Source organism: Petromyzon marinus, unplaced genomic scaffold (assembly GCF_048934315.1).
Source record: "Petromyzon marinus isolate PM22_M1 ecotype Great Lakes invasive population unplaced genomic scaffold, UKy_Petmar_22M1.pri1.0 PM_G_Scaffold_35, whole genome shotgun sequence".
NCBI classification, from domain to species: Eukaryota; Metazoa; Chordata; class Hyperoartia; order Petromyzontiformes; family Petromyzontidae; genus Petromyzon; species Petromyzon marinus.
This window is the reverse complement of record NW_027422928.1, coordinates 526860-598948: the sequence shown is the minus strand read 5'-3', so window position 1 is coordinate 598948 and position 72089 is coordinate 526860. Positions and strand designations below refer to the sequence as shown.

Genomic DNA, 72089 nt, shown 5'->3' with positions numbered 1-72089 from the left:
TACACCCACCACCGGAGTGGAAGAATGGCAGGCGCATCTTACAGATGACTAGTCGATGGTCAGAGGGCAGATCAGCTCCACGGTAGGTCCTGGTGTCAAGGACATGGGCTCGCATTCGCTGGTCCGTCACTATGTAGTCCAGCAGATGTTCTTGCTTGGACCCGGCATGCATCCATGATGTTGTGTGGATGCGCCGATGCCGGAACAGCGTGTTGGTAATTACAAGCCCATGGGCGGCACAAAAATCTAGCAGCCTCCTACCGTTGTTATTGAGCTGATCTGGCCCATGCCCTCCAATCACTCTAGACCAGGTGCCAGTATCATGACCAACTCGGGCATTGAAGTCACCCAACATGATGACTCTATCCCGAGGGGCCACTTTAGCCAGCACCTGTGACAGGAGGTCATAGAAGGCATCTGACTCATCGGCTTTGCCTGCATCCCTCCACGGATGTTCGTCTTCGGTGGGGGCATAAGTAACCACGACCACCATTCCTCGCCTCCGGTTGATGGGAAGGCGAGCCCAAAGTAGCCTGGGGCTTACAGCTTCCCACACCTCACCGCCACGCTCCCACGCCCCCTTCATTCTTTTGTTCAAAAGAGCCACACCCTGTTGTTTGGCAGTCTGCTGCCCCGAGTAGAGGACTGTCCACCCCTCATGGTGGCAGGAGCCAGAGCCGGTCCACCGGACCTCCTGAATGCCGCATAGATCCAGGCGGTACCGGTCCAGCTCCCGACAGAGGAGTGGCAGCCTCTCCTCTGCAGTGAGCGTTCGAACATTCCACGTGGCCACCCGTATTAGCTTTTCGTTGTTTCTGGAGTAGCCCCGAGGGTAGGTATTCAATCTCCTGGCTCCGCCAATTGGGGTTTGGCCAGGAGACGTCATAGACGCCTGGCCCCCCGGGGCCTCCGGCACAAGCTTAGTTGTTACATATTTCAGTTTAATTCGTGGTTTCGTGGTAATTAATTGAAGGTGGAGGGGTTACCAGCCCCTCGCACCCGTCCAGAGCCCCCGTTTAGCCCCTGTGGTGGACACATATGCCATGAGGGGAGGAGCCAATCAAAATTGGATCTCCCCCCACAGCGCTGTCCACGACAGAGTTGCCCGTTCGGCACCGCGAGGAGGTAGGGGGTTGTTTTGCCGGACACTGACAACCTCACACTCACACACACACACTGACAACCTCACACTCACACACACTGACAACCTCACACTCACACACACTGACAACCTCACACTCACACACTGACAACCTCACACACACACTGACAACCTCACACACACACACACTGACAACCTCACACTCACACACACTGACAACCTCACACACACACACTGACAACCTCACACTCACACACACACACTGACAACCTCACACACACACACACACTGACAACCTCACACTCACACACTGACAACCTCACACACACTGACAACCTCACACTCACACACACTGACAACCTCACACACACTGTGACAACCTCACACACACACACTGACAACCTCACACACACACACACTGACAATCTCACACTCACACACACTGACAACCTCACACTCACACAGGCTGACAATCTCACACTCACACAGACTGACAATCTCACACTCACACAGGCTGACAATCTCACACTCACACAGGCTGACAATCTTACACACACACACTGACAATCTCACACTCACACAGGCTGACAATCTCACACACACACACTGACAATCTCACACTCACACAGGCTGACAATCTCACACACACACACTGACAATCTCACACACACAGGCTGACAATCTCACACTCACACAGGCTGACAATCTCACACTCACACAGGCTGACAATCTCACACTCACACACACAGGCTGACAACCTCACACTCACACACACACACTGAAAATCTCTCACACACACACACTGACAATCTCACACTCACACAGACTGACAATCTCACACACACACAGGCTGACAACCTCACACACACACTGACAACCTCACACTCACACACACTGACAACCTCACACTCACACACTGACAACCTCACACTCACACACTGACAACCTCACACTCACACACTGACAACCTCACACTCACACACACTGACAACCTCACACTCACACACACTGACAACCTCACACTCACACACACTGTGACAACCTCACACACACACACTGACAACCTCACACACACACACACACTGACAATCTCACACTCACACACACTGACAACCTCACACTCACACAGGCTGACAATCTCACACTCACACACACAGGCTGACAACCTCACACTCACACACACTGAAAATCTCTCACACACACACTGACAATCTCACACTCACACAGACTGACAATCTCACACTCACACAGGCTGACAATCTCACACTCACACAGGCTGACAATCTTACACACACACACTGACAATCTCACACTCACACAGGCTGACAATCTCACACACACACACTGACAATCTCACACTCACACAGGCTGACAATCTCACACACACACACTGACAATCTCACACACACAGGCTGACAATCTCACACTCACACAGACTGACAATTTCACACTCACACAGGCTGACAATCTCACACTCACACACACAGGCTGACAACCTCACACTCACACACACACACTGAAAATCTCTCACACACTGACAATCTCACACTCACACAGACTGACAATCTCACACACACACAGGCTGACAACCTCACACACACACTGACAATCTCACACTCACACACACTGACATCTCTCAGGGACATGATCTAACCCACGCCCTCCTGTAGACCAGGCGAGGTAGTTAACATCTCTCAGGGACATGATCTAACCCACGACCTCCTGTATACCAGGCGAGGTAGTCGACATCTCTCAGGGACATGATCTAACCCACGACCTCCTGTAGACCAGGCGAGGTAGTCGACATCTCTCAGGGACATGATCTAACCCACGACCTCCTGTAGACCAGGTGAGGTAGTTAACATCTCTCAGGGACATGATCTAACCCACGACCCCCTGTAGACCACGCGAGGTAGTTAACATCTCTCAGGGACATGATCTAACCCACGACTTCCTGTAGACCAGGCGAGGTAGTTAACATCTCTCAGGGACATGATCTAACCCACGACCTCCTGTACACCAGGCGAGGTAGTTAACATCTCTCAGGGACATGATCTAACCCACGACCTCCTGTACACCAGGCGAGGTAGTTAACATCTCTCAGGGACATGATCTAACCCATGGCCTCCTGTAGACCAGGCGAGGTAGTTAACATCTCTCAGGGACATGATCTAACCCATGACCTCCTGTAGACCAGGCGAGGTAGTTAACATCTCTCAGGGACATGATCTAACCCACGACCTCCTGTACACCAGGCGAGGTAGTTAACATCTCTCAGGGACATGATCTAACCCACGACCTCTTGTATACCAGGTGAGGTAGTTAACATCTCTCAGGGACATGATCTAACCCACGACCTCCTGTACACCAGGCGAAGTAGTTAACATCTCTCAGGGACATGATCTAACCCACGACCTCCTGTAGACCAGGCGAGGTAGTTAACATCTCTCAGGGACATGATCTAACCCACGACCTCCTGTACACCAGGCGAGGTAGTTAACATCTCTCAGGGACATGATCTAACCCACGACCTCCTGAAGGCCACCGCGAGGTTGTTTTGTTAACAAAGTAAAACATTTCCTCATCGTGTAAATGTACACACGCGCGTGTGTGTAGAGAGTGAGTCACGAGTGATAGATAATTAATAATTAAGCTGAAGTTAGTCGTCCAAGTGGGAACGTGAAGAGTTTGCGGTGTTGGTTTTGGTGACGGTTTGTTTTTGGCGGGAAAAGTGGAAACGGCTGCGCTGAGGGCTCGCGTGAGGTAAACTTTTAATTAAACACAACTCTTAAATTACTCGCCTAATGTTTATTTTATCATCGTAATATACACGGCCTTTAATGTTTGCGCAGGTTGAGCACGTTTAGGGCGACGGGGGGAGCGGTGGCACAATGGTTAGCACGCATTGACCAGCGTGGTGAAGTATGGTCAGGTCACATTGACCAGGGTGGTGAAGTATGGTCAGGTCACATTGACCAGGGTGGTGAAGTATGGTCAGTACACATTGACCAGGGTGGTGAAGTATGGTCAGGTCACATTGACCAGGGTGATGAAGTATGGTCAGGTCACATTGACCAGAGTGGTGAAGTATGGTCAGGTCACATTGACCAGAGTGGTGCAGTATGGTCAGTCCACATTGACCAGCGTGGTGAAGTATGGTCAGTACACATTGACCAGGGTGGTGAAGTATGGTCAGGTCACATTGACCAGAGTGGTGAAGTATGGTCAGGTCACATTGACCAGAGTGGTGCAGTATGGTCAGTCCACATTGACCAGCGTGGTGAAGTATGGTCAGTACACATTGACCAGGGTGGTGAAGTATGGTCAGGTCACATTGACCAGCGTGGTGAAGTATGGTCAGTACACATTGACCAGGGTGGTGAAGTATGGTCAGGTCACATTGACCAGCGTGGTGAAGTATGGTCAGTACACATTGACCAGGGTGGTGAAGTATGGTCAGTACACATTGATCAGGGTGGTGAAGTATGGTCAGGTCACATTGACCAGCATGGTGAAGTATGGTCAGTCCACATTGACCAGAGTGGTGAAGTATGGTCAGTACACATTGACCAGGGTGGTGAAGTATGGTCAGGTCACATTGACCAGCGTGGTGAAGTATGGTCACTACACATTGACCAGCGTGGTGAAGTATGGTCAGTACACATTGACCAGGGTGGTGAAGTATGGTCAGGTCACATTGACCAGCGTGGTGAAGTATGGTCAGTACACATTGACCAGGGTGGTGAAGTATGGTCAGGTCACATTGACCAGCGTGGTGAAGTATGGTCAGTACACATTGACCAGGGTGGTGAAGTATGGTCAGTACACATTGACCAGGGTGGTGAAGTATGGTCAGGTCACATTGACCAGCGTGGTGAAGTATGGTCAGTACACATTGACCAGGGTGGTGAAGTATGGTCAGTACACATTGACCAGCGTGGTGAAGTATGGTCAGTACACATTGACCAGGGTGGTGAAGTATGGTCAGTACACATTGACCAGCGTGGTGAAGTATGGTCAGTACACATTGACCAGGGTGGTGAAGTATGGTCAGGTCACATTGACCAGCGTGGTGAAGTATGGTCAGTACACATTGACCAGGGTGGTGAAGTATGGTCAGTACACATTGACCAGAGTGGTGAAGTATGGTCAGTCCACATTGACCAGGGTGGTGAAGTATGGTCAGTACACATTGACCAGCGTGGTGAAGTATGGTCAGGTCACATTGACCAGGGTGGTGAAGTATGGTCAGTACACATTGACCAGCGTGGTGAAGTATGGTAAGGTCACATTGACCAGCGTGGTGAAGTATGGTCAGTACACATTGACCAGCGTGGTGAAGTATGGTCAGTCCACATTGACCAGCGTGGTGAAGTATGGTCAGTACACATTGACCAGGGTGGTGAAGTATGGTCAGTACACATTGACCAGCGTGGTGAAGTATGGTCAGTACACATTGACCAGCGTGGTGAAGTATGGTCAGTACACATTGACCAGCGTGGTGAAGTATGGTCAGTACACATTGACCAGCGTGGTGAAGTATGGTCAGTACACATTGACCAGGGTGGTGAAGTATGGTCAGGTCACATTGACCAGGGTGGTGAAGTATGGTCAGGTCACATTGACCAGCGTTGTGAAGTATGGTCAGTACACATTGACCAGCGTGGTGAAGTATGGTCAGTACACATTGACCAGGGTGGTGAAGTATGGTCAGGTCACATTGACCAGGGTGGTGAAGTATGGTCAGGTCACATTGACCAGAGTGGTGAAGTATGGTCAGTCCACATTGACCAGCGTGGTGAAGTATGGTCAGTACACATTGACCAGCGTGGTGAAGTATGGTCAGTACACATTGACCAGCGTGGTGAAGTATGGTCAGTACACATTGACCAGCGTGGTGAAGTATGGTCAGTACACATTGACCAGAGTGGTGAAGTATGGTCAGTACACATTGACCAGCGTGGTGAAGTATGGTCAGTTCACATTGACCAGTGTGGTGAAGTATGGTGAGTACACATTGACCAGGGTGGTGAAGTATGGTCAGGTCACATTGACCAGGGTGGTGAAGTATGGTCAGTACACATTGACCAGGGTGGTGAAGTATGGTCAGTACACATTGACCAGAGTGGTGAAGTATGGTCAGTACACATTGACCAGCGTGGTGAAGTATGGTCAGTCCACATTGACCAGCGTGGTGAAGTATGGTCAGTACACATTGACCAGGGTGGTGAAGTATGGTCAGTACACATTGACCAGCGTGGTGAAGTATGGTCAGTACACATTGACCAGCGTGGTGAAGTATGGTCAGTACACATTGACCAGCGTGGTGAAGTATGGTCAGTACACATTGACCAGCGTGGTGAAGTATGGTCAGTACACATTGACCAGGGTGGTGAAGTATGGTCAGGTCACATTGACCAGGGTGGTGAAGTATGGTCAGGTCACATTGACCAGCGTTGTGAAGTATGGTCAGTACACATTGACCAGCGTGGTGAAGTATGGTCAGTACACATTGACCAGGGTGGTGAAGTATGGTCAGGTCACATTGACCAGGGTGGTGAAGTATGGTCAGGTCACATTGACCAGAGTGGTGAAGTATGGTCAGTCCACATTGACCAGCGTGGTGAAGTATGGTCAGTACACATTGACCAGCGTGGTGAAGTATGGTCAGTACACATTGACCAGCGTGGTGAAGTATGGTCAGTACACATTGACCAGCGTGGTGAAGTATGGTCAGTACACATTGACCAGAGTGGTGAAGTATGGTCAGTACACATTGACCAGCGTGGTGAAGTATGGTCAGTTCACATTGACCAGTGTGGTGAAGTATGGTGAGTACACATTGACCAGGGTGGTGAAGTATGGTCAGGTCACATTGACCAGGGTGGTGAAGTATGGTCAGTACACATTGACCAGGGTGGTGAAGTATGGTCAGTACACATTGACCAGAGTGGTGAAGTATGGTCAGTACACATTGACCAGCGTGGTGAAGTATGGTCAGTCCACATTGACCAGCGTGGTGAAGTATGGTCAGTACACATTGACCAGGGTGGTGAAGTATGGTCAGTACACATTGACCAGCGTGGTGAAGTATGGTCAGTACACATTGACCAGCGTGGTGAAGTATGGTCAGTACACATTGACCAGCGTGGTGAAGTATGGTCAGTACACATTGACCAGCGTGGTGAAGTATGGTCAGTACACATTGACCAGGGTGGTGAAGTATGGTCAGGTCACATTGACCAGGGTGGTGAAGTATGGTCAGGTCACATTGACCAGCGTTGTGAAGTATGGTCAGTACACATTGACCAGCGTGGTGAAGTATGGTCAGTACACATTGACCAGGGTGGTGAAGTATGGTCAGGTCACATTGACCAGGGTGGTGAAGTATGGTCAGGTCACATTGACCAGAGTGGTGAAGTATGGTCAGTCCACATTGACCAGCGTGGTGAAGTATGGTCAGTACACATTGACCAGCGTGGTGAAGTATGGTCAGTACACATTGACCAGCGTGGTGAAGTATGGTCAGTACACATTGACCAGCGTGGTGAAGTATGGTCAGTACACATTGACCAGAGTGGTGAAGTATGGTCAGTACACATTGACCAGCGTGGTGAAGTATGGTCAGTTCACATTGACCAGTGTGGTGAAGTATGGTGAGTACACATTGACCAGGGTGGTGAAGTATGGTCAGGTCACATTGACCAGGGTGGTGAAGTATGGTCAGTACACATTGACCAGGGTGGTGAAGTATGGTCAGTACACATTGACCAGAGTGGTGAAGTATGGTCAGTACACATTGACCAGCGTGGTGAAGTATGGTCAGTACACATTGACCAGCGTGGTGAAGTATGGTCAGTACACATTGACCAGCGTGGTGAAGTATGGTCAGTACACATTGACCAGAGTGGTGAAGTATGGTCAGTACACATTGACCAGAGTGGTGAAGTATGGTCAGTACACATTGACCAGAGTGGTGAAGTATGGTCAAGCAAATCGCTCCTCAACCTCTCACCGGGAGACTAGCATGATGTTTTGTGTTTCTCACTCGTGATGGGACTTTGTAGTATCAACGCTGAGATGTATAAGGGGCACCGAGGGGTGATCAATAAGTTCTGAATTACTCATTGGTTTTGTCGGTAAAGTCACGTATGTAGAAATATAAAATTATATTAAAACAAAAAAACACAATCACGACGTTTCGATCACAACGCAAGCGATCTTCATCAGGTGTCAAGAACAAATCGCGGAGGTAAATACAGCAAAAAGATGAGAGACGAGAATTCAACAAACCTGAAAAACCATTATGTGAAGCACATCGAGTCAGGCCAACGACACAGTTAGACACTTCCTGGCGGACCACGAATTTCAGAAGAGTGTTACATTTCGTGTTCAACCTTTGGATTGCACATACCACCTGATGAAGATCGCTTGCGTTGTGATCGAAACGTCGTGATTGTTTTAATATATTTTTATTGTATTTCTACATACGTGACTTTACCGAAGAAACCAATGAGTAATTTCATGCAGTCACGAAAGCTTTAATACTTTATTAAGTTCTGAATTGGCCCGTAGTAAGGTAGGGGCAACTGATGAGCGGTTGACAGCTGCGCCATCGAGAGGGAATCTTGATGGTGACGGTGTTTGTCTTTGTGGGTGAAGGACGCCAGTGGGAGAGCCTCGCCATGGACACGTCAGGTGGCGAACTTGGCCGTGGTGGCAGCAGCAGCAGCAAGGCCGCTTCTGACAGCCGGTGATGGCTCTGTGGTGATCGTGATGGGGTTGGTGGTGGTGATTGTGAGGGTGGTAGTGATGGGTGGTGATCGTAATGATTGTGGTAATGGTGGTGATCGTGAGGGTGGTTATCGTGATGGGGTTGGTGGTGATCATGATGATGGTAGTGATGGTTGGGGATCGTTATGGTGAATGTGAGGATGGTAGTAATGTTCATAATAAAGGTTTTTGGGTTAGATCGCGTTTATTTATGAATGTGTCGTAACCCTCCACCACCCGACATGGCCAATCAGCAAAAAAAAAGTGTGACGTTGACAAAAGACAAATAGTTCACTACTTTAGCCCACCGGTGTGTTGAAGAGTGAATCCACATTTACAGTTTGAGTACGACGTTTCGCTGGTAAATACATCCAGCATCATCAGGCAATTCGCCAGAATGGTAAAGCCCTCGCTTGCTCACGGTTTTATATAGAGCAGCAGGGTGACGTCATCACTTAACTCATATCAGGTGCAGTGATTAGAGGCGGGGGGGGGGGTATTGTAATTATATAATCGATTAGTAATCAGTCATTGGTTATGATTAGTAATGAGTTGTAGATTAGTAATTCTTTAAATCAAAATGTAATGTGTATTATTTAATAATACGCTTCCAGGCCGCACTAAGCCGGTAGCTGTCAGAGCGATTAAAGTTATTCTTGTTCCTCTCAATTTCAATGGATTCTCTAATTAGTCTTTGCCAGTAATAATTAGTTTTACACACCACTGCAACATTGTCAAAATCAATTGAGTGTCCTTGTTGACAAGCATGTTCTGCCACTGCCGACAGTTGTGTTTGAGATAATTTAATATTTCTCTGATGTTCTTTTAGTCTTACGCTATGTTACGTCCCGTCTGCCCAATGTAGCAGCTGCCACATGAACAATTAATCCGATATACACCTTCTGTTGATAGTTTAGGTAATGCGTCTTTAGTGCAAGATACTAGTTTTTGAATTTTGTGTACTGTACCAAATCTTACTGTAATGTTTTGCTTTTGCAAAACACGGGCTAATTTGTCAGTTACTCCTGAGATGTATGGAATTTTTATTGTTTTAACAATCAGGTCGCTTTCAGCAGTATTGCTTTGCGATCGTGATTTGGCATTCAGTGCTCTGTTAATTTGAGCATTATTGTAGCCATTCTGTCGTAGTGCGTCTTTAACGTGTTTAATCTCTCTCACTAGACTCTCACCATCTGACACTGTTTTAGCCCGATGTCAGATGGTGAGAGTCTAGTGAGAGAGATTAAACACGTTAAAGACGCACTACGACAGAATGGCTACAATAATGCTCAAATTAACAGAGCACTGAATGCCAAATCACGATCGCAAAGCAATACTGCTGAAAGCGACCAGATTGTTAAAACAATAAAAATTCCATACATCTCAGGAGTAACTGACAAATTAGCCCGTGTTTTGCAAAAGCAAAACATTACAGTAAGATTTGGTACAGTACACAAAATTCAAAAAACTAGTATCTTGCACTAAAGACGCATTACCTAAACTATCAACAGAAGGTGTATATCGGATTAATTGTTCATGTGGCAGCTGCTACATTGGGCAGACGGGACGTAACATCAGCGTAAGACTAAAAGAACATCAGAGAAATATTAAATTATCTCAAACACAACTGTCGGCAGTGGCAGAACATGCTTGTCAACAAGGACACTCAATTGATTTTGACAATGTTGCAGTGGTGTGTAAAACTAATTATTACTGGCAAAGACTAATTAGAGAATCCATTGAAATTGAGAGGAACAAGAATAACTTTAATCGCTCTGACAGCTACCGGCTTAGTGCGGCCTGGAAGCGTATTATTAAATAATACACATTACATTTTGATTTAAAGAATTACTAATCTACAACTCATTACTAATCATAACCAATGACTGATTACTAATCGATTATATAATTACAATACCCCCCCCCCCCCGCCTCTAATCACTGCACCTGATATGAGTTAAGTGATGACGTCACCCTGCTGCTATATATAAAACCGTGAGCAAGCGAGGGCTTTACCATTCTGGCGAATTGCCCGATGATGCTGGATGTATTTACCAGCGAAACGTCGTACTCAAACTGTAAATGTGGATTCACTCTTCAACACACCGGTGGGCTAAAGTAGTGAATTATTTGTCTTTTATATTCTTAGTTTTTTCGGTAAAGTCACGTTGAAGAGAAACAAAAAATATATATAAAACAATAAAAAATTCTCACGACGTTTCGACCATAACTCAAACGGTCGTCTTCAGGTGTGTTGGTTCGCATAAATTTATTTTTAAACGGCGCATTTATTTATTTATAAAAAAACGTTAGCGCCACACGCAACGATTTGGCAGTTTACCCAGGACTAGTCCATCTATATTCTGAAAAGAGGAGGGGGGAGACGAAAATTTTTATAATGTATGCTGTCTGAAAGCCACTGTAAGCATGAACAATCAATTATAAATAAATAAATGCGCCGTTTAAAAATACATTTATGCGAACCAACACACCTGAAGACGACCGTTTGAGTTATGGTCGAAACGTCGTGAGAATTTTTTATTGTTTTATATATATATTTTTTGTTTCTCTTCAACGTGACTTTACCGAAAAAACTAAGAATATGAATTACTGCAGTCACGAAAGCTTTAAATCAAAATTTATTTGTCTTTTGTCAACGTGACACTTTTTTTTTGCTGATTGGCCATGTCGGGTGGTGGAGGGTTACGACACATTTATAAATAAACGCGATCTAACCCAAAAACCTTTATTATGAATAATATTGGTCGCGAAAGCCTACGTGTTAAACTGATGGTAGTAATGGTGGTGATCGTGAGGGTGGTTATTGTGAGGGTGGTTATCGTGATGGGGTTGGTGGTGATCATGATGATGGTAGTGATGGTTGGAGGTCTTTATGGTGATTGTGAGGGTGGTAGTGATGGTGGTGATCGTGAGGGTGGTTATTCTGAGGGTGGTTATTGTGAGGGTGGTTATCGTGATGGGGTTGGTGGTGATCATGATGATGGTAGTGATGGTTGGAGATCTTTATGGTGATTGTGAGGGTGGTAGTGATGGTGGTGATCGTGAGGGTCGTGGTGATGGTGGTGATTGTGAGGGTGATGGTGGTGATCGTGATGATGGTGGTGATCGTGATGGCGATGATGTTCATGACGATGGTGCACGTGATGGGGATGGTTATGATCCCGATCGTGGTCATCAGGGCCATAGAAAGTCATAGACGACAGTTAGGCAATACAAAAAAAGATGTATTCCTGACCAGGGAGTATACATTTTGTGAAGTATAATTACCTTCTCAGGGAGTATAATTTCCAACAGTTTTGCACTATTGGACATTGTGCTCCCTAGTTGGATCGTATTCTCCCCGTACAGAAATTCACGATCACATTGTGTCTCGTACATTTTCTCTCCCACCTGTCACAATCCCAACACCAGGTACGATTCCAACACCAACTATGACCCTTCCACCCAATTATCTTCAGCCGCCGAGGAAGCCTCGACCCTGCTCTCAACCCCCTTGGGCAGGCCCACCTCTGACGATCTGACAAACGAGCTGGAAGCACTGGTGCAGGAGATTAACGATAAACGCGCCAGGGACTTGGAGATGTTGAACGAGTTCCAGAATTCACTATTATTCGAGGTGAGAGGATGTTACTACGACCCAGGGTCGCCTTAATCTGGCTCTCTTGAGCCTCTGGGGCTTAACACCTGGGTCCTTAGGCGCCCTCATTCTGGCTTTGAAACTGTGCGAAGGATTTATGAAACAAGCCTCAGAGTTGTAACACTGAACCTGACGGGGAGCCTTCAGACCAAATTGAACGAGGGCCATTTTCAGGAAACGGTTGGCAAAAATCATCAATGATGATTGCATGTGAAAGAAATGCTGTATCTTTTAAAAAAACGGACTCAAATCTGATGACTTGATCTCCCTTTTGTACATTTGGGTAAGCAACTTCCGTTGAGATCTTAGAAGTCACCGTTCTTGAGGTGCGCTCTTCAGATACCCAGTGGTCGCTCATGGAACCCAAGTAGCAACAAACTCGGTTTTTTTTACCAGCTAGACCAGGGGTGGGCAAATTTGTTGACTCGCGGGCCACAGTGGGTTCTAAAATTTGACAGAGAGGCCGGGCCAGGAACAGATGGAGTGTTTGTGTGAACTAAATATAAATGACGTTAAAAATCATTACGTGAAAGGATTTGGCCTTTAACAGGTAGCAAAGCATTCGTTTGCAAGGCAATTTAACAAGTTGCACGAATATAAACAATACAAAAACATAAATTTTGATTTAAAGCTTTCGTGACTGCAGTAATTCATATTCTTAGCTCTTTCGGTAAAGTCACGTTGAAGGGAAACAATAAAATAATAAAATATATATAAAACAATAAAAATTCTCACGACGTTTCGACCATAACACAAACGGTCGTCATCAGGTGTGTCGGTTTGCAGTAATTTACTTATTTTGAAATATATTTCATTATTTTATTGTTTCCCTTCAACGTGACTTTACCGAAAGAGCTAAGATTATGAAATACAAAAACGTGTCGTAACTCGCGGTCAAAGTGCGCCATCTAGTGGGAAAATGGGGGCATTACAGGAGAAGGAAAATTTAATATAATAATATTTGGACAAGTTCGGCGGGCCGGATTAAAACGCCTGTTGGGCTGTACACGGCCCACGTCTGAGCTAGACACAACTCTTTCACCATACGGCAGGATTCCTCACGTTGGCTATTAGGCCACGTGACATCACGCACGTTATCTCTGTCTTGGGGGAGCTTGGCTGCAATCTCGCTTTATCTCTTATCTCCAGCTATTTAACAACAACAAAAACACTCAGTGGGACACTCCAAGAGCATTTGACTTACAGCCCACCGGTTGCGCATTTACTTACCGTAACAATGTGTGTTTCCCTCAAGTTTAGTTCAAATAAATGTTTAACGAGGTGAGAACTCAAGGGACCAGGATAGTCTCATTATTCAAAATCGATCCCCCGAGTCCAAGGTTGACAAAAGAGTAAGCAACAAAGAAAGTACAGAAATTATCAAATAAAAAATCGGAAGAAAAAATACAACAGCCGCCATTCACCGCTCCGCCACTAACTGGTGGTAATGTCACCAAATAGCTTGCGCCTTTGAATCCATGGTGCCCGTTTCGAAGGCAAGAGGTCATTGGACAGGCCCAGATCATTGTGGGTTAACTGACAGAGGTAAATGGCAGATGCACGGCCTGTGAGCCCCACTGTGCCAACTTGTGTGTTTTAGCCACCCACTGCTCCACTCTTGAGCGTCGCTCCTCCACCCTATGTTGATGCTTGCAGAGCGACTGCCTCCAACTGCCCAGTAGCATCCTTCATGAGCCTCCTCCACAGAGGCCGATCTTGACAACGCTGGTACCAATCCTTGGCAAGTCCAATCAGCTTTATATTCTCCTGTACCACAGCAGCCCCTGTGTTCTGTAGCTTGTACCATGACCATTCAGTCCCTTCTATCTGGCTAGACAGAAACTGATTGGGCATGCGGTGGCTGGGCATGTGGGCTATGTGACCCAGCTAACACACAGTCTAGCCTCATTGAGGAAGTCACTGGTGTGACTTTGTCCAGATCTTTCAAGAACATGTGAGTTCCTCACAACACAGCAGGGTGGATTGGAGGCAGGCCAGCCTGAATGTTTCAAACCGATGCAAAATGTTCCTTTAAATGTGTTCAGTTCCACGAAAACAAAACACGATCATATGAGGAATTGAAAACATTTCCCTCCATTATTGCTTGTAAAATTGCCCTTTCGCCCCCCCCTCCCCCCACTGTAGGTGTCTCAGGTGTGCGATGCTATCCGCTCCTCCATCATGTCACGTCACGAAGGCTACAATATCCGCTTGACCATGCAGTTTGGGGAAATGGTGACGGTGCTGCAACAAGCTCGACAACAAGAGGTAGCCCTCGCCACCTCGTGGCAAGCCCTGGACTCAATCATGCAGTTACAACAGAGGCCCTAGAGGGCATCAGTAATGGTCGTGTCAGACATGAGCCCTGGGGTGTTTATTTACAGAGAGAAAAAGCAACGTTGGAAGTTCACAACGCCCATGGCGGATTAACAACGGATTTGTTGGTTAAGTCACGTAAAATAGAAATAATAATAAAAGGAAATGAATAAAAATAAAACCTACGACGTTTCAATCGTAGCACAAGCGGCGATCGTCATCAGGGTTCATATTGGCCATGCCATGTTCTGACTGAGTTCGTACCAGATTGAGGCTTCACTTGAGCCTAATGAGGTGCAGAGTAATGGGAGAAAACTGGCAGAGGAAAAAAACCCTATAGAGGAATCGAGCCGGAGGACTCCACCATTTGTGGAGGTGCAGATGTGCGTGTTTGGCAGGGGGATTACACGAGGCCAGTACTTAAAAACATTCATATGCCAGGTTCCAAAACTTAAATACAAATTGTTGGCTAATCCTTCACGCACAACGCTCCTCCACACATGGAATTATATCACATTTGTATAACATCTAAACATGATCCTGGCCCACTTATTTTTTTAAATTATCAAGTCAAAGTTGATTTCCTGCTCAAATGTGCAATGGTGTTGTGTTTACAGCCCTTAGCCAGTGTTAGAAATGTCACATTTCAATGATGGGTGTGAGTCGACCCATAGGACAACCACTGTTTACTTCCGTACTTAGTGGTACTAATTGTATTGGCCCTTGAGGGCTCATAGGCTGAGTCAACCCCCAACCTTAGGATTTTATTGGTTTTTAATAAGCTATTAATTCCATAATTGGATGTTATAAATTTGAGCGCTTTTCAGATTTGTTGCATAGATAGTATGAGTTTTCAGATTTTAGTTAGACCTTTTCGGCAATGTTAATTGTAAAATGTTGTGAAATGTATTCTAATATATTCTTAGCTGTTACTGCAACCGCTTTTAAAATTGCTTTGTACTTGCTGTGCTTTCGTGATGTTTCATGAGTGTTGACCCAGGGCTCACTGAAATAAAATACATCGAGACTCTGGGCTTACACTTGGTTATAAAGTTAATACTGGTAGGAACCTCCTGGTTATTACACCACCAGCCCACAGGGGATTATTGTTGTGTCAGTCCGTCGTGCATCCAAAAATGGGAGGGGTGTGGCTGGGTGGAGATGGGAGGGTGGGGAGGGGCTGGGTGGGGAGGGGAGGGTGGGGAGGGGGGGGGGGGCTGGGTGGGGTGGGTAGTGGAGGGGCTGAGTGGGGTGGGTGTGGCGGGGTGGGGAGGGGAGGGAGGGGAGGGTGGGGCTGAGTGGGGATGGGTGGGGCTGGGTGGGGAGGGGCTGGTCACCCCGTGGTGCCCTTATAAAACTCAACGTGTAACCTACTCACGCCGGCTCATGCCCGCCCTCACAGAATCAGGCCAGCAGCAGATGGGAAGAAACTGTTTTTATGGCGTGAGGTTTTGGTCCTGATGGACCGAAGCCTTCTGCCGGAGGGGAGTAGCTGAAACAGAGAGTGTCCAGGGTGGGAGGAATCGGCCATAATCTTCCTCGCTCGCCTCATGGTCCTTGTCGTGTGCAGGTCCTCGAGGGTTGGTAGATTGCAGGCAATTACCTTCTCAGCAGTGTGGATGATACGCTGCAGTCTGCTCTTGTCCTTGGCAGTGGCAGCAGCGTACCAGACGGTTATGGAGGAGGTGAGGATGGATTCAATGATCGCTGTATAGAATTGCACCATCATTGTCTTTGGCAGGTTGAATTTCTTCAGCTGCCGTAGAAAGTACATCCTCTGTTGAGCTCTCTTGGTGAGGGAGCTGATGTTCAGTTCCCACTTGAGGTCCCGGGAGAGAATAGTGCCCAGGAAGCGGAAGGACTCTACAATTTTGACTGGGGAGTCTAACTGGGTGATGGGGGGGGGGGCTGTATTCTTCCTGAAGTCCACAACCATCTCAACTGTCTTTAGAGCATTTAGCTCTAAGTTGTTCTGGCTACACCAGGTCACCAGGTTTTCAGCTTCCCACCTATAGTCAGACTCATCCCCACCAGAGATCAGCCCAATGAGGGTGGTGTCGTCCGCAAACTTCAAGAGTTTGACGGACAGATGATTGGAGGTGCAGCTGTTGGTATACAGGGAGAAAAGCAGTGGGGAAAGGACGCAGCCCTGAGGAGTTCCGGTGCTGATGGACCTGGAGTCAGAGATTTGTGTTCCCAGCTTAACGCACTGCTTCCTGTCAGACAGGAAGTCTGTGATCCATTTACAGGTGGTGTAGGGCAAGTTCAGCTGGAAGAGCTTGTCCTGAAGCAGGGCAGGGATGATGGTGTTGAAGGCAGAGCTGAAGTCCACAAACAGGATCCTGGCGTAGGATGCTGGGGCGTCCAGATGCTGTAGGGTGAAGTGGAGGGCCATGTTAACTGCGTCGTCCACAGACCTGTTGGCTCTGTAGGCGAACTGAAGGGGGTCCAAGAGAGGCTCTGTGATGGCTTTGAGGTGTGCCAGGACCAGGCGCTCAAAAGACTTCATTACCACAGATGTAAGGGCGACCGGTCTGTAATCATTTAGTCCTGTTGGCCTTAGCTTTTTGGGCACAGGGATGATGGTGGAGGACTTGAGACAGGCTGGTACATGGCATGTCTCCAGGGAGGTGTTAAAGATGTTGGTGAACACCGGAGACAGCTGGTCAGCGCAGTGTCTAAGGGTCGCTGGAGAGACAGAGTCCGACCCGGCTGCTTTGCGTGGATTCTGCCTCTTGAAAAGTCTATTAACTTCTCCCTCCTGAAAGGAGAGAATCGTCTCTGTAGTATGGGTGGGGGGTGGGGCCTCTCGGGTGGGAAGGGGTGGTTCAGGATAGTCCAATTGTCTTTCAAATCTACAGTAGAACTCGTTCAGGTCGTTGGCTAGACGGGAGTCGTTAGTGGTGTGGGGGGCTCTGGGTTTGTAGTTGGTGATCTGCCTGAGCCCTCTCCAGACAGAAGCAGCGTCGTTAGTAGAGAACTGGTGTTTTAGTCTGAGTACAGTCGTTTAGCCTCTCTCACCGCTTTGCTAAACCTGTTCTTCGACTCCTTGAATCTGTCTCTATCCCCACTCCTAAACGCTTCCTCCTTCTCCAACCTCAACCTTCTGAGCTTTGCTGAGAACCAGGGCTTATTGTTGTTAAAGTTCACCCTGGTACGTGTTGGGATACAGCAGTCCTCACAGAAGCTGATGTCGAGCATATTTACGGAATACACCACGTGGTGGTGCCGCCGTTGACCCTGGCCATTGACCGAGCAGCCCAACGTTCCTACTACCAGCTCCCTCCGCAGGAGAATGTGTTATGTTATCTTATCTCACACCACGGTTAATGGTATGGTTTACAAAATGGAGTATAATAGCGCCTCGCAGCTGTCTCTCACCCCTCCTCTGTTCCGACCATGGATGAACTCGTCCGTCTGAACGGGGCCCGTAGCTATCCGTGGTGCTAAAGTTGAGGGTAAGAATCCACCCATTTTTTCGCCATATAGCATTGTGATATATAACGACTTATTGTTGGTAGCTTAGCTGATTGGAGAATATAGAGTTTATTGATAACATTAAGGTAATTTATATTTTAGTTTTTTATTGGTTCACTATATAGTACTGTGAATAGCTCGGATGTGTAGGCCTTGACTTCAACATAGTCATTTCTGTGACCAGTCACTAGCTAATCACTCAGTTATTTCAATGCTAAATTCGCCTAGTTATTTCAATGCTAAATTCTCCTGTTTGATTTGTACTAAGTGCCTCGGTGAATGTGTATGCTCTGACTTTAACGTAGCTATTTCTGTGACCAGTTACAAGCTAATCACTCAGCTATTTCAATGCTAAATTCTATGCTAATTCCTTTGTCAAGAGGTGCCTCTGCGGATGTGTATGCTTTAACTTAGATATTTCAATGCTAAATTCTATGCTAATTCCTTTATCAAGGGGTGCCTCTGCGGATGTGTATGCTTTAACTTTTAACATAGCTATTTCTGTGACCAGTCACAAGCTAATCATTCAGCCATTTCAATGCTAAATTCTATGCTAATTCCTTTGTCAAGGCGCTTTGTTTCCTCTCACACAGCTTAAAGGTCGTGATCTGAACGTGGCTCTTTCACTCCAGCGCTGTCCTACCAGACAGTCTCGTCCCTTCACCTGATGAAGGCCGCTTGTGTTGTGGCCGAAACGTCGTGAGAATATTATTGTTATTTTATTTTATCAATTTATTATTTTATTCTCATTCTACGTGACTTTACCGAAAGAACCAAAGAAGAAGTATGTGTTAGCTAGAGTAGGTCGGTGGTCACCACCTTATGTGCAGTGTTATATTACTTACCGTTCTAATAAATCAGCGTTGCCTCCCAAGGAGTCGTGTGTGCACCTAATTCGCACCCACTACAAATGCAATACTACTGTAGAATTCAGTGGTAAATGCAATACTACTGTAGAATTCAGTGGTAAATGCAATACTACTGTAGAATTCAGTGGTAAATGCAATACTACTGTAGAATTCAGTGGTAAATGCAATGCAACTGTAGAATTCAGTGGTAAATGCAATAATACTGTAGAATTCAGTGGTAAATGTAATACTATTGTAGAATTAAGTGGTAAATGCAATAATACTGTAGAATTCAGTGGTAAATGCAATAAAACTGTAGAATTCAGTGGTAAATGCAATACTACTGTAGAATTCAGTGGTAAATGCAATACTACTGTAGAATTCAGTGGTAAATGCAATACTACTGTAGAATTCAGTGGTAAATGCAATACTACTGTAGAATTCAGTGGTAAATGCAATACTAATGTAGATTTCAGTGGTAAATGCAATACAACTGTAGAATTCAGTGGTAAATACAATAAAACTGTAGAATTCAGTGGTAAATACAATACTACTGTAGAATTCAGTGGTAAATACAATAAAACTGTAGAATTCAGCGGTAAATGTAATAAAACTGTAGAATTCAGTGGTAAATGTAATACTACTGTAGAATTCAGTGGTAAATACAATAAAACTGTAGAATTCAGTTGTAAATACAATACTACTGTAGAATTCAGTGGTAAATACAATAAAACTGTAGAATTCAGTGGTAAATGCAATAAAACTGTAGAATTCAGTGGTAAATGTAATACTACTGTAGAATTCAGTGGTAAATGCAATACCACTGTAGAATTCAGTGGTAAATGTAATACTACTGTAGAATTCAGTGGTAAATGCAATAAAACTGTAGAATTCAGTGGTAAATGCAATACTATTGTAGATTTCAGTGGTAAATGCAATACTACTGTAGAATTCAGTGGTAAATGCAATACTATTGTAGAATTCAGTGGTAAATGCAATAAAACTGTAGAATTCAGTGGTAAATGCAATACTACTGTAGAATTCAGTGGTAAATACAATACTAATGTAGAATTCAGTGGTAAATACAATACTATTGTAGAATTCAGTGGTAAATGCAATACTACTGTAGAATTCAGTGGTAAATGCAATACTGTAGAATTCAGTGGTAAATGCAATACTATAGAATTCAGTGGTAAATGCAATACTACTGTAGAATTCAGTGGTAAATGCAATAATACTGTAGACTTCAGTGGTAAATGCAATACTATTGTAGAATTCAGTGGTAAATGCAATACTATTGTAGAATTCAGTGGTAAATGCAATACTGTAGAATTCAGTGGTAAATGCAATACTACTGTAGAATTCAGTGGTAAATGCAACACTACTGTAGAATTCAGTGGTAAATGCAATACTGTAGAATTCAGTGGTAAATGCAATACTACCGTAGAATTCAGTGGTAAATGCAATACTATTGTAGAATTCAGTGGTAAATGCAATAATACTGTAGAATTCAGTGGTAAATGCAATACTACTGTAGAATTCAGTGGTAAATGCAATACTACTGTAGAATTCAGTGGTAAATGCAACACTACTGTAGAATTCAGTGGTAAATGCAATACTGTAGAATTCAGTGGTAAATGCAATACTACTGTAGAATTCAGTGGTAAATGTAATACTACTGTAGAATTCAGTGGTAAATGCAATACAACTGTAGAATTCAATGGTAAATACAATAAAACTGTAGAATTCAGTGGTAAATGCAATACTACTGTAGAATTCAGTGGTAAATGCAATGCTACTGTAGAATTCAGTGGTAAATGCAATAATACTGTATAATTCAGTGGTAAATGCAATAATACTGTATAATTCAGTGGTAAATGCAATAATACTGTAGAATTCAGTGGTAAATGCAATACTACTATAGAATTCAGTGGTAAATGCAATAATACTGTATCATTCAGTGGTAAATGCAATAATACTGTATAATTCAGTGGTAAATGCAATAATACTGTATAATTCAGTGGTAAATGCAATAATACTGTAGAATTCAGTGGTAAATGCAATACTACTGTAGAATTCAGTGGTAAATGCAATAATACTGTATAATTCAGTGGTAAATGCAATAATACTGTATAATTCAGTGGTAAATGCAATAATACTGTATAATTCAGTGGTAAATGCAATAATACTGTAGAATTCAGTGGTAAATGCAATACTACTGTAGAATTCAGTGGTAAATGCAATAAAACTGTATAATTCAGTGGTAAATACAATACTACTGTAGAATTCAGTGGTAAATACAATAAACCTGTAGAACTGCACACGCTCTTGTGTGCCGGTTACCTAACATTTACAAACGGAAGCACAGTTAAATAAACATCCCCAATATCTGCATTACCGTATATGTTCAACAGTATGAACATGCAACTCTTTGTCGCTTAATGCAGATACTCTGCAATGGGTATACGGCACAGCGCTCGTACGTGCTGGTTTCTGTATGCACCGACACACAGGGCATAAAACGAAACAGGCTGCATCAAGTGTTTATTCGTATATCAACACGAAACGCATCATTAAACCTCCAAAATGTAAAAAGGGACAAACGCTCCCAACATTTTCTATTGAACACATGAGTACAGTATAACGTAATGGACACATCTTCCATTTTCTTTGGTTCTTTCGGTAAAGTCACCACCACGTACAATGAGAATAATAAAATAATAAAATAACACGATAAAATTCTCACGACGTTTCAGCCACAACGCAAGCGGCCGTCTTCAGGTGAAAGGAACAGACCCGTCGGGACGACAGAGCTTCAATGAACGTTGTTAAGATTCGAAGCGACTTTTTAGCTGGTTGGGGGAAGTGAGGCACCTTGACAAAGGGGTTTACATATCAAACAGGAGAATTTAGCATTGATATGTAAACCCCTTTGTCAAGGTGCCTCTCTTCTCTAAACCAGCTTAAAAGACGCCTCGAATCTTAACAACGTTCGTTGAAGCTCTGTCGTCCCGACAGGTCTGTTCCTTTCACCTGAAGAAGGCCACTTGTGTTGTGGCCGAAACGTCGTGAGAATTTGTTATTTTATTTTGTTAATTTATTATTTTATTCTCATTCTACGTGGTGGTGACTTTACCGAAAGAACCAAAGAAGATGAATCCTTGCAGTCACGAAAGCTTTAAATAGAAACATCTTCCATTCTTTCTTAGCTTTCTTCTTTTATATACGCGAGGGATTTGCCTCTCGAACGGTGGGGTTCACGTCGAAAAATATTTGACGCCTGGCACGCCCTAAGCCCCGCGGTGGGAATAGGCTATTCCTTTTTCACGTCCGTCACATTAAACTTTGGTTTTTGCACCACAGGTTTTGACTTCAGCATCGGTCCAAACGGACAGCTGTCTTCACCTGATGGTTTCCTCTGCTCGTGAATGAGACTGGGACTTCCCGGTGCAGTTCCAGTGGTATTTGAAACTGTGGGAGGCTGATGGAAAGGACTTGCGACCGCGGATTTTGGAGAACTGAGAACGGACTGAATTTGAGACGAGTTAGACGCTGATTTTACATTAAAAGGGTTTCCACTACTTGGTTTAGGACTCCCCGGAGGTGGTGACTTGACAGGAAAAACGGCGTTCTTAGTCTCTGAATGACTCGACGCCACACTCACGCTAGATGGCTCGTCATCTTTGAACAAGACGCTTGGGAAACTGACTGGTCTGAATGGTTTCGGCTTCCACTGGTGAACTCGTGGTGGCTCAGTTACAATCACCTTCTTAGGCATGCCAGCACAACTGCCAGATCGGATGGCATCAAGCATGGCCAGACGTGCATCCTTGGGCCTACGCTCTGTACCTGTGGCCCCGTTACCCACGAGGATGACAGGAGGTGGTGGGGCTATGGGGACTGGAGGAGAATGCACAGGTGCAAGCCGTGGCCGCACTGTGGCTGAGTCGCCCGAGTCGGCTTCTCTCAACTGCTGAGACACCAGTTCTTCGTCTTCTGCTGCTGCCGCTGCTGCTGCAGATGGGGTCTATGGAAACCAGAAGACAGTAGAACACAGCAGTCAACGAGACACCAAGACTTGTGCTACCTGGGGTAACAACACTTCAAGTTCAGACAAATCACGCCATTGTTCGATGCCGTGCAAACGTACATCCTCAAGCTCAAAGAAAATTATGTTGAAGGACGTTTTTGTTAATGTATTAATGGGAGCAAGACAAATAGGCCCTAATATGCGTGATTCGTGTAATTTGCAACAGCTGTCAGGTTCACAAAAGTTCCATTATCCACGGCCCTATTCTTCCTATTATCCTCGATTATCCCCGACTTTCTCATTAGTCATTGCGGAATGGCTTCCTATGATCTGAGATTTTTGAAGGTAAGTGTCCCACGCGGGCACATACATCCCTATCGTACAGAAACTTTTAATTAAAAAAATCACTTTGGCCAAAGCAAATGAACGGATGGCACTTGCTTTGTTTATACACTGCATGGGAAATCAAAGACACAAAGACGAGACACACACACACGAGACACAAATATCCCCACCCTCCCCCACCCTGTACAGCTGTCACTGACTCTTGGAGCAAGTGATGTTAGCACGTGCTAATGTTTACACACCGCACCGGGTACTCATTTGAGGCCGAGTCACGTAGAAGGGAAACAATAAAATAATAAAAAACAAAACAATAAAATTCTCACGACGTGAAAACCACACCTGATGATGATTGCTTGTGTTGCAGTCGAAACGTCGTGAGAATTTTATTGTTATTATTCATTGTTTCCCTTCTACGTGGTGGTGACTTTACCGAAAGAACCACGAATGTGAATCCCTGCAGTCACGAAAGCTTTAAATCAAAATTAAATACACAGCTGTCACTTGCATTCCCACTTACTTTTCTCAGTCGTTTCCCTCCTGCGCCTGATGGAACAGCGACAGAAATGCGAGCATCTCTCTCTGCCTCACTGTCTACAGCTGCCAGCATTGCCTGCAGATGTTCACCCGAAACCTAGAATATAACGGAACAGCGACCAGAACATTTACGGAAATGTTGTACAACGTTTCACGTTAGCAAGGTAAATGTTTAATATAATATTGTTAGCTCTTTCGGTAAAGTCACGTTGAAGGGAAACAATAAAATAATAAAAAAAATATATATAAAACAATAAAAATTCTCACGACGTTTCGACCATAACACGACCGTTTGTGTTATGGTCGAAACGTCGTGAGAATTTTTATTGTTTTATATATATTTTATTATTTTATTGTTTCCCTTCAACGTGACTTTACCGAAAGAGCTAAGAATATGAATTACTGCAGTCACGAAAGCTTTAAATCAAAATGTTTAAGATAACTTTAATTATACATGTGCAATCATGGTTAACAATGCAGGTTCTACAAATACTTTTTTTTTTAAATAAACGAATCACATTTAATTTAGGCTATACACAACATTTTCCATATTTATTACAATATTTTAAATGTGACGATGTAGACAAAGCAGGCTGACCTTTCTCAATGTGCCCACGTTGTCTGTAGACTGAAGCGCTTCCATTAGGGAACCATGTGCATTGTTATCCTTCACAATTGGTGTTTGCACCACAGGTTTTAACTTCAGCATCGGTCCAAACGGACCGCTGTCTTCACCTGATGGTTTCCTCTGCCCGTGAATAAGACTGAAACTTTCCAGTGCAGTTCCAGTGGTATTTAAAACTGTGGGAGGCTGATGGAAAGGACTTGCGTCGGTGGATTTTGGAGAACTGAGAACGGACTGAATTTGAGATGAGTTAGTGGCTGATTTTACATTAAAAGGGTTTCCACTACTTGGTTTAGGACTCACCGGAGGTGGTGACTTGACAGGAAAAACGGCGTTCTTAGACTCTGAATGACTCGACGCTACACTCACGCTAGATGGTTTGTCATTTTTGAACATGACGCTTGGGAAACTGACTGGTCTGAATAGTTTTGGCTTCCATTGATGGACTCGTGGTGCCTCGGTTATAATAATCACCTTCCCCGGGTCACCTGGAGCATTTGGAATGTTGGCATTTTCTTCCGTAGAAAACTGTGGTGGTGGTGGAATCGTGAGCTCATCCTGTTCCCAATTTACCTGAATTGGTGGCAAAGCATGTACAGGTGTTGTATTTGTTGTGGTTGTGCCACTGTAAGTTTCATTCGGAGCATCAATGGCCTTGTAGGCTGTTCTCTTGGCAATGGCAGATGCCACGTAGATGCTGGAGGCCCTCCTGCCGGGACGGAAAAATGCATCTTGCTTTGAGCTCGATGGTGGTGGTGGTAGTGGTGGTGGAGATGTGGCAGTGCTGGCAAGTGGCTCGGTGGCAGAGTGTTGCTGAGATATTGCCTCCGTAGTACACTGGAGGGAATGGGACCTCTGGAATGGGCGAGCCACAATTGAGAGCCCTGATAAATGAGGAATCATTGGTGGAGGAATCACTGGTGGGGGAATTAATGGTGGAGGAATCACTGGTGGAGGACTTAATTGTGGAGGAATCACTGGTGGGGGAATCAATGGTGGAGGAATCACTGGTGGGGGAATTAATGGTGGAGGAATCACTGGTGGGGCAATTAATGGTGGAGGAATCACTGGTGGGGGAATCAATGGTGGAGGAATCACTGGTGGGGGAATTAATGGTAGAGGAATCACCGGTGACTGATGTGCTGTATGCTGTTGTGGATTGGTTGTAATGTCACCGATCTTCGCTGTTGAGTAGTATTTCAACGTTTCTTTGATTTCTTTTGTAGCATTGGTTGCAGTAGCATTTTCAGTCTTGCCGGGTTCTGTTTTATAAGCTGGTAGAAGGAATGGGACATCAGCTGTTCCAGGTTTTGGTCTTATGACTGGCTTGGAAGGAACAATTCTGTAAGTGGTCAATCCCACTTTAGGAAGGTAATCTCTGGTGATTTCATTTGTGGACCTCCACCGATCTGAAGGCTGCTTACAGACAGGAAAAACTGGAGAAGATGTTTCAGCAGAATGATTTTGACATTCAACTTCAGGTGCACGTCGCTCTTTTGAAATTGATCGAGTCTTGTGAAAAATTCTGTTTTGCATCGAAGCCCCAGGCTCATTTGACTGGTCCATTACTGGCTGTGAAGTTTCATTTATTTCGGATACTTTTTCACTTTTAGTTAGCCTTGCTTCTGCAATAACCTTGCAAACTTTGTCTGGCTCAACTATTTCTTCTCTAGCGCCGGCAATTTCTTGACGGATTTCCACTGGCTGGATCAATACAGACTCTTCCACGTGCGTCTTGTGTTGGCGTGTTACCAGTTGTTCCGTATGCTGTTCGGATGATGCATCCTGTCGCTCCACAGGTATACTCTTTACTTGCTTGTCCACAGATTTGGCATGCACTACGGGGATTTTCTCCACGTGCGCATTTAGACAGGTTTCGTTTTTAACGGGCATTTTATCCAGGCACTTTAGACTTCCTCCACCACGCCTTCCTGCCCTGCTTAACTCACTATTGGGTTTGGTGGACGTGTCAGGGAAAGCCACGGGTAACCTTTTACGTCCGGGGTCTTGTTCACCCACGACACAACCAGACACTTCTGCGGTGGCCCCAGTAAAAGACCCACAAAGGGCAGGTTTGGATTTACGGTCAAGTTGCTGGGCCAAGGCAGATTCCCGAACCTTGGCAAGGAAGTCGACTTTCGCTTCATTACCATTCTTTGTCTGAGTAACGGGTGGCTCGGCAGAAACCTGCGGCGCGTTTCCAGCCTCGTTTCCATCGGCTGCTTCCATTCTTTGCACATCATCGCGAGCTTTGAGAAACTGCAAAGGTTTTTCTGAAGGTCCTCTGTTGACATCTGTTGCCACATTGGCATTTGTCTCATCGTTCACGTCGACTTTATCAGTTTTATCGGAGCTGCTGTCCGCAGTGGCTTTCATCACTGTTGAATCTGGAAGGGCTGGTTCTGGCTTTTAAACCGGCTCTACAGTAGAATCAACGTCAGCCTCTGTTTTATTTATTTTTACAGTTTCCACGTTGCGGGGACCACTCTTAGACCTCGAGTCATCATCTGCAAACAAGACAAAAGCATATTTTTTACATAATGTTTAAATCACAAATGCCACACCCCAATTATTCCACGTATTTTTTTTTTAATGGTGATATTATCACTCATTTGCTTTTCGCTCATTGCACGCTTTATGAAACAACACTGAATTTTATCACACGTTAAGTAGTCTTCTTTGGCTCTTTCGGTAAAGTCACCATGTAGAATGAGAATAAAATAATAAAATAAAATAACACAAAAAATTCTCACGACGTTTCGGCCACAACACAAGTGGCCTTCTTCAGGTGAAAGGAACAGGTTTGTTTTGTTCCTTTCACCTGAACAGGTCTGTTCCTTTCACCTGAAGAAGGCCACTTGTGTTGTGGCCGAAACGTCGTGAGATATTTTATTGTGTTATTTTATTTTATCATTTTATTATTTTATTCTCATTCTACGTGGTGACTTTACCGAAAGACCCAAAGAAGATGAATCCTTGCAGTCACGAAAGCTTTAAATCGAAATTGTTAAGTATTGTGCTACGTTATTCTTATTTCCGCGACTAACCGTTTTGTGTGTGAAAGCGCTCACCCGTCGTCAGCCCCATTTCAAGTTCATCAATTAACTCGTCCAATTCAGCCGTTGCTGCGGCACCGGCGTCAGCCTGCGCCAGGTCTGACGGGCCTCCTTGCACCGCGTTATCAGCTACGGCCCTGCGCCGACATTAACAGACGGCACAGACCGACGTGGGGAACGTGTTCTTTTAGCGTGACAGGACGCGTGACGTGGCAGCGTTTTCAACGCATCTAAATTAAAATGAAAGGAGTGTGTCGCGTGTAAAAAAAGAGCAAATCTGCCCGAAGAGGAATGGGTTGCGACGCCTTACCCAGCTTGTTGAGATGTGACGCAGAAAGTCTTCTGCGTCTCAGACTTGGCGGTGGGTCCTTGTTCGAGCGTACGGGGCGACGACGCTTCGGGCTGTTGCCTTGTGACATCGGGATCGCCGCCCATTCCAGCACCCTCGTTCAAAGATGTTTCTGCGGCGGTAATCAACGTCCAACGACGTAGATGAACGAGGTCCGTTAAACATTGCGGATATGAACACCGTGACGTACTTCAGAACGTTGAGCAATGTTTTTTATATTCTTGGTTCTTTCGGTAAAGTCACGTTGAAGGGAAACAATAAAATAATAATATATATATAAAAAATAAAAAAATGTTTTTATAAATACACCGTTTAAAAATAAATAAATTTATGCAAACCGACACACCTGATGACGACCGTTTGTGTTATGGTCAAAACGTCGTGAGAATTGTTTTTATTGTTTTATATATATTTTATTATTTTATTGTTTCACTTCAACGTGACTTTACCAAAAGAACTAAGAATATGAATTACTGCAGTCACGAAAGCTTTAAATCAAAATTTAATGTTTTTTTATTTTTTTCAACGAGTGACGTGAATCCATTTTCTCTGACAAAATCGTTAAAGTTCGCGCAAACTATCACGCTGTGTAAGAGCACTTGGGGGGTGAAAAAAAAATCGGGTTCTTTTCATTTACATCTTCAACACCACAAAGATGTCTTATTAAAATCCACAAAACGCAAAGCGTAGAGTAATTTTTGAACGCGGACGAATGGCACTCTTTCGCCGTGCTGTTCGGCATCTCCACGAGCAAGCAATTTGCAAACCAACGGATTTTCTCCGACGTGAACGTGTCATCAGTGCGCGGGTTGCTTCGAATAAAGGCAAACAGCGGGGCAGCGTTTACACTATGAGACCTCCTTTGCCAGGAACAAGATATAGCAATAGGTTTTACCCTTTTAACTGGCACAAAAAACTGACACCTGTATTCAAGGCATCGTGTCTGCAATAACCACAACACAAGCAGTCAAAATGCAAACAAAAAAGACAACTCTGAAAATAATATTGGCACTGTCCTTGAAGTTGATTGGTCCACACCCAAGACGGCTTTCTTTAGAGCCTAGTCTCCACTGGTATTGTACGCCTTTTGGCGTCTTCTGGTCCAACACCAGTGGAGACTAGGCTCTAAGAAAAGCCGTCTCAGGTGTGGACCAATCAAATTCAAGGACAGTGCCAATATTATTATCAGAGTTGTCTTTTTGTTTGCATTTTGACTGCTTGTGTTGTGGTTATTGTAAACATGATGCCTTGAATAAAGGTGTCAGTTTTTTGTGCCCGTTAAAAGGGTAAAACCTATTTCTATAGCGAGGCAGTATTTATACTGCGAGGCCGTGGGGCTCCATGAATGAGGAGGCATAAAAGGCGTTCCCATCGTGATCTCAGGGCATCTGCTCTGGGGGTTTCGTGTGAAGTTTTTGTTCAACAAAAAGAGCTTTTGGCCAAGTGTGCTGTACAACAACCAGAATAAACACCGTGGCCAATGATGACATCTGGTCACCGTTACATTGCATTTATGGCTTTTATTTTGGTGATTTCGAAAAGTTTTTTTTTGTTTTGGCCATGTTTTTGTTTATTGTAGTACGGAGTTAGACTGATGGCCTTAATCTAAGTTGTCTTGTGGTTGTTGTTGTTGTTTGACTTGCATCCCACTGGGATTTTTGCACACAGCGTTGGTGGTGTACGGTGCTATTTCAGGAATATTTTGATGTTTTTTTCCTGGATTTTCTGTTTGCAAAGTCACACACAAAGTCACTTTAAGATGTTTTCTTGTTCATGTTTTTGTTTGTTGCGGTTGCACCCGATTCAAGAGCCGGATGGCTCACAGGGCTATACCACATAAATGAAACTATGGAACTAAATGAACTATGGAGAACAGACTTGCTGAAATGTACAAATTGTGCATGAAAAGAGTCAACTTATACGAACGGTAAGCAAAAGTACGAGTCCAACATTGGCAGAAGAAATTGCTTGTGAGTTTTTTTGACGTAATAAACATCAACTTGTATGCGCATTTGAAATTTAAATTTGTGCAAGCTTTCAGAATTTACGTGTATTTTAAATCAATAATGCTTCCATCAAAAGCGCAATTGATTAGCACCTCACATTATCACGTCTGGCTACGTACGGTGCGAAATAATTGCAACATACATACATTAAATATTGTTTGGATTCAAACAGAACGTCACGTTAATGTCAATCACGTATGGCTACGTACGGGGTGAAATAATTTCAACATACATAGATTAAATATTGTTTGGATTCAAACAGAACGTCACGTTAATGTCAATCACGTCTGGCTACGTACGGTGTGAAATAATTGCAACATACATACATTAAATATTGTTTGGATTCAAACAGAACGTCACGTTAATGTCAATCACGTCTGGCTACGTACGGTGTGAAATAATTTCTACATACATACGTTAAATATTGTTTGGATTCAAACAGAACGTCACGTTAATGTCAAACATACAATGCTTGACCTGTTTGTCCATTGGAAATCCAAATTCCAGTTTTACAAAACATCATCAACAACCAAACAATAAGGTAATGGTGTCGTTTAGAACATAGGTAGCCAATGAAATAAAAAATAGAGCACTTGGTGGAGTATCCAAGAGCTTTCATTCCGAAATCTATAACGTACACTCACACTACCACTTTAAACGAGTTGAATATGTTACGTTACAAGCACCACAACTGCCCTTTAAACAAAGATTCACAGCTCAAACACAGGTTGAAAACATAACATACGTACGTGTTCAACATATGTATGAGCAGTTGTGTAAGATGATATATCTTATGAGATTCCACAAGAGATGTTTGACAGCCAGTTATATGTGCCAGCCAAATAAAAGATTTTAAAAAAATCCAATTGGTTGTCCTTGTTAAAGAGCCGCTGAGCTCAATTGGCTTTGCCAGCTGGAATAAAGTTAGTCTGAAATTGCATGGAACATATGTAAATTAACAATATGTAAATCACTAATTCGAATGTTTTTTTTGTTGGTATTTTGGCAGGCTGTTTGCTCCACAGCCTGTCAACATTTTCGTGGAAAAATGAGGACCGGGAAGGTTAAAGGACTTTCAAAAGATCCTTCAATTAATCCACACACTTTCAAAGGAAATGGTGCCCCTGCTGCAAGGTTATGCAGTTGTTTTACCTTGTAAGCATTATTCTGCAGTATGAAAGTCAATTTTATATCTGAATTAACATGCCCTAAAAAAACTCTTAATAAATTACATATTTTATCAAAGTAGCGTAATAATTAGCCAATTGTCGGAACACGATTACAATTTTGATCACAAGATATCTAAATGAACAACCATTTAAAGAAACAGTTTATTGGATTAAAATTACTTCTGGCCTCCATACTGCTTATACAGAGCCATCTATTCCAATGAAGCCGTGCATTTTACAATATTTACCTTCTTCATTTTCATCCTTTAACGGTAAGCGCCCAGAACTTTGAGCGGAGGCTGAGAAACACAAAACAACATTTCCATACATGTGAATGCCATTCATTAGCATCAGCACATTTGACTTACCCATAACCGGTCAAGTGAATTCTTTAAGGTTCAAACAGCAGCTGGCTGTTAATATAAAACATGTTCGTCACATGCATGCACGCACACACACATACACATAAGTACTCACATACACTCACTCACAATCAAATATATACATATACACACTATGTACATGCTCACTGGACCAACTTGCTCACTGATTGGATGACTGTTGGATTGTGATGCCACCTGACTAACAAGAACACAACTGACAGCATGCAACTCCCATCACAACACATTGCACGGTACGATGCCATAGTGCGGCACATTTCTGTGTAATCTATCACAAGACAAGATTTAATCCATATAGTAATAGGTTTTACCCTTTTAACTGGCACAAAAAACTGACACCTTTATTCAAGGCATCATGTTTGCAATAACCACAACACAAGCAGTCAAAATGCAAACAAAAAGACAACTCTGATAATAATATCAGAGTTGTCTTTTTGTTTGTTGTGGTTATTGCAAACAAGATGCCTTGAATAAAGGTTTCAGTTTTTTGTGCCAGTTAAAAGGGTAAAACCTATTACTATATCTTGTTACTGGCAAAGGAGGTCTCATAATGTAAAATATTTCATCCCTTTTACTGGTCATCTGTGAAAATGAGCTTCACAGTTCATCAGATTTCTCCAGTCTAAATAAAGATTCTGATGGCACCCCAAAATTGCAAAATGTCTCTCTTCACAATAATAAAAAAAATAATTTCGTTTGGTCGATGAACAATTCATCCCGGCCAAATCTCTTAAACATAATTCACTATTGCTTCGCGAGGACATTAAACCCCGGAAACATTACTGGGTTAGGCACTTTAACATTCCACGACTTCAACCCTTCATTAAGCGTAACAATGATGATACATTCTGTGTTGATGTCCTCAAAAATAAGTCGCCAATTAAATATTTCACCTTGTCATCATATTACAAACGGTGCTTTGACTGACGACAGACATCGTGGGGCTCATAGACTCTTTGTGTTTCTTCGGTAAAGTCACGACGTAGGTAAAATAAAATAAATAAAACAACTACATTAAATCACGACGTTTCGGGGGCAACACCAAGCTTCCGTCTTCATGGGGAAACCGTCACGGCAAAATTGCTGCATCAACTCGATACATAAATTCAGGTGGAAACCGTCACGGCAACATTGCCGCATCAACTTGATACAGAAATTCAGGTGGAAACTATCACGGTAATATTGCTGCATCAACTTGATACAGAAATTCAGGTGGAAATCGTCACGGCAACATTGCTGCATCAACTTGATACAGAAATTCAGGTGGACACAGGTCACGGCAAAATTGCTGCATCAACTCGATACAGAAATTCAGGTGGAAATCGTCACGGCAACATTGCTGCATCAACTCGATACAGAAATTTAGGTGGAAACCGTCACGGTAAAATTGCTGCATCAACTTGATACAGAAATTCAGGTGGAAACCATCACGGTAAAATTTCTGCCTCAACTTCATACAGAAATTCAGGTGGAAATCGTCACGGTAAAATTGCTTGATACAGCTGTGACGGTTTCCACCTGAAGAAGGGAGCTTGGTGTTGCCTCCGAAACGTCGTGATTTAATTTAGTTGTTTTATCATTTATTTGTTTTTTAACTACGTCGTTACTTTGCTGAAAAAAAACACAGAGTGTGGTGAATCCTTGCAGTCACGAAAGCTTCAAATCTGGAAATAGTGGGGCTCACAAGGTAAATGTGTAGCAGCAGAGGTCTTGTTGAAAGAAGACAGTTGAAGCCAAACAAAACCGCATGCACGATTGGAACGTGTTCGCTTACCGTCTCCCCTGTGTAAACATGATGTTGACAAATCGGCTAGGTGATGATACTGTGTAGGAACCTCCTGGTTACTACACCACCAGCCCACAGGAGATTATTATTGTGTCAGTCTGTCGTGCATCCAAACATGGGAGGGGTGGGGCTGGGTGGGGAGGGGAGGGTGGGGAGGGGCTGGTGGGGAGGGGCTGGGTGGGGAGGGGAGGGTGGGGAGGGGCTGGGTGGGGAGGGGCTGCGTGGGGGGGTGGGGCTGGCTGGGGAGGGGCTGGTCACCCCGTGGTGCCCTTATAAAACTCAACGTTTAACCTACTCACGCTGGCTTGTGCCTGCCCTCACAGTCGGGCATATTTACGGAACACACCACGTGGTGGTGCCGCCGTTGACCCTGGCCATTGACCGAGCAACCCAACAACGTTCCTACCAGCTCCTCCCTCCGCAGGAGAATGTGTTTAAGTTTAGGTATTGTGCCTAAGCAGTTCACTGCACTAAAAGCAATGGAATTTCACTTTTTGCTCCCCGAGATGCTTGCAGGTTGTTACCAAGACGAAACGAACAGAAGCTTTTTTTAGACATACTTTTTCGCTTAAATCAAAACGTTTGCCCGATGGCACAGCTTAAATTCCCGCATTTTGAACAGGGCCAAAAAGCGCCGCTCCGTCGTAAAAAAAAAAAAATCGGCCTTGAATCGATAGAACTATAAAGGGCACTTGATAAAAATAAAAAAATGGAAAATGTGAGCACGTGAGAGCCCTCTCTCTCTCTCACGTGCGGAGCTGCTCCGCCTTCGACGCTCGTTCTCCACGCCGGGCTGCACAGGAGGAGTGGATCCAGGCTGCGACAACAACAACAACGCCGCCGGCCGCGCCTGTTCTGGGGCAGATCTCGGAAGCGGAGGCGGCGGCTCGGGGCCGGCAGCCTGCGTATCCCAGGCGGTGGTGCATGGGGGGGGAGGAGGAGGAGGCGCACGGGGCTTGGTGCGACGCCGCAGCGTGCCGAGCGGCGACGTGGCTCCAGCGGCCCGGGTCGAAGGCGAGGCCAACGGTGCGGGAGGGGGTGACCGGCTTCTTCCGGTCTCCTGTGCGAGGCGCGGCTGGCCTGGAGGGCTCTGAGCAGGAGACACAAGGTTTACATCGTTAGACCTCCTTTGCCAGTAGCCAAAATGTAATAATAATAGGGGGTTTTTCAACCTTTTTTCTGGCAACAAAACTGAAACCTTTTACATTATGAGACCTCCTTTGCCAGAAACAAGATATAGGAATAGGTTTTACCCTTTTAGTACGCCTTTTGGCGTCTTCTGGTCCAACACCAGTGGAGACTAGGCTCTAAGAAAAGCCGTCTCGCGTGTGGACCAATCAAATTCAAGGACAGTGCATATTATTATCAGAGTTGTCTCTTTTGTTTGCATTTTGACTGCTTGTGTTGTGGTTATTGCAAACATGATGCCTTGAATAAAGGTGTCAGTTTTTGTGCCAGTCAAAAGGGTAAAACCTATTCCTAAAACTGAAACCTTTTTACGAGGATTCATGTCGCTGCATTAACCACAATGCACGCCTTTTGGCGTCATCTGGTCGAGCACCAATTTGGGTCGAGGCTCAAAAGAAAGCCGTCCCTTGGCGTGGACCAATCAGTTTCAAGGACAATGCTACATATTATCATAGTATTTTTTTCGTTTGCATTTTGACTGCAAGTATTGTGGTTAATGCAGTAGACATGAATCCTTGTTAAAAGGTTTCAGTTTTGTTGCCAGAAAAAAGGGGAAAAACCCCTATTAAAACACAAAGTTGTTAAGAGATATCCACCAAAGCCAAACCTATCTCCGGCACAATACTGTACAACTATTTAATACATTTTGATTTAAAGCTTTCGTGACTGCAGTAATTCATATTCTTAGCTTTCGGTAAAGTCACGTTGAAGGGAAACAATAAAATAATAATATATACAAAACAACGTGACTTTACCGAAAGAGCTAAGAATATAACTATTTACTAATGGTGGTGTGTTATGTAACAAAGAACTTTATTGAAATCCAAAAACTAATTCGTTGAATTTTTTTTTTTTACAGCTATTGGCCAAACATCCCTGTGCAGGACCCTCTTGAATAGGAGTCTTCAGACTCAGTGCAACTTTCCTGAACATGTAATTATTCTTACGGGTGTAACACATTGCCATGCTGGTCAGTGGGAGATTGTTGAAGTATGATTAACTTAAGTGCAATTTTAATTTTTGAATGACGTGAAATATTAGGTAAAGAGGTATATAAGAAATAATCGATTTCAAGGAGCATCTTCATGATACTCAGCTCGAGTATCATGCCAATAATGGAAACTATTTATATTCCAGATGCTACGTCATTGGTTGGCTATGCACGATGTGAAAGACGTTCAACATACTGCCAATGCATTAAACATATGCAGTATCACAATAAAACAGCATGTAAATGCCACAAAAACTTTGAAGGAGCCTGAAAAGGCTTCATAATTTTGTTTTTGAAGTGTGGTTGCTATAACAATTTTGTTAACAAAGAGATTAAGTAACCAAAGCCTTAGGTTTATTTTATCTCCATATATATGTAAAAGACAAAAAGGTGTGAGTATGTGTCTGTTCAAAATGTTTAGCGAACTTCCCGACATGCAACAAACTTTAAATTTGCCATGTGGGTACTTTACAGACTGTACACCGTGCAAACCTTATACAAATACACTTTTGTTTTAGTTTTTTGGTGGGGGGGGGGGGGAGCTCAATAATGTATTTGTTTTTGCACGGCAAAACATAAATGCTGTGACGTCAAATCTGTCACGTGACCCGCGCATGTGGAAGCCTAACGCATTGTAGTGTAGCATAGCCTGGCACAAGCGTCGTGGTGACGTCACCGCCACTTAGTGGCGAATGGCGGTTGTTGTTGTTGTGTATGTGTGTGTATGTGTCTGTGTCTATGTGGAAGCGTAAAGCATTGTTGTGTAGTGGTTAGCGCGCTGTGTATGTGTCTGTGTGTATCTGTGTATGTGTGTGTGTCTGTGTGTATGTATGTTTGTGTGTGTGACTGTGTGTCTGTGTGTGTATGTGTGTGTGTCTGTGTGTCTGTGTATGTGTGTGTGTATCTGTGTGTATGTGTGTGTATCTGTGTGTGTCTATGTGTGTGTGTGTGTAAGCCTAACGCATTGTAGTGTAGTGGTTAGCGCTACGCCGCGCTACGAACCCGGCGACCCCCAGTTCGATTCCCGCTCACTGCCACCGCCGGCGACGATTATTTCAACCGCTCCTGGGCCTCCCCTAGGTCGACTCAGCCTCAAACGAGTAACTGCCGTGTTGTGTGTGTGAACATCGCCACCGGGGAGACAAAGGCGGCCGGGCGTGGTGGACCCAAGTCCCGGGCGAAGCCGGCTAGTGACAGCTCAGCCCGTGACGTGTATATCCATGCCGTGACCGTACAGCTCATGCAGGCCAACGATGCCATTACCCTCTCATATCCCGACCTGCATCGCGTTGGCACAACGGTGCACAGTAAAGTTCACGCCAAAGGCCCCTCGTGACGCGGTGCTGCCCAACGGGCGTTTGCCGATGTGCTGCTCCACCCATTCAGTCGCCTGCACGTGTTCACCTACACGTGTTCACCTACACGTGTTCGCCTACACGTGTTCGCCTACACGTGTTCGCCTACACGTGTCCGCCTACACGTGTTCACCTACACGTGTTCTCCTACACGTGTTCACCTACACGTGTTCACCTACACGTGTCCGCCTACACGTGTTCACCTACACGTGTCCGCCTACACGTGTCCGCGCAGCGTCAGTAGGCTCCGAACGTTACTGAGCACGACATAGGTTGCAGTATTGAGAGGGGGGATATTGTTGAAACAGCACAATAAGTTGTGTCACGCTTTCTACAGGGTTGGGTGTGGGTGGGGTTGCACGTTCCTCCAGGGATTCAAGCGCTGTTCGTTCGGCCAATGCACACGGTGAAAGCAGACAAAGATACTGCTGCGCACTGCACTTCCATTTACTTCCTTTAGGTCACCGTCGAAAAAGTCTTGCTGGAGGGCAAATAAATAAAGAGGTTTCGATTTTAACCGAACATTAAACTAATTTTCAATGGTACAGTATCTTTTTTCCAAGTAGTGGTATCCCAAACTTTTCGCGGCTGCTTAAATTCCCTTTTCACACCATCGATATGTAAACTCCCCCTCGCCCCCTCGCCGGTCTGCACATGTTCACCCTCTCTACACCGTTCATCGTGCTAAGTCTGCCAATTAAATGCTAAATTCTATGCTAATTCCTTTGTCAAGGCGCTCTGTTTCTTCTCACACAGCTTAAAGGTCGCGGTCTGAGCTTGGCTTTTTCACTCCAGCGCTGTCCTCCAGACAGTCTTGTCCCTTCACCTGATGAAGGCCGCTTGCGTCGTGGCCGAAACGTCGTGAGAATTTTATCGTGTTATTTTAATTTATCAATTTATTATTTTATTCTCATTCTACGTGGTGGTGACTTTACCGAAAGAACCAAAGAAAATAAATGAGAGGCGTTTTTATTAACGGCTCGCAGCATTTAACAAAAGTCAGCTCACAACTCATCTATGGGATGTAGGGAAATAAAGATTCCTTTTCTGCTGGTGGACCCGTGCACGTTTTTTGTTTACAACCTTACTTTTAAGAGCAGCGCAACTGTAGCGTAAGGTTATTAATAATTTCTGGAAAAAAAAAACAGCAAAGGGCTATCACTTAAAACGGTTCACCACAATGGATGGTACAAAAAAACCTTGATTGAAAGCTTTCGTGACTGCAGTAATTCATATTCTTAGCTCTTTCGGTAAAGTCACGTTGAAGGGAAACAATAAAAAAATAAAATATATATAAAACAATAAAAATTCTCACGACGTTTCGACCATAACACAAACGGTCGTCATCAGGTGTGAAAAAACCGTTTGTGTTATGGTCGAAACGTCGTGAGAATTTTTATTGTTTTATATATATTTTATTATTTTATTGTTTCCCTTCAACGTGACTTTACCGAAAGAGCTAAGAATATGAATAAAGAAAACCCTCATTAAACAAACACTTAACGTCATATAAATCGACAACAAAAAGCTTTAAGAACAGGATTTGCCAGTGGTCAGCGATAACATCGACAAAAATATTACTCACCAGCTCACTTTATTTTCCGATGGGTGTGGAGGGCAAGCGGCACCTGGCCACGTGGTCCCTACCCTACAACTCAAGTGCCAAGGCCTACGTGCTATGGTGTAGCGCGCAGGGAGACGTGCCGCTAACAAGTCTCCTGCTTTTGAACTAAATACGAGAGAGTAAGTTCTAAGAGGGGCAGAGTAACGGCAAATTCAAACGTGTGCTGAAATTTGGACCTAAAACCGCACCGGTCTCAGTCTGTGTCACGTCCTGTAAATCACAAACTGGAGAAGCCACGTTGATCTTGGCATTAAGCCTGCACACGCTTCGAATTGAAATGTACATTGCACTGTATGCACACAACATTACACCTGATGATGACCGTTTGTGTTATGGTCGAAACGTCGTGAGAATTTTTATTGTTTTATATATACATTATTATTTTATTGTTTCCCTTCAACGTGACTTTACCGAAAGAGCCAAGAATATGAATTACTGCAGTCACAAAAGCTTTAAATCAAAATTATTGGTGTTTTGTTGCTGCAAATATGGCGATGGGGTTCCTCCCCTTGCACATGATAAATGTATCACGCACGGTATTCATGCCACAGCCTGCACCCCGCTTGAAAGTTGTTTGTGCTTCCCATAGAGGGGCATACTTCCCACCCCCCGGGTTGAGAACCACTGTATTAACTTTTTAAATAGTACATTGTAATAACTGTTAACATATATACGCAAAAAACATGTCGCACCAACAATTTAAATGTGTATTGAGTGACACCTACAGCAACCACGATACATCTGCATTAAAATAAACTGATACATTTGAATTTAAATATTTCAAAAGTAAATCAAGGTATGTGATAAATATAAACTTAAAATCGGCTGTAATTTAATCATTCAACAATCCAGTTGTACAGTGATCACTGAATTAACAGTACTTACCCTGAATTTGATGATTCTCAACATCAATGGAATCAGCATGAATCATACTATACAGCTAAATAAATCGCTAATGCTTCCAAAAGGGTGCACTGTCAGCTAAATTGGTCTAAAACATGTTTTACCAGTGAATAATTTCTGGAAAGTTGTTGTTTTGCAGTTTACACCTACACCTGTACAACTTATTCCACCAAGATAACTTACACAAATTCTCAAAATGGCATTAACTGATTTAGTTGATAGCTAAAATTATTTTCCAATACGATTCTAACAATAAAGTGAACCAGAAAACAAAGATAACGAACTATAGGACTACACTGCATAACACATTGATATTTTTGTGGGGACCTTATAAGCTCCCCACAAAATATCAATGCCACATTTTAAAATGTAAAAAGGGTAATTACGAGTGTTGTATTATATTTAAAAAAATGTCTTTCACGTTGAATTATAAGGTCGGCATGACGGAAAATTATCTTTTTCAACAGTTTGATGTGCAAAAAAATGCGTAACATTTTAATGACACAGTCTGCTTTAGCTTTGAAGCTATGAATCATGTTGACAGGTTTCAAGGTTTTTTTGCCAAAGGCAAGCTTTAATTTGAATCATAGCACCATAATTCAAGACAGTTCTTCAAGGGCAACTGAGTATTAAAAGGGAACGGGGTTAGCGCTAAAAAGTGATGGGCCTGTGCGACATTTACCGCTGTGAGCACAAGCATGAGGAATTATTTTCTGTTTAGCACTGCCGTTAGTATCGTTAGCGGGGCTGTAAACAGAGTTAGTACTTACGTCTCTGCTACTGTCACCATGCATTGAGCTGTTGGAACCACGCTCGGAAACATCATCATCATCACTCTGGGAAAGCCACAGCAGCAGAATGAGGACATGACACGCGGGTAAGCAAAGACAGCAAATACTCAACAATGCGCACGGGGGGAAGTTGTTAGAATAACCAAAACAGCTAGAAGTAGCTGGTTGCGTGTGTTAGTATCAACAGCAAGAACATGTCCCAACAGCGTTCAAAGCAAGCTTCTGCACGCAACGTGTTAGTATATTCAAATATAAGCGGAAATATAAAAATAAAAAGCAAATGCCTCCAGAATACATTTGAACTATAAACACACCGACTTGTTACAAATATATATTTTGTTACTGGCAAAGGAGATCTCATAATGTAAATGCTCACCCCGAGCCCTCAATACTCTGATGGTGCGCTGTTTTTGAGTTGTACGCCTTTTGGCGTCTTCTGGTCCAACACCAGTGGAGACTAGGCTCTAAGAAAAGCCGTCTCGGGTGTGGACCAATCAAATTCAAGGACAGTGCCAATATTATTATTATCAGAGTTGTCTTTTTTGTTTGCATTTTGACTGCTTGTGTTGTGGTTATTGCAAACATGATGCCTTGAATAAAGGTGGCAGTTTTTGTGCCAGTCAAAAGGGTAAAACCTATTACTATATCTTGTTACAAACATGTCTCCGTGTATCTACACATGACACTCCTCTCGACAAGAGAATAACACACCGTTTAATGAAGTCACAAGAGAACACCACGGCAAGAAAAAACACCGCTCAATTTCAAATACGCAGGGGTGCAAGTGTGTCACGTACTGACCTTCTTTATCTTTGGCCGCAAAAAGCTCCAAAGCCCTTTGTGTTTTTTCTCCGGGAGGTCTGCGTTGTCGTTCAGGCCATGGCCCAGCTCTGTAACGCAAAGAGAGCCACTCAATACATCCACAGGGTACTCTTTGGTTCTATTCGCTAAAGTCACGTAACAAGCAAAAAAATTAAAAATTCTCACAACGTTTCGGCCACAACGCAAGCGGCCTTCATCAGGTGAAGGGACCGTGCTGTCATGAGGACAGCGTTGGAGTGAAAACAGCCAAGCCCAGGTCGCGTACTTTAAGCTGTGTGGGAGGCTGTTTTCACTCCAACGCTGTCCTCATGACAGCACGTTCCCTTCACCTGATGAAGGCCACTTGTGTTGTGGCCGAAACGTCGTGAGAATTTTTAAATTTTTATTTTGTTGTTGTTTGTGACGTGACTTTACCGAATAGAACCAAAGAGTACGGATCCTTGCAGTCGCGAAAGCTTCAAATCTAGAACATCCACAGGTGAAGGTTTACATTACCTGAGCGTTAATGTGCATATAGCAACAGGGATGACACGCAGCGAATTCGCTTCACAGTGAACGGTCCGTAGTTTTTGCAGATGCAACACAAAGTTAAATTATCATTAGACCTCCTTTGCCAGTTCCAAAATGTAATAATAATAGGGTTTTTCCCCTTTTTGATGGCAACAAAACTGAAACCTTTTTACAAGGATTCATGTCTTCTGCATTAACCACAATACCTGTGCACCAATCAGTTTCAAGCACAATGCACCATATATTATCATAGTATGTTTTTTGTTTGCATTTTGACTGCAGGTATTGTGGTTAATGCAGTAGGCATGAATCCTTGTTAAAAAGGTTTCAGTTTTGTTGCCAGAAAAAAGGGGAAAACCCAACTATTATTAAAGTTAAATTAATTAAGCCTTTCAATACGTGGTCTATTTTTTTATTAATTGTACGACGCTTGAAACCCAAGAAACTTCAAATTGCAAAAGGTGTACTATTTTCACGCACGTACCAAAATTATCAAGGTGTTTATTAAATGTTGATATAAACATGCATATTACACCATACTTGTGTATATATATTTTTTTAGGTACACCTCTACGGAGCGTTCACATTGTTCATTGTAACAATACTTCTCCACTAGATGGCAGGATTGTAAAAAAATTAAAATATTTTACACTTAAATTTCGATTTAAAGCTTTCGTGACTGCAGTGATTCATATTCTTGGCTCTTTCGGTAAAGTCACGTTGAAGGGAAACAATAAAGTAATAAAAAAGATATATCAAACAATAAAAATTCTCACGTTTTCACAACTGATGATGACCGTTTGTGTTATGGTCGAAACGTTGTGAGAATTTTTATTGTTTTTATATATTTTATTATTTTATTGTTTCCCTTCAACGTGACTTTACCGAAAGAGCTAAGCTTATATATTTTACACTTCTTCAATTTCCCACCGGGTGGCGCTGGTGGCACACAAAATGCAGCAAAGCGCGCAGCAGAGAACGGCGCTGGTTGTGCCAAGGGGTTGAAACTTGCAGCCCGTCACGGTAACCATGGAGCTGTCCAAGCACGGACATTCTAAGCCTCCCAAGCCATTATTAATGCGGCCAAGAAGTCAGTTCACCCACATGGTGGCCGCACACGGGACGTGTGAACATTCCGTGCTCGATTCCAGCAGCCAGCAAGCCCAAACATGCAGCTCATAAACTCGCACGCACGCACGCACAAACAAATAACACGAACAATCCTCTGCATTAGTAATAGGTTTTACCCTTTTGACTGGCACAAAAACTGACACCTTTATTCAAGGCATCGTGTTTGCAATAACCACAACACAAGCAGTCAAAATGCAAACAAAAAAGACAACTCTGATAATAATATTGGCACTGTCCTTGAATTTGATTGGTCCACACCCGAGACGGCTTTTCTTAGAGCCTAATCTCCACTGGCGTTGGACCAGAAGACGCCAAAAGGCGTACAACTCAAAAACAGCGCACCATCAGAGTATTGAGGGCTCGGGGTGAGCATTTATATTATGAGACCTCCTTTGCCAGTAACAAGATATAGTAATAGGTTTTACCTTTTTAACTGGCACAAAAACTGACACCTTTATTCAAGGCATCGTGTTTGCAATAACCACAACACAAGCAGTCAAAATGCAAACAAAAAGACAACTCTGATAATAATATTGGCACTGTCCTTGAATTTGATTGGTCCACACGCGAGACGGCTTTTCTTAGAGACTAGTCTCCATTGGTGTTGGACCAGAAGACGCCAAAAGGCGTGCAACTCAAAAACAGCGCACCATCAGAGTATCGAGGGCTCGGGGTGAGCATTTACATTATGAGACCTCCTTTGCTATGCATGGGTAGCCAAAGGAACGACAGAGAAATCCAATCACGGCGGCTTTAGGTTCGAAGCCAATTCATGCGCTTTGCCTACTGACACAAATTAGCACGAGGCAGAGGCGACTAAATTTCGATTTGAAGCCTTCGTGACTGCAAGGATTCATCTTCTTTGGTTCTTTCGGTAAAGTCACCATCAATAAAATTCTCACGACGTTTCGGCCATTCTACGTGGTGGTGGTGACTTTACCGAAGGAACCAAAGAAGATGAATCCTTGCAGTCACGAAAGCTTTAAATCGAAATTTAACCTCTACGGGGAGGGATTTCACACAACCTTAAGCACCTGAAGACGGCCTCTTGCGTTGTGGCCGAAACGTCGTGAGAATTTTATCGTGTTATTTTATTATCTTATTATTCTCATTCTACATGGTGGTGACTTTACCGAAAGAACCAGAGGCGACTAGACCGAGAGTGAGCAGACTGAGAGAGTTTGCCGGGCGGACTGATTTCAAGCAATGCTCACATCAGCATCTAACTAGAGATATTTGAGCAGGTGCCACGTGCACTATTTACTTTAAAAATGCTAGCAGTTATGAACACTGTCACAAAAGTAGGCACAGCAACTAGAATATACTTGTAAGAGACCTCTACGTGGATAGCAAGGCTATTTATTATAGTGGAGGGGGGGGGGTATCAAAACTGAAAGTCAGATGACCAGGGCATATTTCCAGGACGCTGACAAGTAAAATACCTTGAAACCCAAAAGATATACCGATGTCTGAAAACTTTAGAGGTGAAAAAATGAGTAGAATATCAAAAAATTAAAACTTCAGAAGGTGCACACGGTTTGAACCATCACCACATGGGGGTCCGCGATTCCAAATGAACTGTAATAATGATAAAAGTACGTGAAAGGAAGACAAGTGTCATTGCATTTGGAATCTCAGAAAAAAACCATAAACAGACCATAGACTATTCTTAGCTCTTTCGGTAAAGTCACGTTGAAGGGAAACAATAAGATAATAAAATATATTTTGTTTAAAATATATTTTATTGTTTCCCTTCAACGTGACTTTACCGAAAGAGCTAAGAATATGAATTACTGCAGTCACGAAAGCTTTAAATCAAAATTTAGACAATAGACTGTACATCAGAACGATTGAAATGAGAACAGAATTATTTCCAGGTATATCAGGGTAGTGTGGAAGGCATCAAAATGAAATGTAAAAAAAAATGTATTGCATGATGATATAAGAAACATTTTACGCGTTATATATAGGCCTGTAATGTACAAAATATAGTCGCACATGAACACATACACACATATATACAGACGTCTAAAACAAATTGTTATCTTAAAAGTCATACCGATAAAATAAACAATTCTAGGTCAAATTTCGATTTAAAGCTTTCGTGACTGCAAGGATGCATCTTCTTTGGTTCTTTCGGTAAAGTCACCACGTAGAATGAGAATAAAATAATCAATTAATAAAACACAATAAAATTCTTACGACGTTTCGGCCACAACACAAGTGGCCCTCTTCAGGTGAAAGGAACAGACCTGTCGTCTGACCTTTATTGTGTTATTTTATTTTATTAATTTATTATTTTATTCTCATTCTACGTGGTGACTTTACCGAAAGAACCAAAGAAGATGAATTCTAGTCAATAACCAGGAGGTTCTATTGACAAGTCTAAAAGAAACTGCAGGGAAGGTAGGCTTTAAGCCAGCCTTATAAAGGACCGCCATGATAAAACGAATTTTTTATTCTTTGGTTCTTTCGGTAAAGTCACCACCACGTAGAATGAGAATAAAATAATAAATTGATCAAATAAAATAACAAAATAAAATTCTCACGACGTTTCGGCCACAACACAAGCGGCTCCAGCGCTGTCCTCCAGACAGTCTCGTCCCTTCACCTGATGAAGGCCGCTTGTGTTGTGGCCGAAACGTCGTGAGAATTTTATTGTGTTATTTAATTTTATTAATTTATTATTTTATTCTCATTCTACGTGGCGGTGACTTTACCAAAAGAACCAAAGAAGGATGAATCCTTGCAGTCACGAAAGCTTCAAATCGAAACGAATTTTTTGTTCTTTTCCATCAGCTCAAAAGTAACGTTAAAACAAAACCTCTGCTCCTGTCGACGGCGTACACCTCCTTGACGCCGAGCTCGGACAGCGAGCACGACGTATCGAGCAGCTCCGTCTCGCTGGCGTCCCCGAACAGCGCCGTGTGGTGGACGTCAAGCTCGCACTTGTTGCAGATGTCGGGCAGCAGCGCTTGCAGGGCCACGCGCGGGCTCGCCAGAACTACGGTCTTCTTACGTGCTCGCGAGTAGTTCACCGTCAGCCGCACCGTTTGCTGAAAAACAAATTAAGTGATGTAATACTCTTTGCTTCTATTCGGTAAAGTCACGTAGGTAAAAAAAATCACGACGTTTCAGCCACAACAACACAAGTGGCCTTCATCAGATGAAGGGACCGTGCTGTCACGAGGACAGCGTTGGAGTGAAAACAGCCAAGCCCAGGTCGCGTCCTTTAAGCTGTGTGGGAGGAAGCAAAACGCTTTGACAAAGGAATTAGTATAAACATGAGCACGATGTACGTAGGAGGTGCATGGGCCATGACCTGAGCTTGGCTGTTTTCACTCCAACGCTGTCCTCATGACAGCACGGTCCCTTCACCTGATGAAGGCCGCTTGTGTTGTGGCCGAAACGTCGTGATTTTTGTTATTTTATTTTTTACCTACGTGACTTTACCCAATAGAACCAAAGAGTATGGATCCTTGCAGTCACGAAAGCTTCAAATCTAGAATTAAGAGATTTAAGTAGAGGATCGACGAATTGAACGCTGTCGTTAACAAATCCCCTCTTCGTTTACCCTCTTAGGATCCAGCTGTCAACGTTCATCAAATTTCTCAATTTAAAAATGAAATACTGGGCTAGGCTGTGGATTAAGGGGGACTAAAACTGGGTTACACTTGGTCTGAATTACAGTATAAAACCTCACGATGTGCTGTAGTGGAGGTTCAATGGGACAGGAAGCCCACCTCTTCACACAAATAGCAATGTTATTGTATTTGTCTCTCAGCCAATGGGGCCTCTGCCTTTGCAGGAAAACTCTGCACCAGTTTCGACCTTGTGGATTGCCCTTTTAAACAAATGCTGTTTCCAGCTGTTGAGAACAGCAGCACCATTAAAGCTATGGTGGATTTAGCAGCAGAAAACAGAAAAACTATACACAAACTCAAGTTTGTGGTGGAGGATCATGGGTAATGAATACATAATACACAGACTGTAAAATTATGTTTTGTCTTTCTGTTCCCCCCCTTGTACTGTGACTCTGTACTGGGCTCATGCTCAGTCCCAACAAAAACCTTTTTGTAATGATGTTTCATCCATTCTGCCTATGGACCTTCCAGACCAATATTTTCCAGCAGTGCAGACAAAGCATGATTTCAGAAAGTAAGCTGGTTTCGAATTTCTGGATCACATCACCAGTATATAACCTGCTTAACAAATGATGCTGTGTAATATTCCATATATCCTGGATGACAGGATGCATGCATTTGTACCCCTGGGGAGAGCCTCTAACTAAGCAAATTCATCGTGTAACTTGTATGATTCACGATAAAGGTTTTTGGGTGAGATCGCGTTATTTATAAATGTGTCGTAAAACCCTCCACCACCCAACATGGCCAAAGCAGTAAACATGTGTCACGTTCACAAAAGACAAAATATTCTAGATTTGAAGCTTTCGTGACTGCAAGGATCCATACTCTTTGGTTCTATTCGGTAAAGTCACGTAGTAGGTAAAAAAATAAAACAAGAAAAATCACGACGTTTCGGCCACAACACAAGCAGCCTTCATCAGGTGAAGGGACCAGCCTGTCTAGAGGACAGCGCTGGAGTGAAACACAGCCAAACTTAAAGGTCGTAGTCTGAGCGTGGCTGTGTTTCACTCCAGCGCTGTCCTCGAGACAGGCTGGTCCCTTCACCTGATGAAGGCCGCTTGTGTTGTGGCCGAAACGTCGTGAGAATTTTATTGTTTTATTTTTTTACCTACGTGGTGACTTTACCGAATAGAACCAAAGAGTAAAAGACAATTAGTTCACTACTTTAGCCCATTTGCGCGTAGAAGAGTGAATCCACAACATAATTTACAACATTGTGAATACGACGTTTCGCTGGTGATTAGATCCAGCATCATCGGGCAATTCGCCAGAATGGTGAAGCCCTCTCCGCTTGCTCCCGGTCTTAAATAGAGCAGCAGTAGGGTGACGTCATCATTTAACTCATATCAGGCGCAGCGATTAGAGGTGGATAGGGGGAGGGTATTGTAATTATATAATAGATTGGTAATTATTCAATTGTTATTAATTACTAGTAGTTTCCCCTATAAGGAATTGTAGTTGCAATATATTTAATTTAACAATAAGGGTTACGACACGTTTATAAATAACGCGATCCAACCCAAAAGCCTTTATTATGAATGATATTGGTCGCGAAAGCCTACGTGTTAAACTTGTAAGATGAAAATAAATGCACCAAAGGTTATCGGTCTGTATCCAGCTATATGCCTCTGTGTCTAGTATACAATAAACAACCATCACAAGATAAAATCTAAGACGTTTTGTCATTTGGTAGAATATCAACTAATGTACCATGGCCTCTGGTACAATTGGGCTTTCACAACATTTACATACTCGCTAAACATTCTAAACTAGCCCCTGATCCTGGTGTACAATGCAAAGCCACCACAGGAGAGAAGATCAAGGCCTTGTTCACTGATCCCCAGGATTAAAGCACCTGCAGTTGCTAAGCATGCTTAAATTACATTTCAGACTAAACAATGCAGAGTAGAATTGGAAATACGTAATAGATTTGGATATCATGGAAAACACATGTCTCTAATTACCAATATCTATCCATATCTCTGTTTAAGAGCATTTCATTATTGTAATTTAATTGTACTTGTGTTGGTGTCAATAAAGTAGGAAATATGGAAACAGTTGCATAAAACTATGACAGTATAGGCTGACCTGGCTATAAATCAAAAGTAAACGCATCTATGCCTCTATGTAAGGAACGAGACAGGAAGACTTCTCCACAAATCTGGATGTCGCCTGATGAAGCTGGTTGTAATTACTGGCAAAACGTCGTACTCAGATTGTAAATGTTGTGGCTTGGCTCCCCAACACACCGGTGTGCTGTACTAGTACACTACACTATACACTACACTATACACTACACTACTATACACTACACTATACACTACTAGACACTACACTATACACTACTATACACTACACTATACACTACACACTACACTACACTATACACTACACTATACACTGCTATACACTACACTATACACTACTATACACTACACTATACACTACTATACACTACACTATACACTACACACGAGTGCTGTACTAGTGACGAATCGTCCACGTTCTGTTTACGCGACAGCCCTTACTAGTTGGCTGTGTCGGGTGGTGGCGGGTTTTCACGACACAACATTTATATATTTATACGCGGTCTAACCCAAAAACCTCTATGATGGATATTGGTCGCGAAAGCCTGCTACGTGTTAAACTGACCAACTCCAACTCTGCATGACCACCACAGTCCTGCTCAAATAGTCACACAAAGTGGCTGCATCTTAGCCCTTCGTATTATTCATAAGACTGCCGGTCTCCTTTTACCAATTGAAATCTTACTCCAACCATTCACATATTTCCAAGAGGAAATTTGACTTCCTCATTACTACCAAGTAACGAGGCAGTCAAATTTAAAAGATTTAACAACAAAAAGCATCGTACGCTTTTCGAAGCAGACTTCAACTTTGCACAGAAGAACGGAACGGTCCAACTCTATCTTCTCAATAAAGCCAAGTATGGCGCGTAAATACTTTGATCTAAAAGCAATCCATCCTTTTCACTGAATGCAAGTGATAAATATAATCACAGCCGGTGAAGTGACGAGAGGGAAATATTTTCCTTTAAAATTAATTAGGTTGCAATGTTTATACAAGATGCTTAAAAGTAAAACATTTTTAAAATAAGAATGTTTGCATAGCATATTCCACCCATGGATAAGTATTATCATCATCATCCGCATCATCATTCAGTATAAATTTTCTACTGGATGAATGCTAAGTATAGCCTGGTAAAAACATGATCTGCAGGCGAACTGAGCCAAAGCAAAATGTAGTTACTCTTTGTTTTTTTATCAGTAAAGTCACGTATAAATAATAAATAATAAAATAACATAATAGCGTACGACGTTTCGGTTGCAACACAAGCAGCCATCATCAGGTACAGAAGAGCTAAGTTTACGAGAGAGAGGGGAGACACAACCTCAGATGTATACACAGATACCCAAGTAGGGGGGAACTAACACAGATACAACAGGGGACACAGAGAGAGAAGCATACCAGACAAACAGGGTTTAGCAACATTTGGAAACCATATAAAGCAACACAGTCAGTCGGTCAAAACACAATCAACGCGTAGTCCGGTTGATCACGCTATTTCAAAGATTGATAAATTGCAAGTTGTAAACTGGCGGGTAACACCAACCGGTGCATCCAGTGAGGCATGATGTGATAATGGCATTTCATCATGTTTCATTAGTCAAGATACCAAAATCCAACCAAATCCAGTCTCACAAATATTTCCATTCATAAGTAGATTTGACCCGAAGGGGTCAAGGTTTCCCGATGATAACTCATCGCGTGACGGTGTAGTCGGCAGCATGCGTGCAAGGTTCAGAAATGAATCCGGCACATTATCACAAAGGTCAAATCGGAGAGCCATGTATATAACATGGTAATCCACAGATGGACCCTAATACAAAACTGTACAAAATCCTTTTACCTGTAACAACACGTGAGACTTTCTACAAAGTGTCAACAAGCACGACACGGCCGAGGAAATGTGTGAAAGACGCCTAATGCAGAAGCTAACCAATTGAGGCAATGACGTCTAAAATGTACTTAAGGAGAATTTAACTAAAATTGTGTACTGACAATGTACACACATGCTGTGTTAACACACACCCATAGCCACACCTAGCTCAAAGTGTAGTTTCAAACTCTTATAATTCATCTAATAATAGTTATTTGCATGTACGCATGAACCGGGCCACTTTGCTTACACGTCCATTTTTCTAATCAGCTTTGTCACTCCGAGATCTCTACGCAGGTTTCAGCGTGTTTCGACTGTACAAAGTCTTGTCTACGACGAGGCCGCGTCAGCGAATCAACGCTTTACCTCCGGGACAACGGGCTGCATCGGCTTCCTGAGTCGGTCATCAGTGGCGGGCCGAGGCTTTTTAGGAGGAAGGCCGTCACTCCAAGATCTCTACGCAGGTTCCAGCGTGTTTCGACTGTCAAAGTCTTACCTACGACGAGGCCGCGTCAGCGAATCAACGCTTTACCTCCGGGACAACGGGCTGCATCGGCTTCTCCAGTCGGTCATCGCCGGCGGGCCGAGGTTTGAGGAGGGCCGTCCCAGCACCGAGGGCCCCCAGCGGTGTGCTGGGCCCGTACTGTAGAGGCGATGCATCGTCCCTCGATAGCAGCTCCAGGGTGTGGCCGTCAGGGCTCAACCGGTAGGGACCGCAGAGTTCAACCAGGAGGTCCGTCACCGTCCTGCTGCTCACACAGCAACACGTGGGCAGCAGCAGCAGCTCCAAGTCAACGTCAAAGTGTGAGTCGTGCGTAAGGACATTTGTTGTTCCCGACTGAGGCCCGACTCGTAATTTAGAAACCAGAAAATTGTTCAAAAGATGCAGCGTGATATTCTTACAGCATGGCTATGAACGCTCGCGGATGCGTTTGTGTCATGTTTACATTCGATGTGTGGAGTGTAATTTAAATTACTGTTTACGGGGCCGTAGCAATGAGTATGGAATGTAAGTAAAAAATTGTACACAATGCATCTTCAAAACACTCACCATCCTAACGTATTACAAGGAGGGGGATCAATCATACGTCTTGTTCACACTCATGGATTTCAAACACGGCTTAACAAGTTAAAACGTGTTGCATGGATACAAAATATACTTTTAATGTTGTATTCAAAATGACCGTAAATGTTTTCCAAGAAATAAAATGGCGTGTTTATTATATCCATAGCGATTATTTGCGCATTTAACAAATCCCAAAAAAAATAACACACCGGCAGATGCAATCACCCAAAAGATGACCACATTACAGACAACTGGAAATAGCTCATTATAAAATTGCTTGCAAAGAGGGCAATTTGACCTCGCGGCCATGAAGATTTATGCTTCGTGAAAATAACACATTTATTTTAATGCATTTAAAACCACTCTCATTAAACTCCACTCACCACTCTTATTAAACTCCACTCACCACTCTTATTAAACTCCACTCACCACTCTTATTAAGCTCCACTCACCACTCTTATTAAACTCCACTCACCACTCTTATTAAACTACACTCACCACTCTTATTAAACTCCACTCACCACTCTTATTAAACTCCACTCACCACTCTTATTAAACTCCACTCACCACTCTTATTAAACTCCACTCACCACTCTCATTAAACTCCACTCACCACTCTTATTAAACTCCACTCACCACTCTTATTAAACTCCACTCACCACTCTTATTAAACTCCACTCACCACTCTTATTAAACTCCACTCACCACTCTCATTAAACTCCACTCACCACTCTCATTAAACTCCACTCACCACTCTTATTAAACTCCACTCACCACTCTTATTAAACTACACTCACCACTCTTATTAAACTCCACTCACCACTCTTATTAAACTCCACTCACCACTCTTATTAAACTCCACTCACCACTCTTATTAAACTCCACTCACCACTCTCATTAAACTCCACACACCACTCTCATTAAACTCCACTCACCACTCTTATTAAACTCCACTCACCACTCTTATTAAACTCCACTCACTACTCTTATTAAACTCCACTCACCACTCTTATTAAACTCCACTCACCACTCTTATTAAACTCCACTCACCACTCTTATTAAACTCCACACACCACTCTTATTAAACTCCACTCACCACTCTCATTAAACTCCACTCACCACTCTCATTAAACTCCACTCACCACTCTTATTAAACTCCACTCACCACTCTTATTAAACTACACTCACCACTCTTATTAAACTCCACTCACCACTCTTATTAAACTCCACTCACCACTCTTATTAAACTCCACTCACCACTCTTATTAAACTCCACTCACCACTCTCATTAAACTCCACACACCACTCTCATTAAACTCCACTCACCACTCTTATTAAACTCCACTCACCACTCTTATTAAACTCCACTCACCACTCTTATTAAACTCCACTCACCACTCTTATTAAACTCCACTCACCACTCTTATTAAACTCCACTCACCACTCTTATTAAACTCCACTCACCACTCTTATTAAACTCCACTCACCACTCTCATTAAACTCCACTCACCACTCTTATTAAACTCCACTCACCACTCTTATTAAACTCCACTCACCACTCTTATTAAACTCCACTCACCACTCTCATTAAACTCCACTCACCACTCTTATTAAACTCCACTCACCACTCTTATTAAACTCCACTCACCACTCTTATTAAACTCCACTCACCACTCTTATTAAACTCCACTCACTACTCTTATTAAACTCCACTCACCACTCTTATTAAACTCCACTCACCACTCTTATTAAACTCCACTCACCACTCTTATTAAACTCCACTCACCACTCTTATTAAACTCCACTCACCACTCTTATTAAACTCCACTCACTACTCTTATTAAACTCCACTCACCACTCTTATTAAACTCCACTCACCACTCTCATTAAACTCCACTCACCACTCTCATTAAACTCCACTCACCACTCTCATTAAACTCCACTCACTACTCTCATTAAACTCCACTCTCACGCCTTTCCAAATTGACATTTCAATGCTTGTGTAGCACCACAGATGGTACTACGGTACCACGTAGTGTAACACCACAGATGGTACTACGTAGTGTAACACCACATATGGTACTACGTAGTGTAACACCACAGATGGTACTACGTAGTGTAACACCACAGATGGTACTACTAGTGTAACACCACAGATAGTACTACTAGTGTAACACCACAGATGGTACTACGTAGTGTAACACCACAGATGGTACTACGTAGTGTAACACCACAGGTGGTACTACTAGTGTAACACCACAGATGGTACTACGTAGTGTAACACCACAGATAGTACTACTAGTGTAACACCACAGATAGTACTACTAGTGTAACACCACAGATAGTACTACTAGTGTAACACCACAGATAGTACTACTAGTGTAACACCACAGATGGTACTACGTAGTGTAATACCACAGATGGTACTACGTAGTGTAACACCACAGATGGTACTACGTAGTGTAACACCACAGATGGTACTACGTGGTGTAACACCACAGATGGTAATACGGTACCACGTAGTGTAACACCACAGATGGTACCTCGTAGTGTAACACCACAGATGGTACTACGGTACCTCGTAGTGTAACACCACAGATGGTACTACGGTACCACATAGTGTAACACCACAGATGGTACTAGGGTACCTCGTAGTGTAACATCACAGATGGTACTACGTAGTGTAACACCACAGATGGTACCTCGTAGTGTAACACCACAGATAGTACTACGGTACCACGTAGTGTAACACCACAGATGGTACTACGGTACCAAGTAGTGTAACACCACAGATGGTACTACGGTCCCACGCAGTGTAACACCACAGATGGTACTACGGTACCACGTAGTGTAACACCACAGATGGTACTACGGTACCACGTAGTGTAACACCACAGATGGTACTACGGTACCTCGTACCGTCGGGGTGAAGGGCTACGGGGCTTCTAGGATCCCAGACAGCTGAGCCCCTCACTGGGCAAGGGGCATCAAAGGGGACCTCCCCCAGCCGATCTGGGACCAGTTGAAGACCGAAGCCGAAGACCGGTAGCAGCCAGACAGGACCCTGGGGCCCCTTGCAAGGGCCCCGGGGACGCCGTGCGGGCCGGTGGTGAGACTCTGGGCCGGTGGTGGGACTCTGGGCCGGTGGTGGACTCTGGGCCGGTGGTGGGACTCTGGGCCGGTGGTGGGACTCTGGGCCGCTGGTGGGACTCTGGGGCCAGTGGTGGGACTCTGGGCCGGTGGTGGGACTCTGGGGCCAGTGGTGGGACTCTGGGCCAGTGGTGGGACTCTGGGCCAGTGGTGGGACTCTGGGCCAGTGGTGGGACTCTGGGCCGGTGGTGGGACTCTGGGGCCGGTGGTGGGACTTTGGGCCGGTGGTGGGACTCTGGGCCAGTGGTGGGACTTTGGGCCGGTGGTGGGACTCTGGGGCCGGTGGTGGGACTCTGGGCCAGTGGTGGTGGGACTCTGGGCCAGTGGTGGGACTCTGGGCCGGTGGTGGTGGGACTCTGGGGCACTGGTAGTGGGACTCTGGGCCAGTGGTGGGACTCTGGGGCCAGTGGTGGGACTCTGGGCCAGTGGTGGGACTCTGGGCCGGTGGTGGGACTCTGGGGCTAGTGGTGGGACTCTGGGCCAGTGGTGGACTCTGAGGCCAGTGGTGGGACTCTGGGCCAGTGGTGGGACTCTGGGGCCGCTGGTGGGACTCTGGGGCCAGTGGTTGGACTCTGGGGCCAGTGGTGGGACTCTGGGCCAGTGGTGGGACTCTGAGGTCAGTGGTGGGACTCTGGGGCCGCTGGTGGGACTCTGGGCCTGTGGTAGGACTCTGGGGCCAGTGGTGGGACTCTGGGACTCCCCGGCCCTACGCCCTTATAAGGGCGAGGTCAGAGGAAGCCAGAGTGTAGACCCTGGGTCGGGGTCAGGGGTCAGCCCCCCCTTAGGGTGATCACAGCGGAGGAGCCGAGAGCGTTGCCAGCGTCACGGCACGCCGGGAGTAGGCCGTGTCCCTAGGGCTGTAGCAGCCCATCAGGACTGTCGGGGAGCGCTGTGTTGTAATAAAGGAGTTGTCTATACGAAGGTGTGTCTACGGAACCCATTACGCCTGTGCCAAACTTGGGCGGCCATAAAATGCTTACCCATCCATCGCTTGATCCCCGCAGGAATGGAATGAGTGTGCGTGTGTGTGTAGCGGTTAGCGCTACGCTGCGCTATGAACCTGGCGACCCGGGTTTGATTCCCGCTCACGGCCAACACCGGTGACAATTATCTGAACGGGTCCCGGGCCTCCCCTAGGTCGACTCAGCCTCAAATGAGTACCTGGTGCGGTGGATAAAAACATTGCCACTGGGGAGACAAAGGCGGTCGGGCGTGGTGCTGGCCACCCACCCCCTCGTGTACCGTTCCGGCCTTCATAAGTGCTCACTAACAGCACTTGCCCAACAGTCTGTTAAGGCTACACGGGGGATCTTTGTCTTTGTGTGCTGCTCGCTAACAGCACTTGCCCCTACAGTCTGTTACAGGCTACACGGGGGATCTTTGTCTTTGTGTGCTGCTCGCTAACAGCACTTGCCCCTAAAGCCTGTCACAGGCTACACGGGGGATCTTTGTCTTTGTGTGTGCTCGCTAACAGCACTTGCCCCTACAGTCTGTTACAGGCTACACGGTGGGGGATCTTTGTCTTTGTGTGTGCTCGCTAACAGCACTTGCCCCTACAACTCTGTTACAGGCTACACGGGGGATCTTTGTCTGTTTATCTTTGTGTAAATAATCCAAGTGCACGACAGGCACCTCCCGTCGACTCGGGCCACGTGGTGCACCCCGCCCGGCAGGATGACGTTGAGCTCCACATTGTCCACTGGGGGGCCGTCGCCACCGTCCGGTGGGTCTAAGCTGGGGGTCCCAGTCTGGGACTGGGACCGCATCAGCGGTGGTACCGGCGCACGGGGCTTCATCTTCCGGGCTGCTGCGGAACGACAACAAAATAAAGAGCAGTGGGACGTTGCGCTGCTAGGCCGTTTTAAGGATTTATATTGTTACATCAACAAGGGGGGTTGGGTGTGCAGTCAGCGTTGATGCAGGTACATTCGTTAGGTCAAGGCGAAGCCACTCATTCTCCAACGTCGGTGGACTGGCGTTTTGTTAGGAACAACGAATGATCGGCCACTTAAGAGATCACAAGGCAATGGGGATCAATGCGTCAACATTCAACCCTGACTTAAAACTGCAATTAATCAAGTGATAGGCGTGTGACCGCCCTTACACACATCACTTTCAGATCTCGCATGGCCACGTGCACCTATATTCACAAATTGAAAGGAAATTAATGTATTCATTTAGTGGTTAGCAGCAGTAATGGATGATCATGATGCTTTAAATAAATAAAACATTTCATAAAAACGAAGCAGATGGAACCATTATATTACAAACACAGTAGCTCCATGTGATGCTTATGTAAAACGCAATATCTACGTAAATGCAATTGCCAGTTCAACGTAACACGTTTGCTACTTTGTTGCATGCAATTTCACGTTCACTTAAAATTGGGCAGTGCTCTTTGAATACATCTTGCACTGACTGTGCAAGCCCTGTACCGCCATGAAATTACTACACAGAGAAGTGATATTAAATCACTCTTGACAACAGGATGTTGATGAGTGATTAGCACGTGATGAGTCATTCATTGATCCGTTCATTTTTTTTTAAATCATCTATCAGTATGGTGGGGGGGGGGGGGGTGTGGTCACTCCGTCAAGTAACCAGTTAACATTATCAAGACACACCTTAGTACATGACTTAAGTGAGTTTAGGGGTGTGATCAGTACGTACGATATAATTTTTGTTTGGGTGAATAATTATCCCGAATGTTTACGATCTGACCACTTACTGCATTCTTGGCGTAATGCAGTAAGAGTGTGAGTGTGTGTATGTGTGTGTATGTATGTGTGTGTCCGGCAAAACAACCCCCTACCTCCTCGCGGTGCCGGACGGGCAACTCTGTCGTGGACAGCGCTGTGGGGGGAGATCCAATTTTGATTGGCTCCTCCCCTCATGGCATATGTGTCCACCACAGGGGCTAAACGGGGGCTCTGGACGGGTGCGAGGGGCTGGTAACCCCTCCACCTTCAATTAATTACCACGAAACCACGAATTAAACTGAAATATGTAACAACTAAGCTTGTGCCGGAGGCCCCGGGGGGCCAGGCGTCTATGACGTCTCCTGGCCAAACCCCAATTGGCGGAGCCAGGAGATTGAATACCTACCCTCGGGGCTACTCCAGAAACAACGAAAAGCCACTACGGGTGGCCACGTGGAATGTTCGAACGCTCACTGCAGAGGAGAGGCTGCCACTCCTCTGTCGGGAGCTGGACCGGTACCGCCTGGATCTATGCGGCATTCAGGAGGTCCGGTGGACCGGCTCTGGCTCCTGCCACCATGAGGGGTGGACAGTCCTCTACTCGGGGCAGCAGACTGCCAAACAACAGGGTGTGGGTCTTCTTTTGAACAAAAGAATGAAGGGGGCGTGGGAGCGTGGCGGTGAGGTGTGGGAAGCTGTAAGCCCCAGGCTACTTTGCGCTCGCCTTCCCATCAACCGGAGGCGAGGAATGGTGGTCGTGGTTACTTATGCCCCCAACGAAGATGAACATCCGTGGAGGGATGCAGGCAAAGCCGATGAGTCAGATGCCTTCTATGACCTCCTGTCACAGGTGCTGGCTAAAGTGGCCCCTCGGGATAGAGTCATCATGTTGGGTGACTTCAATGCCCGAGTTGGTCATGATACTGGCACCTGGTCTGGAGTGATTGGAGGGCATGGGCCAGATCAGCTCAATAACAACGGTAGGAGGCTGCTAGATTTTTGTGCAGCCCATGGGCTTGTAATTACCAACACGCTGTTCCGGCATCGGCGCATCCACACAACATCATGGATGCATGCCGGGTCCAAGCAAGAACATCTGCTGGACTACATAGTGACGGACCAGCGAATGCGAGCCCATGTTCTTGACACCAGGACCTACCGTGGAGCTGATCTGCCCTCTGACCATCGACTAGTCATCTGTAAGATGCGCCTGCCATTCTTCCACTCCGGTGGTGGGTGTACACCCAGGACCCCATTCCAACCTAAAGTGGCCTGGTCTCAGTTATCTGATGAAAGTTGCAAGCGAGAATTTCATCATCGCTTGCGGCTGGGATTGGCATCGTCCCCGACTCCTCCTGATGTCGAGGGTAAATGGGCGAGGTTTAGGACTGTGACTCATGCAGCTGCAATGGCTGCTCTGGGTACGTGGTCCAGACCTCCCCAGACACCCTGGATGACAGAGGAGTTGTTCAGGATGGTTGAGAAAAAGCGACAGGCCCACTGTCATCGGCTACAGAATCCCACGTCAGAGAATGAGGAGGCTTACCGCAGCCTTCGCTCGGAGGTTCGGAGAGCCGTGAGGCGCTGCAAGGATGGGTGGTGGTCGCGGGTTGCTGAGGAGATGGAGTCTGCCTCAGTGGCCCGTGATCACAAATCTCTATTTAACTCCATCAAAAAAGTAACCTGCAGCGCCACACCTATTACCATCATTAGGGGAAAAAACGGTGATCCAATTTCCGACCCCCAGGAACAGGTTCGCAGATTTGCTGAGAATTTCTGTGAGGTCCTGGGGGAGGGAAAATCCCTCAGCCAGGAAAACATCGTGGCACAAAGTGAGGATGACCCTGCTGAGGCTGCGGTGCCTCAAATATTGGATGAAGTCACCCCCTGTGAGTGGCTGGCTGAGGTGCCATCTGCTGAGGAAGTATTGAAGGCGATCCAGAGTCTGAGACCAGGAAAGGCAGCGGGCAGAGATGATCTCCCAAGCGAAATGCTGAGGGAGGGTGGCGTTTGTGCACAGACTGCCCTATATGACATCATAACAACAGTCTGGACCACTGGACGGGTTCCGCAGGATTGGAAGGATGCCCTGGTGGTCCCCCTTTTTAAGAAGAAGGGGGACCGCACAGACTGTAACAACTACAGGGGCATCTCACTCCTCAGTGTGCCGGGAAAGGTCCTGGCAAGGATTATTCAGCATCGCCTTGCCAGGCACGCTGAGGAGAGGCTTGCGGAGCCCCAATGCGGTTTCAGGAAAGGGCGGTCCTGCACAGATGCCATATTTTCTGTCTGTCTGCTACAGCAGAGGTGTAGGGAATTCCAACAAGACCTACATCTCTGCTTTATTGACCTGGTCAAGGCCTATGATACCATCAGTAGGCCTGGGCTCTGGGTCGTTCTTCGTGCTTTTGGAGTACCTGACCCTCTGCTCACGATCATTAAGGACCTTCATGATGGTGAGCGGGCCCGGGTAAAACTACGTGGCCGGGAGTCAGAGCCATTCCCTGTACATCTTGGGGTGCGACAGGGATGTCCTCTGGCTCCCACATTATTTAACATCTATTTTGACCACGTAGTTCGTGAAGCCTTCAATAGCTGTACCGGGGGAATCTCCATATGGTACAGATATAATGGGAGGCTAATCGATGCCCGGGTGCGGTCAAGGGATGGCTCCCTATTGCTCAACCACGTTATGTATGCTGATGATTTGGTAATAGCTGCTCAGTCAGAGGAGGAGTTGGAGACGCTGCTGCTGAGACTGGAGCGTGCCACTAAGAGGTGGGGCCTTACCATCAGCCCCACCAAAACTAAGCACCTGCCTGGGTATTTTGTACCATCGGACACTCCACCCCCACAACTCCCAATCGGTGATGGGGCAGTTGTGGAGAGAGTGGAGAGTTTCCCATACCTGAGCAGTGTGCTTATGACTGGCTCCAGTTTAACAGCAGAGGTCTCACTCCGAATCAGTCGAGCGGCAATATCTTTTCATCGGTTGCGTAACGCTGTGTGGAAGCTACCTGGTCTGTCGCTCCGCACTAAGCTTCAGGTCTTCTCGGCCACGGTCATTCCCTCCCTTCTCTACGCTTGCGAGACGTGGACCCCCCTGGTGTAACATCTTCGCCGGTTAGAAACATTTAGGCTGGCCTGCCTACGATCCATCCTGGGTTTAACCAGACTGGATTGTGTGAGGAGCTCACAAATCCTTGAAAGATCTGGGCAGGGTCCCATCGGTGAGCTCCTCCGGCAGGCAAGGCTGCGATGGCTGGGTCATGTAGCCCGCATGCCCAGCCACCGCATGCCGAAACAGCTTTTGTTTGGCCGGATTGAGGGGGCTGGGCGGGCGCGGCACGGGCTAGAGAAGAGATGGAGTGATGTGGTACAGGAGGACGTGGAGCTGAGTGGACTTGCCGATGACTGGTACCAGCGGTGTCAAGATCGGCCTCTGTGGAGGAGGCTCGTGAAGGATGCTACTGGGCAGTTGGAGGCAGTCGCCCTCCAACAACAACGGAGGGCGGAGGAGCGACGCTCACAACAGCGAGCGGAGCGCCGGGTGGCTAAAGCACAGCAGGTTGGCACAGTAGGGGGCACAGGTGGTGCATCAGCCAATCATCTCAGTCAGTCGACCCGTGGCACCTGGGTCTGCCCCGTGACCTCCTGCCAGCAGGCGTTCGACACTTCACGTGGCCTCAGGGTGCACATAGCCTGGCACAAGCGTCGTGGTGACGTCACCGCCACTTAGTGGCGAATGGCGGTTGTCGTTGTATGTGTGTATGTGAGTGTGTATGTGTGTATGTGAGTGTGTATATGAGTGTGTATGTGAGTGTGTATGTGAGCGTGTATGTGTATATGAGTGTGTATATGAGTGTGTATGTGAGTGTGTATGTGAGTGTGTATGTGAGTGTGTATGTGAGTGTGTGTATGTGTGTGAGTATGTATATGAGTGTGTATGTGAGTGTGTGTGTATGTGAGTGTGTATGTGAGTGTGTATGTGTGTATACAGTCTGTTAAGGTAATATGGGGGATCTTTGTCGTTGTTGTGTATATGAGTGTGTATGTGTATGTATGTGAGTGTGTATGTGAGTGTGTGTGTATGTATATGAGTGTGTATATGAGTGTGTATGTGAGTGTGTATGTGTGTATGTATGTGAGTGTGTATGTGAGCGTGTATGTGTATATGAGTGTGTATATGAGTGTGTATGTGAGTGTGTATGTGAGTGTGTATGTGAGTGTGTATGTGTGTATATGAGTGTGTATATTAGTGTGTATATGAGTGTGTATGTGTGTATGTATGTGAGTGTGTATGTGTGTATGTATATGTGTGTATGTGAGTGTGTATGTGAGTGTGTATATGAGTGTGTATATGAGTGTGAATGTGAGTGTGTATGTGAGTGTGTATGTGAGTGTGTGTGTATATGAGTGTGAATGTGAGTGTGTATGTAAGTGTGTATGTGAGTGTGTATGTGTGTGTGTATATGAGTGTGTATATGAGTGTGAATGTGAGTGTGTATGTGAGTGTGTATGTGAGTGTGTATGTGTGTGTATGAGTGTGAATGTGAGTGTGTATGTGAGTGTGTATGTGTGTGTGTATGTGAGTATGTATGTGAGTGTGTATGTGTATGTGAGTGTGTACATGAGTGTGTATGTGTGTGTGTATGTCAGTGTGTATGTGAGTGTGTATATGAGTGTATATGAGTGTGTATATGAGTGTGTATGAGTGTATGTGAGTGTGTATATAAGTGTGTGAGTGTGTGTGTGTTTGTACAAGGATGTTGCAACCTGCTGTGTACGGTGTACACTGAAGTTATTCTATGTGTAAGCACCTTGGCAGGAGTTTCAAAGGGGGAGGAACAACAACAACAACCTGCTTGCACACACACGGACACACACGGACACACACACGGATACACACACAGACATACACACACAGACACACACACACGGACACACACACACGGACACACACACGGACACACACACACAGACACAATACAACAATGAGTACACACGTGTCAGCCAGAGTGAGCGGACACTGCTCAGATGGATCAACGTTTTCCATCATTAGACCTCCTTTGCCAGTACCAAAATATAATAATAGTGTTTTTTCCCCTTTTTTCTGGCAACAAAACTGAAACCTTTTAACAAGGATTCATGTTACTGCATTAACCACAATACCTGCAGTCAAAATGCAAACAAAACACATACTATGATCATATATGATGCATTGTCCTTGAAACTGATTGGTCCACACCAAGAAAGCCATCCCTTGGTGTGGACCAATCAGTTTCAAGGACAATGCATCATATATTATCATAGTATGTTTTTTTTATTATCATAGTATGTGGTTAATGCAGTAACATGAATCCTTGTTAAAAGGTTTCAGTTTTGTTTTGCCGAATCGATTGTTAAAAAGCCACTCGCCATAACAATTACGTCATCCATTGTGATTCACAGCATCTCAATACTACATTGTTCAAGCGTTATGTAACATGCCCGTATTTGTATTCAGCAAGTTATTTAAACATGCGCTTGAGTGTCATAGATTTTACACGTATGTAGAAAATGCAAAGAAATGTGTCAGGCATATTATCACACGTCCTATTAAACCGCTCCCACCGTCTGTACACACACACGGTGGTGGTGGTACTTTATACTGTAAAACACAGCACTTATAATACACCTTTATAAATGACCGCAGTCGTAAATCGGCCACGTGTATTAACCACGTGGAGCTCATTAACACAGCCACGTTAGCCACGAAAAATCAGACACAGTCGTTCACTCGTAACTTAGAACTTGTAAAATCTATACACGTTACTTTTAAACTACGAATAAGAGTACTGTAATTACGGCAAAAATACATTAGAGGTGCTGTATATCAGAACAATAAATCAAACAATAACACAGCCACGTAAACCACAAACGCCAAAGGCCCCGTTCACCACCACAACTTGTGCTAAAATATTCTTGGTTCGTTCGGTAAAGTCACCACGTAGAAGGGAAACAATAAAACAATAAAAATATAAAACAATAAAATAATAAAAATATAAAACAATAAAATTATTATTCTTGGTTCTTTCGGTAAAGTCACATAGAAGGGAAACAATAAAATAATACAAATATAAAATAATACAATTCTCACGACATATCGACTGCAACACAAGCAATCATCATCAGGTGTGAAAACCACAACAAAATATTCTTGCTGTGGTTTTCACACCTGATGATGATTGCTTGTGTTGCAGTCGAAACGTCGTGAGAATTTTGTGTTATATTTTTATTATTTTATAGTTTCCCTTCTACGTGGTGACTTTACCAAAAAGAACCAAGAATAAGAATCCCTGCAGTCACGAAAGCATAAAAATCAAAATGTAACTTGTGCCAAGTTATCAGAGTTACTCATCAATCCGACTTGTTCAACGTATAGCTGCTACGGCTTCAAAGATTATCACAAACAACAATCATTAAACATAAATAAGGGAGCCCAGAACACCCCACCACCAACAACCACAACAACCACGCCATCATCAACGTATAGCTGCTACGGCTTCAAAGATTATCACCAACAACAATCATTAAACATAAATAAGGGAGCCCAGAACACCCCACCACCACCAACAACCACACCACCATCAACGTATAGCTGCTACGGCTTCAAAGATCGTCACAAACAACAATCATTAAACATAAATAAGGGAGCCCAGAACACCCCACCACCAACAACAACCACACCATCATCAACGTATAGCTGCTACGGCTTCAAAGATTGTCACAAACAACAATCATTAAACATAAATAAGGGAGCCCAGAACACCCCACCACCACCACCAACAACCACAACAACCACACCATCATCACGGACGACATAAACTTGTTTACTTCACACCACGCAACAACTTTACAAACTGTTGTTGTTGTTTACGAATGCGACCTCGCAGAACCGCAAGAGTTTGTGACGCTGTGCAAGCAAGCAGCAGCATCACCATCTATTTATAATTAATATCGTGAACAAAACAAGTACAAACTTCTCCGTCTCTCTCCACTTCCACACTTGCAACCAACCCCACTTCCTCCACGTGCTGCTGCTGCTCACACAGACAGCGACAACAGCAGCAGCGTGCGACAAAAGGTAGCCATTACCACGTGCTGGTGATCACGTGCTGGTGGTGGTGGTGCTGGTCACGTGGTTGTTTGTAGTCGTGGATTTTGTCTTAACGGGGTCTCCAGACAAAACCTTGTAACTCCACAGGCTGCTGGCTGCTGCTGCTGCTGGCTGCTTGCCGTCTCTCACTCCTCCCTGGAAGCCGGGAGGCGGGCGGGCGGGGCGGGCGGGAGCGTGAACAGAACTCGACGGCAGTGTGGCCGGGACCTCGGTTACGGTCGGTCTCAGACGGGCCCCGTCACCGCTGCGTAGTCCCGTCGTCGTGTGCGCGAAGGGGCCCACGGAGCGGATGAGCGAGAGAAGGGGAGAGAGAAGGAGAGAGAGATTATGGGAGCTGTGAGAGAGAGAGCGAAGTGGAGTTGATGAGAGCGGCAGGAGGAGGGGGAGGGGAGGGACGAGGAGGGGGCGGTGCCGTAGTGGGCGGGGTCACACTACGGCACCGCCCCCTCCTCGTCCCTAGTGTGACCCCGCCCACTACGGCACCGCCCCCTCCTCGTCCCTAGTGTGACCCCGCCCACTACGGCACCGCCCCCTCCTCGTCCCTAGTGTGACCCTGCCCACTACGGCTGAGACTTGAAGCCAACTCGGTGTGTGGGGGTGGGTGGTTACTAAAACAAACATTCAGATTTATTAGTGCAGCAAAGCGCTTCATAAACTCAAGCCGTGTTTAATTTTACCAGGGTAAGGCTCACTGGGCTCTGTTAAATCTGCTTTAATTTATTTATCTTTCCAGAAGAGATCTGCATATCGTCGCAAATGATGGGTCAACCAAATTGGCTTATCGTGGGTAAATTTGTAAGACGCTAATGCAGGGTGGTTTAAAAAAATGTGGACCCAATTTCAAAGCGGTATATTTCACGATGGCAACAACACGTTACAATTACACAACAAGTTACAAACGTAACAGTAGGGGTCTTCCCCCTTTTTTCTGACAACAAAACTGAAACCTTTTTAACAAGGATTCATGTCTACTGCATTAACCACAATACCTGCGGTCAAAATGCAAACAAAAAACATACTATGATCATATATGATGCATTGTCATTGGTGTGGACCAATCAGTTTCAAGGACAATGCCACATATATTATCATAGTATGTTTTTTGTTTGCATTTTGACTGCAGGTATTGTGGTTATGCAGTAGACATGAATCCTTGTTAAAAAGGTTTCAGTTTTGTTGCCAGAAAAAAGGGGAAAACCCCTATTGTTACATTTTGGTACTGGCAAAGGAGGTCTAATGAAGTTACAAACGCTTTAATGAGTTATCAAGATTTACTAACCATTTTATAAATTCTCTATGTGCCCTCCACCAACATCGAGACGATAGTTGAATTCGTCCCAAACGCCTCTCAAAGCGAAGTCTTCTCTCTAGCGGTTATCATTTTAAACTCTATGCCCCGCCGTTTCAAGTGGTATTGCCCGATGACGCTGGATGTAATTACCAGCGTAATGTCACAGTACTAATCAAACTGTAAATGTTGTGGATTCACTCTTCAACCACCACCGGTGTGGGGCTAAAGTAGTGAACTAATTGTCTTTTTTCAACGTGACGCTTTTTTTTTGCTGATTGGCCGTGTCGGGTGGTGGAGGGTTACAACACAGTTATAAATAACACCATCTAACCCAGAAAACCTTTATTGTGGATTATTATGAAGAGTTCGTGGTTTGCAGAGATGTAGCGATTTCAAATCGGGTCAATGTATTTGAAACACCCTGCTCTAAAATCCTGACCCGAACCTTAATAACAATACGATTGTATTAAAACATTATAGCAATGCATTGATTAAAATTACATATTTACAGTGGTGGTAAATATTCAACATGCAAAAATAATGTGCGGTGCTTCGAAAAGTATTGCATTTATATCTTCCGGCATAATTATGAAGACAACCTAGACTGGATCAGCCCATCATCTGTTGGGGGTAGATACAATAGGTAACACACTGTGGAGGAGAAGTCAACAGTGGTTGCCTTTATGTGTTTACTTGCCCCCGCCATAGTAACGTCGAATTTCCACCACGTGGCTCAGAGCTCTTAAACGGGAGATGAGCACCGCCTAAATGCTCACTTTGTAAAAAAAATATTTTTGAGATCAGAACGCATCAGTACAAATACAATATTACAGTAGAGTTCACATTACAGCAGTACACAGACAAGTCACAATCATTCATTGTTATTATTTTATCCAGGCGAGATTGCAGGATTTAATCCATGCAACCTATCTTGGCCACGGATCAGTAACGAAGGGATGGGGAACCTTACGACTTCGGCTGATTGTTGATCCTTCAACAACAGCCTTGTGCCATTGTAATGTGTTTTATTTAACGTAAAGGCATTTATAATGTTTTTTAACTTTATATCTTGAAAAGTAATGTCCGTTTGTGTTGACCCTGCAACCACAGCCTTCCGATTAATTATTAGACGGTTGGATATTTTATCATTCGTTATTTTACGATAATTAACTTTACTTCTGAACAATCACTTCGCTGTCTCCTGTAAATCGTTCATTGAATGTTTTTGATCTTTTTATTCTGAATCTGCTCGTATAAAATCGATGTTTTCATTTTATTAAAAAATTTGAGCGATGCATCAATGCGTTTGTTTTTGTCAATTTCCCCGTGTCTAATCGGCACCAGTAATTCTGTCAAATTCGCTTCAGAACGATGGACCCACAAATCAACTTTGGTTACAGCCTGCTTTGTCGAGTCTTAGAAGATGTGCAGTTTGTGGATTAACGCTCCACGATTAATTGGTGATGTACAGTGGGATGATGTATGAAGAAATATTTCATACTGTGGGAATTGCAGGTTAAACTTCAGAGACTGTACCCAGTCTTTGGGGGGTAGGGGAGGGAAAATGTCCTTCCTTGTTATAGTAATAGGTTTTACCCTTTTAATTGGCACAAAAACTGACACCTTTATTCAAGGCATCATGTTTGCAATAACCACAACACAAGCAGTCAAAATGCAAACAAAAGCGACAACTCTGATAATAATATGCACTGTCCTTGAATTTGATTGGGTAAAACCTATTACTATATCTTGTTACTGGCAAAGGAGGTCTCATAATGTAAATCTTTCCTTGTTGTTAAACTCCAACCCTCGCTGCGACCCTGTTGAAACAACGCTGGATGGCGCCCTATTCCCATTGTAGATCCTGAACTCGCGCTGTGCAGAGTGGTCCTGATGTCTTGTGACTCCCAAAATTAATTGACCCCTAACATATTTGTCATTTGCATGTTAAATGTTGGGTTTTAAATAAAGCCTCCCATTATAATATTAAGCTTTAGAGAATTCAATTGAGAACGCGAGACATTTGGACCACCCTGTATCTGTAGCCTGGAATTCCACGTTGCTGATGGTGGCCAGTTTACATTGGTTGGCTTCTCACAAAGTGATGCTCAATATACACAATAAATATGAAAATAATGGAAGATGAAAACATCTCGCATTCTGAAGGATTTCAGCTCAAAGTTCAGCTTTAAATGTGACCTGTTTTGCTGCCAGAAAAAAATGGGAAAACCTATTCTCATATAAATCAGCTAATGAACTGTCATTCCACTGAATTTGTATCTGAGATATAGACAGGGTTTTCATAATAAATTGATGGTGGATAAAACCAGCAAGTGGCAAATTCCGCAACAGGTTACTTTATAAATTTCTATAAATCTCGGAATGAAATGTGTGTGTGTTGCGTTTTTTTCTGTTTAATTTTTGTTTTAAAAAAATTGTTACTTATTAACTTTGTACCCAGTGGTGTTGACAAGAATCAATGATCAAAGTTAATGACACACCCACAAATGAAAAAAACGGCTGATAAGTTAAAGAGCCAAGCTCCATACTCTTTGGTTCTATTGGGTAAAGTCACGTAGGTAAAAAAATAAAATAACAAGCCAAGCTCCATTGGAAGTCGACAGTGACCAGTCATTTTATTGTCGAGATACGTTACGCAAGTGCGCTACTTGGCGGGCTGCAGGCCAACAGTAGCCGTTCAAGATGAGATCAGATTGCTTCATTGATGTTTTGTTTCATCATTAGACCTCCTTTGCCAGTACCAAAATATAATAATAGGGTTTTTCCTCTTTTTTTTCTGGCAACAAAACTGAAACCTTTTTAGCAAGGATTCATGTCTGCATTAACCACAATACCTGCAGTTAAAATGCAAAAAAAACATACTATGATCATATATGATGCATTGTCATTGGTGTGGACCAATCAATGTCTATGGGAACCTTTAACATTGAAGTCTATGGGAGCCTTTAACATTGAAGTCTGTGGGAGCCTTTAACATTGAAGTCTGTGGGAGCCTTTAACATTGAAGTCTATGGAAGCCTGTAACATTGAAGTCTATGGGAACCTTTAACATTGAAGTCTATGGGAGCCTTTAATATTGAAGTCTGTGGGAGCCTGTAACATTGAAGTCTGTGGGAGCCTTTAACATTGAAGTCTATGGGAGCCTTTAACATTGAAGTCTGTGGGAGCCTTTAACATTGAAGTCTATGGGAGCCTTTAACATTGAAGTCTATGGGAGCCTTTAACATTTAAGTCTATGGGAGCCTTTAACACTGAAGTCTATGGGAGCCTTTAACATTGAAGTCTATGGGAGCCTTTAGCATTGAAGTCTATGGGAGCCTTTAACATTGAAGTCTATGGGAGCCTTTAACATTGAATTCTATGGGAGCCTTTAACATTGAAGTCTATTGGAGTCTTTAACATTGAAGTCTATGGGAGCCTTTAACATTAATGTCTATGGGAACCTTGAACATTGAAGTCTATGGGAGCCTTTAACATTGAAGTCTATGGGAGTCTTTAACATTAATGTCTATGGGAACCTTTAACATTGAAGTCTATGGGAGTCTTTAACATTGACGTCTATGGGAGTCTTTAACATTGAAGTCTATGGGAGTCTTTAACATTGAAGTCTATGGGAGCCTTTAACATTGAAGTCTATGGGAGCCTTTAATATTGAAGTCTATGGGAGCCTTTAACATTGAAGTCTGTGGGAGCCTTTAACATTGAAGTCTATGGGAGCCTTTAACATTGAAGTCTATGGGAGCCTTTAATATTGAAGTCTATGGGAGCCTTTAACATTGAAGTCTGTGGGAGCCTTTAACATTGAAGTCTATGGGAGCCTTTAACATTGAAGTCTATGGGAGCCTTTAACATTGAAGCCTATGGGAGCCTTTAACATTGAAGTCTATGGGAGCCTTTAACATTGAAGTCTATGGGAGCCTTTAACATTGAAGTCTATGGGAGCCTTTAACATTGAAGTCTATGGGAGCCTTTAACATTGAAGTCTATGGGAGCCTTTAACATTGAAGTCTATTGGAGTCTTTAACATTAATGTATATGGGAACCTTTAACATTGGAGTCTTTAACATTGAAGTCTATGGGAGTCTTTAACATTGAAGTCTATGGGAGTCTTTAACATTGAAGTCTATGGGAGTCTTTAACATTGAAGTCTATGGGAGTCTTTAACATTAATGTCTATGGGAGCCTTTAACATTGAAGTATATGGGAGCCTTTAACATTGAAGTCTATGGGAGTGTTCTATGTTGAACTTCTTTCGCTCCGTACGTGGCCAGCCATGCAAACCCGCTGGCGGCATTCACAAAACAGACTCAACTCCCGTACCTCTGATTAGCACGGTTGGCCACGTAGGGTGCGAAAGAAGTTCAGGGCACGTACACATACAGAGAGTCCCACGGACACCCAGATCCACGGAGGCACAGATTAGCACGGTTGGCCACGTAGGGTGCGAAAGAAGTTCAGGGCACGTACAGCCCTCGCGACAGGGAGCTTCGAGGCGCGATGACGGAATGCCGAATGAACGAGGAGCCTCTTCGTCGTCAGGGCTGTCGTTTGCGACATGGCCGGGTAGCTTCTGAAAAACAGCTGCACGGCTCGGTGGGCATCAGGCGGTGAAATAAACAAAAAAAGTCTCCAGCGAGCGGAGAGCGAGAGGAGAGGCGGAGAGGGACGGACGCTCAGGCGCGGCGTTCGGTCTCACCACAGGATGGTGGCGGGCGGCCACACCGAGCACTCCATGTACACCGCCTCTCCCTCTCTCGCCCTGTACATCCTGTCTGGCTCCGACAGCATCGATGGGGGGCTGTGTTGTATATATAGGTGTTATGAAAATTGATGAAAATAATGAAAATTAAATGAAATTTGAGATTTGCATAATTTATCCGAAATTATGTTAATCAGTGTAATTATGCACATAAATTATGCTGCTTTGAGAGATAATCGTTTTAATTTTTGCGAGTGGGCGTGGTTATGATAATGCAGGTCGTTATGGATTATAAGGTCGAGCCTCGGTGACGTGGATTGTGTTTTGAATTGGAATAACGCAATTAATCGTATGCAGTGACGCAGGCGTTGTGAGCGTGAATGAGAGAGAGTCGATTCGACTCTGCTCTTTAATTCCATATTATCGATAAGGATACGATTACTCTCGATTGAACATCATGAATTATGTGTGTTATGGATTATGTGTGGTGATAGTGTGCTTATGATAGGTCCCCAGGATTCAGATCTCATACGCAGAGCAATATTATGCAGAATTTCAGGAAGAATCACACAAACCTTCTGCTTTGATCAATTTCATTTTCTAGCTAACTTTAATTTTTGGATAATATGAAAACTCAATCTCGGGATGTTGGAATTTCAACACAGCGTTAACATGATACCATCACGATTGCGTTGTTTCACCTCGATAGTGGCACCTGTGGTTAATTCCCGACGCGTAACGCAATCGATCGGTTGTTGAGAGAGAGATTAAAAACAAGCGAACTATTCTATCAAAACCTTAAACTTATAATATGCAAACTCGTATTCTTGAATGATTACACAACACGGCACTTGGTCTTTGATTCGTATCCAATCCTTAACACATTCTGATATGCGAAATGATTATGCTTGAAATCGTCAGCACAGTACCACGGCGATGTTCGTTCATTGATTTATCAACGATTATGCAATTAAAGTGTTCGACTGAAATAATTATGATTGCCTCATCAACGTAACTCAATGGGTGGCGATGTTTTTCGTTATCAGCTAATAGTTGACGCAGTTATCATGAGTCTTGTATGTTTAATGGGAGGGTTGTTGATTTCTTGCGTTGAGCAAACGCCTAGGTTGATTTCCTTGTCAAAAATTTTTTTGTTCGTTGTGTAGCGGTGGGGGAGTGAGAAGGGAGTGTGGGGGAGGGGCATACAAACGACTGCCAGTTTCTGTTCACCGCTGGCTGGATGAGTCAGCACGACGCTCGCCGTCGTCGCGCCGATGGGTGTTGAGTGCGGGGCCGCTTCCCTCTCAGCCCTGGTGACGCGAAGTTGCGTGCTGTAGCACGCTGGTGGCGCACTGTTGGCACGCGCTGGTGCTGATGCTGGTGCTGATGGCACGCTGGTGGCGCGCGCTCCCTCTCCTTGAAGATGCGCGAACGCGCCCGTGCTGGTTCGCTGATAGCAGTTTCTCTCCACTGCTGGCTGAGCTGCTGCACGCTCTTGCTTGGCGTTGCTGGCCGCGCTCTTTCTCCTTGAAGATGCGCGAACGCGCCCGTGCTGATTCGCTGACAGCAGTTTCCTCCACTGCTGGATGAGCTGCGCCGGTGCGTGC

General features: G+C 44.4%; 1 protein-coding gene across 3 annotated transcripts; it reads right to left on the bottom strand.

The window, feature by feature from the left end:
- Nucleotides 1–21701: 21701 nt before the first annotated feature.
- On the bottom strand, nucleotides 21702–64848 carry LOC142915790 (uncharacterized). 3 transcript variants are annotated; one of them, XM_076061468.1, is made up of 14 exons: nucleotides 64450–64848; nucleotides 62133–62173; nucleotides 56246–56420; nucleotides 50930–51146; nucleotides 45615–45846; nucleotides 41129–41217; nucleotides 40307–40372; nucleotides 34226–34565; nucleotides 31537–31587; nucleotides 28075–28225; nucleotides 27780–27901; nucleotides 24682–27215; nucleotides 24067–24180; nucleotides 21702–23201 (listed from the first exon to the last, which is right to left on the bottom strand). In XM_076061468.1, exons 3-12 carry the CDS (start codon nucleotides 56407–56409, stop codon nucleotides 27118–27120), a joined length of 1530 nt encoding a protein of 509 aa, XP_075917583.1. In that variant the 5' UTR covers nucleotides 56410–56420; nucleotides 62133–62173; nucleotides 64450–64848; the 3' UTR covers nucleotides 21702–23201; nucleotides 24067–24180; nucleotides 24682–27117. The 3 variants fall into 3 exon arrangements, with proteins under 3 accessions (XP_075917583.1, XP_075917584.1, XP_075917582.1); XM_076061469.1 differs by lacking the exon at nucleotides 62133–62173; XM_076061467.1 differs by lacking the exons at nucleotides 27780–27901; nucleotides 28075–28225; nucleotides 31537–31587; ... (6 more) ...; nucleotides 62133–62173; nucleotides 64450–64848 and having other exon boundaries at nucleotides 24682–27110.
- Nucleotides 64849–72089: the final 7241 nt, after the last annotated feature.

What these genes read in the sequence shown, in the direction of transcription:
- LOC142915790 (XM_076061467.1), bottom strand. Translation starts at nt 27,084, where the DNA reads ATGAAAGCCACTGCGGACAGCAGCTCCGATAAAACTGATAAAGTCGAC. An exon ending in ACGTGGGCACATTGAGAAAG is followed by an intron (nt 24,181 to 24,681) that starts GTCAGCCTGCTT and finishes GTTATATTCTAG; the next exon opens with GTTTCGGGTGAACATCTGCA. An exon ending in GAGGGAAACGACTGAGAAAA is followed by an intron (nt 23,202 to 24,066) that starts GTAAGTGGGAAT and finishes TGGTTTCCATAG; the next exon opens with ACCCCATCTGCAGCAGCAGC.